Below are 72,089 nucleotides of genomic sequence, written 5' to 3' on the forward strand. Positions count from 1 at the left end.
CTGCCTGCCATCCTGTACCTTGGCCTCTACCCTGGATTATCAACCTCTGCCTGACCTGACCCTGAGCCTGCCTGCCATCCTGTACCTTGGCCCCTACCCTGGATTATCGACCCCTGCCTGCCTTGACCTGTAGTTTGCCTGCCCTCTTACCTTGGTACCTGATAAATCTATACGGTCCAAATAATGATCGTCTATGCTTCTTTGAAAATATATATAATTTATCAAACCTACAAGCAATACAAGACTCTATTATTATGGTGGACAATTTAAGAACGGTTTTAAATATCTCAATGGACCGTAAAGGAAATCACACTACAAACTGTCCCCCTCATGCACTTCAGGAAATCACAAATATCGTGGATATATAAGAACTAGTGGATACATGGAGGGTTAAATATCCTGACCTAGGAAGGTATACATGGTGGAGGCTCAATCGAGCTAGTCGTCTTAACTACTTTAGACAGAATGTGGTTGGATAATGAAATAATTGGCATACTGTATATATTAGTCTTACAGGATATTTGACACTAAATCAAAGCCTATTGGATGATAACTTTAACGAGGAGAGAAACATTTCTAATTTACTTTTTTTCCGATATAACATATGTACAGCAGATCCCCCTTATTGTATGGGACACTTTTAAATGTGCCTTTAGATGCCATGCAATTCAATACTCATCTTTAAAACATAAGCAATTTAGGTCAAATGAGTCCATATTAACAATGGAAAGAGAAGGACTAACCATACAGATAGATATCAATAAAAAAATTGACCATAGAGGCACAGAATAAGTTAAGGGAAAAACTAAAAGAAACGGAGGAACTTATTCAAGAAACATCAAGTGTAATAATGTATATTATAAAAGTAGAGAGGAAAGCGGTAGCAAAGAACTTTAAGCACTTTAAGTTTTAATTTCAGTCTCCTCCATCTCCACAAACCAAAGTTAATTGTATGGATTTATTTCTATTAATAATGTACAAGTAACAGAAACAGAAAGAGAAAGAACAGAAAGATTCATGTGTAGACCAAATTACAGAGAAGGAACATCTTGATGCAATTAAAGTCTGAGAAAACTCCAGGGCTGAATGGCATACCAGTTGAGGTATACCAAACCTTTTTTGATGTACTCAGAGGACCGTTAGGGGAAAGGGGGATATCTAGTCAGTTGTACTGAATGCCTTCAACTGAAATATGTCTTCCGCATTTAAACAAGTTTTAATGACTCCAATGGATTTAATGGAGTCATTAAAACTCATTTTTCAACCACTCCACAAATTTCTTGATAACAAACTGTAGCTTTGGCAAGTCGGTTAGACATCTACTTTGTGCATGACACAAGGAATTTTTCCAACAATTGTTTACAGACAGATTATTTCACTTATTATTCACTGTATCACAATTCCAGTGGGTCAAACGTTTACATGCACTAAGTTGACTGTGTCTTTAAACAGCTCGGAAAATTCCAGAAAATGATGTCATGGCTTTAGAAGCTTCTGATAGGCTAATTGACATAATTTGAGTCAATTGAAGGTGTACCTGTGGATGTATTTCAATGAGTACCTACAAACTCAGTGCCTATTTGCTTGACATCATGGGAAAATCAAAATAAATCAGCCTAGACCCTTGAGTTTGAATCAGAGCTTTCTGGGCGTTAGAGAGATCTCTAATGCACATGTACTGGTTCAAATTGGATTATGGGTTTACTAACGAGTTAGTTCTAGTAGCTATGTTGACTATGACCTTAGCTAATATGGTGACATTGATGTAGGCTGTATGTAACGGTTAACCGTTTTGGTACGAAGGTTTGGCTTGGAGAGTTTTTCACCTGGTCACACAGACAGCTGTTATGTTGTGCACTGAAGTCCACAAGCAAAGGGAAAATGTGAGATGAGGAGAGCAAGTAGATGTGATGGTTCTGTTTGTATGGCTGCTATGAAGGGGAACAGTGTGTGCGGGGGATTGGGGGTGTATTCATTCCGCCGATTCTGTTGCAAGACGTTTCTTAAACGGAAGCAAACGAAACAAAACCGGGATGGACCTACCTAAATTAGTCGAATAGTAACTCTCGTTGTGCAACTCTTTGGACAAGCCTAATGATTACACCCTAGACCAGCTTGATGCAGGCAAGTGTGTGCAAGGCGCAAATTAACGTCTGTCACCTTGATTATTTCCGATTTGTCTCTCGACCTGTATGTTATAAACTTTAATGAGTAGGCTAGGTTTTAGCAACCTCATGATGGGTTGCTACAGCCTAAACCTATCGATGTTATATTGAGCTGGGTTAATGGAATATTAATGACAGTCATCCAATATGCTGTAATAAAAAACGTCCATCCTCACGAAACAAAAAGCGTCCTCCCTAATCTTAATCGGCACCGACTGCCGCTGACATCATAAACCATAGAGATAAAACCGTGGGTTCTATATCTCTATGATATATTAACTGACCCTCCACTGTACCTCATTAGACAGTTTAACATAAGCAGAGCATGTTGTGTGGAATCCACTGAGGGGATGTGATGTATGGTAGACAGGCAGCTTTTTTCCACTTTTACACTGACAGGTGCTGCTGTCAGCAGGGGTAGGATTAGTTAGAGAAGGGATGTTTTCAACGGAGACGCCCCACAGACACAGACATGAAGTGCGTGCTTTGTCAGTGTTGTAAAGTACTTAAATAAAAATACATTAAAGTACTGCGTAACTCGTTTTTGGGGGTATCTGTACTTCACAAATTATATTTTTGACAGCTTTTACATTTACTTCTCTACATTCCTAAAGAAAATAATGTATGTTTTAATCCATAATGGTCCAATTCACAAACTTAAGAGAACATCCCTGGTCATCCCTACAGCCAATGATATGGCAGACTCACTAAACACAAATTCTTCCTTTGTAAATCATTTTTGAGTGTGACCCTGGACCCCCTTCCTTCTGGTTTGCAATTTTACAGGATTTATAAGTTTACTTTTGCAGTATATTATTGCAATTACATTTACTTTGATACTCAAGTATATTTAAAACCAAATACTTTTAGACGTATTACTCTAATATTTTACTGAATAACTTTCACTTTAGTCATTTTCTATCAAGGTATCTTTACTTTTACTCAAGTATGACAATTGGGTACTTTTTCCACCACTGTGTTTTGTTACAATGCCAGCCAGGTCTCAAAAACACAGTGGGAACTGGTATAAGTGAATTTATCCACAGGATACAGGGCCCCCTACTGGCCTACGATAGAGAGTGAGTGAGTGAGTGAGTGAGTGAGTGAGTGAGACCCAAATGCAATGGTACGGTGTGGTCAGCATATCCTAGCCTAGGACTCCTAGGCTTTCTATCTTCTCTAACCTGGATTCTATATAAACCATGTGAGGAATCTGGATGCCATATAATGTGAGAGCCCGGGTCACACACTGAAACTAACTGGCTCCATCTGGACATCGGCCTGAGCCAAACCCTGGAACCAAACTTCTAAAGATAGGGTGTGAGATAGAGAGGAAAGAGGGAGGGTAGAAAAAGAGAGGGAGAGAAATTGAGAAAGTAATTGGGAGTAAATATAGAAAGTTAGTAACGGTCTGAAGTCATAATACTGATGTACACTAACCATCTTGTACACAAACCATCTTGTTGTTGTGATGTAAAGTGGGGCGAAATGGGTATTCTTTGGGTGGGGGAACTACTTAAAAACAGTTTACTGTAGCGATCATGATTATCTTTAACGACAACCTATTCAACTGTCTGTCACTATTTCATCTATCACTTTTTAAGAGGCTGCCTCACTTCCATACCCCACCTATGTCCCCCACCCTTAGGTGTACAGGTTGCATTACATATGGAATAGTGCGACAGACCATCCTATGATTTTGTTTCATTTTTTGTACCCTGATGTTTTTTTACTACCTGTGGCACCCATTTTAGGGGAACACTTTGCCCACATCATGATGACTTGCATTTGAGCACAAAGCCAAAGAGGTCAAAGGCTAGCTTTAAACAGAGTACAGTACAGTAACGTTAAATCATACACTGACAGAGAGGTCACAGATATCCCGACCTCTGCATATGACAACCATTGAAGATATTCACGTACTGTAGATAATCATTCCATGCCTCTTCCTTCCATAAAAACATTCCTAAAAAGTGTCTCTTCTATCCGTCCCTCTCCCCTCCCATTCACTGTCCATCTCGCTCTTTCTCCCTCTCCCCTCCCATCCACTGTCCATCTCGCTCTTTCTCCATCTCTCTCTCGTTCCAGGGTGAAGGAATGCGTGTGGGGAGTGTTATGTGTTCCAGAGATGACTGCTGCTGCTTCTCCTCACGTAGTATCAGTGTTTAGACCTTCACATACCTCTGGCTTTGACTTGGCACAGCTGGACCAGACCCCAATCTACCCTGCATGTTATAGTGCCTACATTGCATCCCTCTCACACAACGGAAGCTGACAAGACAACAAGTGGGGTATAAAATCACAGACCTTGTGTCCCTTAGAATTTAGCGTCATAGCCAAAGCTAGCTAAATATACTTAAAAAGTGAGTGATAATGTACTGTGGCCATACTGGTTAGTTAGAGCTAATGGACCAACACCATAGAATGTGAAAGTGTGCCCTCTGCAGGAACCGAGCCAAACTGTCCTAAAGAACTTCACATGGGATTCACTGGATTGTTTTTATGCCATGGACATGCCACCAACTGCCAACTTTCCGCCAATAAGTCCTTTTCATACCCAGAAACTAAATGTTGACGGTAGTGTGGGGACATGTCACATCAATGGTAGAGCAAAGAACGTGCCTCACTTTCCTATTACAGAGCACATTGAGGTATATCCCATGGAATTTCCAGTTGGTCCTCGGCTGTGGTTTATAGGCGTATGCTGATGAATAACATAGTGAATAATATCAAAGCTAGTAGAATCGAGATACAATCTTAAAAAGAGACTATTATCTGGGTCTGAGCCTCTGATTGTTGCAATGCAAGACGCAGACACGAAGGCTAGTTTAAGAGGGACATTTTTTAAATTTAATCTCCTTGGTTCTTCATGTGACGTTGACTCATAGCTAGTTTACGCAAGTCATATAGTTAATCCAGTGTGCATGGCTGGCTGTCACATACAGTCATGTACGAGACTGTGATCTATGGTGACGAGCCTGCATTCTCAGCACAATCCAGAGATGTCAAAATGGAAATATAAAGTAAATCCAACTAATGATTACATACATGTGAAGGAGGGATCATCCATCTCTCACAAGAGAGCAGTGCAGGCACTGTGCCATGCACCTGGCTCTCATTGTAGAGAGAACCAAAGGCAAATCAACAGATCATCTCTACATGTCAGAATGCAGGGAAAATAAAAACCTCTCCTCAACCTAGGTCCTAGGAAAAGACAGTACAACTGGGGGAGGGGTGGGGACATAGGCATGGAAAGCAGTACAGTGAAAAGTGCAATAGGAGCATGACATCAAAGGAAAGGGTATGATTGAAGTATAAGCCTAGTAGAGGTGAGGCTACAGTATGGGGAGGGAAGCCGCTGCGTTGCTTTGGGCCGCCTGCCACTAAAGACAATGGGGCCTGAGAGAAAATGGGGCTTCCTTGAATTGTGCACCACTTCCACTGAGTGGGTTAAACACAACAAGGCTACTCTAAGCCCTTTTTTTCCCCCAGGAGAGGAGGGGCCGGTTCTGTGGCGGAGCTGCTGTTCCACCCGTGTGAAATAGAGTTTTTCGTCACATTAGCCTGCTAGCGACACTGGGTGTGCTAGCTATGTTGGCAACTGAATCGCACACACGTGCGCTCACAAGTACCCCGGTTACGTTCTAAATGGTATGTCGTTAACACCTGTGGGAGTGTTGACTGTTATGTCCTGTATGCCAGTATGAACCAAACAGGACTAATCACAGCAAAAATCTTTATTAGGTTGTAAGAGCGTGAGGAGAAAATATCATAAAGTGCTTTTCACTGAGCAAGAAACAAAAAGGAAAGCAAATGGAAAATGATTGAGAAGACAATATTATTATACAAAAAAAGACAGCAGGAAAGAAAGGAGGACGCAGGTCATTAGACACCACAGTAGAAAGAAAAGTACTTTCTCATTTCGTTGGTCCTCAAGAGTCGTCGTAATTTGAAGACGTTCTGTCGATCGCATAGATATGACATCACCTGCCTTCACATTTCAGTGATGTTTTCCATAAAAGTGTCACTTGTGAAAACCTGCGTTCCCCATGGGTACTCCAGGACTGTGTTGGAGAGAATCAGTCAGCCACTTGGCATAGTCAGATACTTATCCGCCTGTAACAACAATGAAGAGCTGCTTCTAGCGGAAAAGAAACACTGCAAACAAAGCATCATTTCTTGTAAGGTTATAGCTATTATACTGCTGCTTCGAGTTGGATGTCTGTAATCAGTCGTACATTCTAGAGAGAAAGCAACAGGCCGAATGATACGAGAACAACCCAAGGTAGTTACAGTGCCTTGCGAAAGTATTCGGCCCCCTTGAACTTTGCAACCTTTTGCCACATTTCAGGCTTCAAACATAAAGATATAAAACTGTATTTTTTTGTGAAGAATCAACAACAAGTGGGACACAATCATGAAGTGGAACGACATTTATTGGATATTTCAAACTTTTTTAACAAATCAAAAACTGAAAAATTGGGCGTCCAAAATTATTCAGCCCCTTTACTTTCAGTGCAGCAAACTCTCTCCAGAAGTTCAGTGAGGATCTCTGAATGATCCAATGTTGACCTAAATGACTAATGATGATAAATACAATCCACCTGTGTGTAATCAAGTCTCCGTATAAATGCACCTGCACTGTGATAGTCTCAGAGGTCCGTTAAAAGCGTAGAGAGCATCATGAAGAACAAGGAACACACCAGGCAGGTCCGAGATACTGTTGTGAAGAAGTTTAATGCCAGATTTGGATACAAAAAGATTTCCCAAGCTTTAAACATCCCAAGGAGCACTGTGCAAGCGATAATATTGAAATGGAAGGAGTATCAGACCACTGTAAATCTACCAAGACCTGGCCGTCCCTCTAAACTTTCAGCTCATACAAGGAGAAGACTGATCAGAGATGCAGCCAAGAGGCCCATGATCACTCTGGATGAACTGCAGAGATCTACAGCTGAGGTGGGAGACTCTGTCCATAGGACAACAATCAGTCGTATATTGCACAAATCTGGCCTTTATGGAAGAGTGGCAAGAAGAAAGCCATTTCTTAAAGATATCCATAAAAATTGTCGTTTAAAGTTTGCCACAAGCCACCTGGGAGACACACCAAACATGTGGAAGAAGGTGCTCTGGTCAGATGAAACCAAAATTGAACTTTTTGGCAACAATGCAAAACGTTATGTTTGGCGTAAAAGCAACACAGCCCATTACCCTGAACACACCATCCCCACTGTCAAACATGGTGGTGGCAGCATCATGGTTTGGGCCTGCTTTTCTTCAGCAGGGACAGGGAAGATGGTTAAAATTGATGGGAAGATGGATGGAGCCAAATACAGGACCATTCTGGAAGAACCTGATGGAGTCTGCAAAAGACCTGAGACTGGGACGGAGATTTGTCTTCCAACAAGACAATGATCCAAAACATAAAGCAAAATATACAATGGAATGGTTCAAAAATAAACATATCCAGGTGTTATCCAGACCTGTTATCCAAGTCAAAGTCCAGACCTGAATCCAATCGAGAATCTGTGTAAAGAACTGAAAACTGCTGTTCACAAATGCTCTCCATCCAACCTCACTGAGCTCGAGCTGTTTTGCAAGGAGGAATGGGAAAAAATGTCAGTCTCTCGATGTGCAAAACTGATAGAGACATACCCCAAGCGACTTACAGCTGTATTCGCAGCAAAAGGTGGCGCTACAAAGTTTTAACTTAAGGGGGCTGAATAATTTTGCACGCCCAATTTTTCAGTTTTTGATTTGTTAAAAAAGTTTGAAATATCCAATAAATGTTGTTCCACTTCATGATTGTGTCCCACTTGTTGTTGATTCTTCACAAAAAAATACAGTTTTATATCTTTATGTTTGAAGCCTGAAATGTGGCAAAAGGTCGCAAAGTTCAAGGGGGCCAAATACTTTCGCAAGGCACTGTATTTTGGTAGTAGACCGAGTCGTGAATCCAAAGCTGATTTACACTCGGATGAATAAGTGACTGAAAAAAAAAAAGAAAGTGTGCTGAAACAAGACTTCAACAAAATGTATCTCAATAAAACTAGAGTAGTTTCATTGAGATGCAGTAGAACAAAACAGTTGCATGTCAAGTGAGAAACAGACAATATTGAGGTTATTCCCAACTGTTATTCAGATGATCGGTTGCTGTCTTGAGCGGAAATAAGCAGAGTGAAAACTAAAATTAGCTGAGTTCAGGACTGGGGTTGGTTGTCATCAGGAGCAGAGTTGATCTGAGCAAGAATCAGTTGCAGACTGAACCACCTTGTTTGAGGTCAAGGGAAATTACCATTGTTCGCATTCTAGACCAGACTTGAATAATTTTGTCATCAGGTTGAGCTGCTCTGGGCCATATAGTCTTCTCTAGGTCATGGTCTTCTTCTTGCACTCGACAGAGCAGAAGAGCATGCCCTGTATGGCCATGAAGCGCTCTCCAATGAGACACTTAGCACAGCAGGAGCACTGGAAGCACTGGGGCTCAGCGTGCCAGTAGAACTCCCCGTAGGAGACGCGCTGGGCCTCGGGCTCCACTGGGTTCTGACAGGCTGTACATACCTGTAGAGTGAGGAGAGAATGTGTTTAAATCACACACACATATTCAACGTAGACAAGAGTATGTAGCAGAGAGTTGTATCTCATGTATACAACATACATTGTACACATTTAATACAGGATATCATATCACACACACACACACACACACACACACACACACACACAATACCTATTTGAGAATGCTGTTAGTCGACAACAGCTCGACTTTCAACACCATGGTGAGCCCAAGCTTATTACTAAGTTCAAGGCCCTGGGACTGAACCCCTCCCTGTGCAACTGGGTCCTAGACACAGAGGGTAGGCGACAACACCTACACCACGCTGATCCTCAACACAGGGGCCCACAGAGGTGTGCGCTTAGCCCCTTCCTGTACTCTCTGTTCACCCATGACTGTGTGGCTACGCACCAACTCCATCATCAAGCTGGCCTGATCACCAACAACGGTGAGACAGCCTACAGTGCCGGGGTGCCGGGGAAATAACCTCTCTCTCAATGTCAAAAACAAAGGAGCTGAATGGGACAACAGGAGACAGCATAGAGAGCACAAGCCCATCCACATCGATGGTGCCGCAGTGGAGGGGGTCAAACGCTTCAAGTTCCTTGGTGTTCACATCACCAAGGACCTGAAATAGTCCCACCACACCGACACCCAAGGTGAAGAAGGGCCAACAGCGCCTCTTCAACATCAGGAGGCTGAAGAAATTCAGCATGGCCCCCCAAGACCTTCACAAACTTTTACAGATGCACCATTGAGAGCATTCTGCTCGGACTGCATCCCCGCCTGGTAAGGCAACTGTACCACCCGCAACTGCATGGCTCTCCAGAGTTTGGTGCGGTCAGCCCAACGCATCACCGGGGGCACACTTCATAGGAAGGCCAAGAAGATGATCAAGGACCACCGAGCCATGGCCTGTTCCCCCTGCTACCATCTAGCAGACGGAGATAGTACAGGTGTAACAAAGCCGAGACAGAGAGACTGAAAAACAGCTTCTATTTCCAGGCTAACAGACTGTTGGTCAGCCATCACTAGCTGGCCAACGGCTGGTACTCTGCCTAGCACCTTAGACACTGTCCCTAGCCAGCTACCGCCAGGCAGCTTAGAGACTGCTGCCGCATGTATATAGAGACATAGAATACTGTTCATTTTAACAGTTTACAGACTATTTACCCACTTTATATGCAAATACTGTATTCTAGTCATGGCTTATCCTATACAGTATAACTACTGCTGTATACCTTTTCTATTCATATACTGTCCATGCTTTCATTACACACCATATACAGTTGAATTCGGAAGTTTACATACACCTTAGTCAAATACATTTAAACTCAGTTTTTTACAATTCCTGACATTTAATCCTAGTAAACATTCCCTGTCATAGGTCAGTTAGGATCACCACTTTGTTTAAAGACATGTCAGAATAATAGAGAATTATTTATTTCAGCTTTTATTTCTTTCATCACATTCCCAGTGGGTCAAGTAGTATTTGGTAGCATTGCCTTTAAATTGTTTAACTTACCCAAAACGTTTGACCCATTCCTTCTAACAGAGCTGGTGTAACTAAGTCAGGTTTGCAGGCCTCCTTGCTAGCACACGCATTTTCATTGCTGCCCACAAATTTTCTATAGGATTGAGGTCAGGGCTTTGTGATGGCCACTCCAATACCCTGACTTTGTTGTCCTTAATCAATTTTGCCACAACTTTGGAAGTATGCTTGGGGTCATTGTCCATTTGGAAGACCCATTTGCGACCAAGCTTTAACTTCCTGACTGATGTCTTGAGATGTTGTTTCAATATATCCAGATAATTTTCCTTCCTCATGTTGCCATCTATTTTGTGAAGTGCACCAGGCCCTCCTGCAGCAAAGAACCCCCACAACAGTATGCTGCCACCCCCAACCATCTCGGTTGGGATGGTGTTCTTTGGCTTGCAAGCATCCCCCTGTTTCCTCCAAACATGGCCATTTTTGTTTCATCAGACCAGAGAACATTTTTCCATTTCTCCCAATTTGCAGTTGCAAACCATAGTCTGGCTTTTTTATGGTGGTTTTGGAGCAGTGGCTTCTTCCTTGCTGAGCGGCCTTTCAGGTTATGTCGATATAGGACTCGTTTTTACTGTGAATAGAGATACCTTTGCACACGTTTCCTCCAGCATCTTCACATAGTCCTTTGCTGCTGTTCTGGAATTGACTTGCTCGTCTCCTTCATGAGCGGTATGACGGCTGCATGGTCCCATGGTGTTGATACTTGCGTACAGTTTTTTATACAGGTGAACATGGTACCTTCAAGCATTTGGAAATTGCTGCCAAGGATCAACCAGACATGTGGAGGTCTACATCTTGGCTGATTTCTTTTGATTTTCCCATGATATCAAACAAAGAGGTACTGAGTTTGAAGGTAGGCCTTGAAATATATCCACAGGTACATCTCCAATTGACTCAACTGATGTAAATTAGCCTATCAGAAGCTTCTACAGCCATGACATAATTTTCTTGAATTTTCCGAGCTGTTTTAGGGCACAGATAACTTAGTGTATGTAAACTTCTGACCCACTGAAATTGTGATACAGTGAATTATAAGTGAAATAATCTGTCTGTAAACAATTGTTGGAAAAATGAATTGTGTCATGCACAAAGTAGATGTCCTAACCAACTTGCAAAAACTATAGATCGTTAACAAGATTACAACAATAATTTTTGGAGTGGTTGAAAAACAAGTTAATGACTCCAGCCTAAGTGTATGTAAACATCCAATTTCAACTGTATATCCGCCTGTAAATCACACACACACACAGCAAAAAAAGAAAGGTCCCCTTTTCAGGACCCTGTCTTTCAAAGACAATTCATAAATATCCAAATAACTTCACAGATCTTCATTGTAAAGGGTTTAAACACCGTTTCCCATGCTTGTCCAATGAACCATAAACAATTAATGAACAAACAACTGTGGAACGGTTGTTAAGACACTAACAGCTTTGGTCTGAGACGGTGTGTCACAGCATCTTCGGACTGAGCTTGTTGTCATTGGAGGCAATCTCAACACTGTGCATTTCAGGGAAGACATCCTCCCTCATGTGGTACCCTTCCTGCAGGCTCATCCTGACATGACCCTCCAGCATGATAATGCCACCAGCCATACTGCTCGTTCTGTGCATGATTTCCTGCAAGACAGGCATGTAAGTGTTCTGCCATGGCCAGCGAAGAGCCCGGATCTCAATCCCATTAAGCACGTCTGGGACCTGCTGGATCGGATGGTGAGGGCTAGGGCCATTCCCCCCAGAAATGTCCGGGAACTTGCAGGTGCCTTGGTGGAAGAGTGGGGTAACATCTCACAGCAAGAACTGGCAAATCTGGTGCAGTCTACGAGGAGGAGATGCACTGCAGTACTTAATGCAGCTGGTGGCCACACCAGATACTGACTGTTACTTTTGATTTTGACCCCCCCTTTGTTCAGGGGCACATTATTCCATTTCTGTTGTTCAGTTTATGTCTCAGTTGTTGAATCTTGTTATGTTCATACAAATATTTACACATGTTAAGTTTGCTGAAAATAAATGCAGTTGACTGAGGACGTTTATTTTTTTGCACAGACAGACAGACGGACAGACGGACGGACAGACATTTTGGACACACCTACTCATTCAAAGGTTTTTCTTTATTTTTACTATTTTCCACATTGTAGAATAATAGTGAAGACATCAAAACTATGAAATTACACATATTTTGGTTAGACGCAGAGTAGGTGAATGGATGATCTGCATGTTTGGTTCTCACCATGAAGCATGGAGGATAAGGTGTGATGGTGTGGGGGTGCTTTGCCGGTGATACTGTCAGTGATTTATTTAGAATTCAAGGCACACTTAACCAGCATGGCTACCACAGCATTCTGCAGCGATACGCCATCCCATCTGGTTTGCAGTTAGTGGGACCATCATTTGTTTTTCAACAGGACAATGACCCAAAACACACCTCCAGGCTGTGTAATGACTATTTGACCAAGAAAATGAGTGATGGATTGCTACATCAGATGACCTGGCCTCCACAATCACCCGACCTCAACCCAATTGAGATGGTTTGGGATGAGTTGGACCGCAGAGTGAAGGACAAGCAGCCAACAAGTGCTCAGCATTTGTCGGAACTCCTTCAAGACTGTTGGAAAAGCATTCCTCATGAAGCTGGTTGAGAGAATGCCAAGAGTGTGCATAGCTGTCTTCAAGGTAAAGGGTGGCTACTTTGAAGAATCTCAAATATAAATATATTTTGATTTGGTTAACACTTTTTTGGTTATGACATTATTCCATATGTGCTATATCATAGTTTTGATGTCTTCTACAATGCAGAAAATAGTAAAAATAAAGAAAAACCCAGGAATGGGTAGGTGTGTCCAAACTTTTGACTGGTACTGTATATATTTCACATATCCTGAGTATACCAACCATTAGGAACACCTTCCAGGCTTATCTCAAGGATTGAACATCCTTCTTTAACCTATCCCCTCCCATTCATCTACACTGATTGAAGTGTATTTAACAATTTACACCAATAAGGGATCATAACTTTCACCCTGAGTCACCTGGTTAGTCTATGTCATGGAAAGAGCATGTCTTCTTAATGTTTTGTATACTCTGTGTATATATTTATTCTCTGGATTCTGACATTGCTCGTTCTGATATTTTTCTACTCTTTGGATTATGTGTGTATTGTTATTGTATTGCTAGATATTACTACACTGTTGGAGCTAGAAACATAAGGTCTTCGCTGCATCTGCGATATTGTCTGCAAATCTGTGTGCACGATCAATAAACTTTCATTTGATTTGACACACACTCTCCCTCTCTGTCCTTACTACTGCGTGGCTCTTCATGTAGCAGGGCTTGCAGACAGGCTTGTTGTTCTCCATAACATAGGTCTCTCCAGCCAGAACACAGTCACAGTCGAAGCAGCAGAAGTGTTTCAGGTGCCAGTTCTGGTCCTCGGCCTGTGTGTACTCATTACTGAAGATCAGCTGTAGAGACACACACACACATCATGATACAGTTAATTCAACACATCGAAGCGCAATAAAGAAAACCAGAGAAATAGATTAGGGGAGAGCAAAGCAGGTTGAGCCATTTCTTTACATTCAGCATCACTCCGTGAAGGGAAATATAGTATTCTTTCAAACAAAGATATCTACATATATTTCAGGATGTTGTGTATCCCTGGAAATGAATCGGAATTCATGTAAACATTTAAAGTTTTGAAAACATAGCTTTTCCCGAAAAATGGGGTATGGGTTAGGTTAAGCCGCCTACACATTTCTGTACGGAATTAATTACCACTGCCTTTTTAAAACCACGTCAATCTTTATTTCCCAAACACAATTCAACAGAATCAAAATAGTTTGTCTTTTAATCATTTTAAGTATATTTTATCACAGGCTTAACCCCTAACAAAGACTTTGTACTTTTTAAAAACACTTTTAACATAGACCAGGCCCTGTTATTACATCATATGCCAGTGATAATGCCGGTGAAGAAAACACTTAAATTTGCTCAACATGGTATTGGCTCAACCATTGGCTCAGCATACCCAAAGATAAACATTTTGACTATATTAGCCCATACAGCTACAAGGATGCACATTCACGCTAGGTTTAGAACCACATACTGAAGTTTATAGAGACGCCAATTGATGTATAGTAAATCTTTAAATGATCTACATTGGTTTAGATACAAGGATCATGCAACCTCAAACAATCCATTCATTTGACTTGGTGAAAATTTGTTTTCTTGTTTATTTTACCTAACTTGCTTACCATTTTTTCCATGTGGTTTCTAACTTCACAGACTCAAACGATGACCTCTTCCTAAATATGTGGTCAAATTATGCATTTTGTGTATTGTTTCCTAGAAACAACGGTGGCTCAACTTACCACTTTGGTTCAATTACCCCACTCTTCCCTACAGTACATCTATTTTTGTTAGCGTTGCAGTTTTTTCCTCTCTACACACCTGAATCTACATAAAGTGTGTGAATAACAATCTTACTCTCCTGTTGACCTCTCTTCCTTTAACACCCCCATCTTCCCCATCCCTCCTCGCCTTGTCACACCTTCCCCCTTCTCACCGTCTCCGTAGTGACATCCGAGTGCAGCTGTCCCTTCGTCCCTCACCCCTCTTCTCCCTGCCTCCCCCCTCACCTCTCTCTTCCCCCTCAAATCCCTCACCTCGTCACAGCCTCCACAGCGGGGCTTCTCGCTGTCTCCGTAGTGGCGTCCGCAGTAGAGCTGTCCCTTCTTCCAGAAGTAGATCATGTCCACCAGGAGCTCTGAGCAGGTGCAGCACACGAAGCAGGCCGGGTGCCACAGCTTGTCGTAGCCAGCACGCTCTGCGTACACCGCAGGCTCGCCCTGACGCATGGGCAGTTGGCACTGGTGGCACGACTGGAGGACGGGCAGGGGGGGGGGGGGGTAAGAGGAACAGAGGGGAGGAAGGAGAGAGTGGGAAGGAAGGAGGAGAGGGAAGGAGAGGAGATAAAAAAAAGGAGGAAGGAAGGGAGGCGACCTTCATTAGCAATGCCCTCACAAAAACAATGGCTCTGTAGCATAGACCCATCCTATTATTTTATGCCATTATACAATTAAATCATAGTCATTGTTATCATTAGGCTAAGACACTGCCTGACAACGCCCAAAAATCAAAATGTTCATTCAGTTTGAATAACTAATTGCATATGGGGAGAGACTGGTAAAGACAGACAGGGGTTTGCATGAGCCAAATCTCTGTTAGATGGAAAAATGGTACATTTAAACCACGATAAACAAATCACCATGCAAAAGTGTACAAAACTTTCCGGCAAAAAGGGATTGATATTTTTACTCCTGGCTCCATCTTGTGGCCTGTTGAATTTACATTCTATATCTAAAATACCAGATACGATTCTCTGCTGGGAATTAAGCCTGTCGCATTCTTCCCAGTAGAAACGGTTAGCGTATATATTATGACGGGATTCTTCCATGAAGTGTTTGTTGTGATTCAATGGGAGACAACTATTTTTCATGCACATTTTTTCACTTGAGAAATACTTCACCAAACATAGATGTAAAATTGCGTAACTAAGACCTCCTTGGCAAAAAATGTAAAAAATAAATTACAGATTTCTTGATTGATCTTAGATTCATTTGGACTATTTTGAGGAAGTGCATACCGGCTCTTTGATTTAGTCCACTCCCTCATTCCACCATCATAGATTTAAAAGCATTGGATGGGGGAAAACAATCGTAGAAATTACCCCTCATTTATCAAATGGCTCGGGGGAGGGGCAGGGGGTAGGGCTGGGAGGTCTGGCCAAAATATCATATGACCATAGTGTTTACATTTTTGACGGTATGACAGTATTTGACGTTTTTGAATTATAAAAGTTCTAAAAGCTTTATGTAGTTCATTTCCCTAAGGTGACTACACAGAGTACCAGTCAAAAGTTTGGACACACCTACTCATTCAAGAGGTCCTCTTTATTTTTTAACATTGTAGAATAATGGTGAAGACATCAAAACTATGAAATAACACATATGGAATCACGTAGTAACCAAAAAAAGTGTTAGACAAATAAAAAAAAACATGTAATATTTTAGATTCTTCAAAGAAGCCACCCTTTGCCTTGATGACAACTGTGCACACTCTTGGCATTCTCTCAACCAGCTTCACCTGGAATGCTTTTCCAACAGTCTTGAAGGAATTCCCGACATATGCTGAGCACTTGTTGGCTGCTTCTCCTTCACTCTGCGGTCCAACTCATCCCAAACCATCTCAATTGGGTTGAGTTCAGGTGATTGTGGAGGTTAGGTCATCTGATGCAGCACTCCATCACTCTTATTTGTGGTCAAATAGCCATTACACAGCCTGGAGGTGTGTTGGGTCATTGTTCTGTTGAAAAATAAATGATAGTCCCACTGAGCGCAAACCAGATGGGATGGCGTATCGCGGCAGAATGCTGTGGTAGCCATACTGGTTAAGTGTGCCTTGAATTCTAAATAAATCACTGACAGTTTCACCAGCAAAGCACCCCCACACCATCACACCTCCTCCCTGCTTCACGGTGGGAACTACACATGCAGAGATGATCCGTCTGCATTTAAAAAATACACTGCAGTTTGAACCAAATTACAGATTTGCACTGGTCTAATGTCGATTTCTCGTGTTTCTTGGCCAAAGCAAGTCCCTTCTTATTATTGGTGTCCTTCAATAGGGGTTTCTTTGCAGCAATTCGACCATGAAGGCCTGATAAACGCAGTCTCCTCTGAACAGTTAATGTTGAGATGTGTCTGTTACTTGAACTCCGTGAAGCATTTATTTGGGCTGCAATTTCTGAGCCTGGTAACTCTAATGAACTTATCCTCTGCAGCAGAGGTAATTCTGGGTCTTTCTTTCCTGTGGTGGTACTCATGAGAGCCATTTTCATCATAGTGCTTGATGGTTTTTGTGACAGCACTTGAACAAGATTTCAAAGTTATTGACATTTTCCGCATTGACTGACCTTCATGTCTTAAAGTAATGATGGACTGTCATTTCTCTTTGCTTATTTGAGCTGTTCTTGCCATAATAGCAAATAGGGTTATCTTCTGTATACCACCCCTACCTTGTCACAACACATCTCAAACGCATGAAGAAAGAAATTCCACAAATTAACTTTTAAGAGAAATGCATTCCAGGTGACTACCTCATGAAGCTGGTTGAGAGAATGCCAAGAGTGTGCAAAGCTGTCATTAAGGCAAAGGGTGGCTACTTTGAAGAATCTCAAATATATTTTGATTTGTTTAACACTTTTTTGGTTACAACATTTTATATTTATTTATCCGTTATTTTACCAGGTAAGTTGACTGAGAACACGTCCTCATTTGCAGCAACGACCTGGGGAATAGTTACAGGGGAGAGGAGGGGGATTAACGAGCCAATTGTAAAATGTGTTATTTCATAGTTTTGATGACTTGAACAAAAATACAAAAAAAGTACAAGTTTAGAGACACCTACTCATTCGTCTGGTACTGTACATTAATAATGATTTACTAACAACATGCTGATTTAGGACTACCCATATGGAAAAGTTATATATTGCAATATATACAACAAAAGTATGCGGAGACCTGCTTGTCGGACGTCTCATTCCCAAAAATGGAGTTGGTCCCTTTTGTTGATCTAACAGCCTTCAGTCTTCTGGGAAGGCTTTCCACTAAATGTTGGAACACTGCTGCGGGGACTTGCTACCAATCAGCCACAAGAGTATTAGAGGGGTCAGGCAATGATGTTGGACGATTAGGCCTGGCTCGCAGTCAGCGTTCCAATTCATCCCAAAGGTGTTTGATGGGGTTGAGGTCAGTGCTCTTTGCAGGCCAGTCAAGTTCTTCCACACTGATTTCGACAACAAATGTTGTATGGACCTCGCTTTGTGCACAGGGCCATTGTTATGCTGAAACATGAAAGGGCCTTCCCAAATCTAGAATGTCATTGTATGCTGCAGCGTTAAGATTTCCCTCCACTGGAACTAAGGGGCCTAGCCCAAACCATGAAAAACAACCCCAGACAATTATTCCTCCTCCGCCAAACTTTACAGTTGGCAATATGCATACGTGCAGGTAGCGTTCTCTTGGCATCTGTCAAACCCAGAATTGACTGCCGCATCGTGAAGCGTGATTCATCGCTCCAGAGAATGCGTTTCCGCTGCTCCAAAGTCCAATGGCGGCGAGCTTTACATCACTCCAGCTGAAGCTTGGCGTTGTGATCTTAGACTTGCGTACGGTTGCTTGGCCATGGAAACCCATTTCATGAAGCTCCCGACGAACAGTTCTTGTGCTGACGTTGCTTCCAGAGGCAGTTAGGAACTCAGTAGTGAGTGGTGCATCCAAGGTCAGACCATTTTTACTCACTTCAGCGATCCCATTCTGTGAGCTTGTGTGGCCTACTACTTTGCAGCTGAGCCGTTGTTGCTCTTAGATGTTTCCACTTCTTTTTGGTTTTTGCCCTAGCACTACACAGCTGATTCAAATAATCAAAGCTCGATTATGAGTTAGTTATTTGAATCAACTGTGTAGTGCTAACTCATCATCGAGCTTTGATTATTTGAATCAGCTGTGTAGTGCTTTGGCAAAAAGTTTGGGGAAACCCTGATCTAAACCACACAAAAGTGCTCTTGCCATTGTAGTGGAACTGTTGGCCTGGTTGCATGGCTGCCCTCCAGACGTTTTTTTAGGACTGTAACGTTTGAGCCAAAACATGAATCTGCAAAACATGAATAATTCAGTCAAATGTTGTAAAAGACTAAGACGTATTGTAACATAATATATCCTCTGTATTTAAAAGTCATACTAGCTAATGCATTGACTTGTATTTAAAAATATACCTTCTCAGTATTTATCTTAATCTCATGTACTATGTTTCAATAAAAATGCCTTTAAATAGCTAAATGAACCTTAAACCAGTAGTCATCTCAATACTGAGCCAGCTAACGATAAGGATAGCGTTAGTGTATAGAGTTAAAACCAAAAAAATATAACTCTGTAATATATAACACTTGGATGGGGAGATGTCAGGGCCTAGACCATACAAACGAGTGGAAATCAAACTACAGTATTACCTCAGAGGAGCTAAAGCTAAATCAATAAATTCAAAACAGAATATTATCTGCCGCCATTTTTTCTTATGTTATTCTATAGGCTAGCCTTGTTATTCTATGGGCTAGCAACCACAAACCGTCATCTCTATGTCAAGATCGCTAACAGTTTTCCCTCAATCAATTTACAGATTTAAACTTTACAATTTCAACATAAAAAGGTAACGCTCACTCAGATAACCATTTTGACTAACATTTTCAGTAGACAATGTGCTTGTGTACACTACATACCTGTTTAAGAGAACACATTTAAAAAAGAGTAGGAGAAACAGTAAAAGTTGTCACAGGCGTCTTCTTCAAGTGTTGTCGAGGGGAGTGGAGACGCAAATCGCTATGCTCCTCTCACCCCCTGCTGGTGGCAACAGGCAAAACAATTCCCAATGGAAATCCTTGGGAGGACTCAGCCCAAAATAATAGTGGATTACAACAATATACAGTCATTGATTACAACAATATCAAAACCACGTGTTATGAACACAATGTGATTCCATAACCTTATGGGTAGCCACAACTATAGTGAATGAAAATAAACATTAATTCTTCTAGGTTTCTGTGCGTTTTCAAAACTTGTACATCAGAAACTATAAACCTACAATAGTCTACACCATCTCAAACTAATCTCAAAATGAGATGGCAACATTTACAGTAGATACAAAGATACGACATATTAGTCACAAGATTGCCTAACACTACAGTCATTCACAATTCTCTCTCACACTTACGTATTGTCCACAGGGACCAGCCTGGTGAGATCCAGGGGCTCCCGGAGTGCCCATTGACCCAGCGGTAGTGGTGGCAGCAGTACCCATGTCTTCTGGTGCACCCTTTCCAGCCCCAGGGTAACCCCCAGCCCCCGTCCCAGGCTGAACTGGTCCTGCTGGCCCAAGTGCACCCCCAGCCCCGGGTCTAGTCCGAAGACCAGGACCTGCAGGCCCAAAGGCTCCCCCAGCTGTTGCCATCCCTGGGTGTTCTGCCATCCCTGGTCGTCCTTGTCCTGGTCCTCCCTGGCCTGGTGCTCCCATGCCTGGTGCTCCCATGCCTGCTGCTCCCATGCCTGGTGCTCCCATGCCTGGTGCTCCCATGCCTGGTGCTCTCTCCTGACCCAGACCCTGTCCCATCATCTCCTCGGGCAGCTTGATGTCTCCCACTCCCAGGGCCTCGTCCTTGTACTTGCGGACGAACTGCTGCATCTGTTTCACCTCTGCGGGGGTAAGCTCGTGGCACTTGGCCGGGTCCTGGTCATGCTCCGGTAGCTGCACTGCCATCTGTTGCCGGCGGTAGGCTGCACCCTCTGTGCCCGCTATGGGACGCCTCTCTGGGGGCAGGAGCTCAATGTAGCGGACAGCCTGATGAGGGCAAAGTGGAGAGGAGAGAGAGAGGATATCAGGACTTTGTAAAGAAGGGAGGAGAAGAGAGAGGGAGGGGAAGACAGGAGAAAATAGGGAGAGACAGGAGAAGAGAGGGAGAGAGACAGGAGAAGAGAGAGGGAGGGGAAGACAGGAGAAAAGAGGGAGAGAGACAGGAGAAGAGACAATGAGAGGAGTGGCAGAAAGGACATAAAAAAGGAGGAAGGAAGAGTCATAGGCACAAATTGAGAGAGAGTGAAAACAACAATTATAGAGATACAGAGAAAGAGGCAGAAAGGAACAGACTAAAATTAAACCGTGTTAATGAGCTGATGTAGTTAAGGGAGAATTGGGGAGAGGCTGCAAGCTATTAGAGGACAACTTACAACCTCTCCCTAAAGAACACTTATTTGCTTGTTGAGGGATACGAAGAGATCATGAGCACTGGTGGCACAGAACTTCAAGTCAGTGACCTCTAGTGGACAATATCTTCCATTGCAACACACCAATGCCTTGTTTAGTGAACTGAACCAGACCAACTACAGACCCAAAAGTCTATTGCGACCTCAAGATTGTAATCATATTTCATTGTACAGCACATTATGATGACTTTGCTTCTGGAATGAATAGCATCATGCCAAGGGACCAGCACCAGATTATTTCAGATTCAGACCTGTGTTCAATACTCTTGGGATTCCTAGGTATTTTAAATCCTATGATACAGTAGTTATACCCTTACCATATACTGTTTGACCCCTGGTGGTGCCCACTCGTAGGTGACAGACTTCACAGCATCCTTCCTGACTGGCACGACATTGACTGACACAGCATTAGGTCTGATTGCCCCTGGTTTGGACATGGTAGCGGGCCCAGCACCGGCCCCAGCACTGGCCCCATAACCGGCACCAGCACCAGACCCAGGTACGGCCCCAGCCCCACCCTCAGCACCATAGCCAGCCTTGGCTGGCACAGTGTGGGGACTGTATGGTACAGAGGTGGCTGACATGGGGCTGGGGGAGATGGAGAAGGTGACCTGGTTGCCCTTGTATGTGGGGGCGCCGTCTGTCTTGAGCTTGGCGACGAGACCCGTGTACTTGGTGTCCTCAAACAGCTTACCAACCTTCCGGTCATCCTCAGAGTTCATCTGAACATCGTGGTCCATCAGGCCACACTTACAGTTCCGGCAGATTTTTCTGTGGAGGGGAAAGTCAATAAGGAAAGGGAATGGGTTAGGTTAGAAAAGATTTTTGGTTGTGCCTAAGCACTCTCAAATGTATAGGTTTCCTTTATGATCATCAGACCAGGAAAAACAGTAGGCCCTTTAGCAGCGTTTTCCAAACTTGGTCCTCAGGACAATGATAATCCCTCCATAAAAGCTTTGAAGATCATAGACAAATTCAGCTCCATCTCAAGTTATAAAATAAATCTAACCAAATCTGCCCTACTGCTTCTCAAGACCCTGATAGAGGACTCCATCTCTAATTATGGAATCCCAATCGTTTCCCATTTTATATATATTGGAATAGATATCCTTCCTGAGACAAAACTATTGCCAGAAACTTTAACAGAACGCTCAAATCAATTCAACACAACCTCAGTAGATGGACTAATATCCCAGTTGCTTTAACTGACAGAATATTTGTCGTCAAAAGGAATATATTGCCACAGCTGAATTTCTGCTTCCTTTGTGTCCCCCTTCTGGCTACAGGGATAAAATCCATAGTGCGGTTTCAAAAAGTATATAGCAAGGTAACGCGAGACCGGATAAAATTAACAAACTTGCAAAGGGAAAGACATAGGACACTCTGTACCAAACTTTAAATGATATTACCAGGCATTAGCATTTCATCCCATACTACATTGGTTTAGACATGATACCATTAAACAATTCTCAGCCCCCTGGCTGAGTAGAGAGAGAAATATGGTGTCTCCCATTTCCCTGGAAGAGGTAGTCTTCACTGATGTATCCCTTAAACAACGAAAATTACACTTTGGTCCTATTATTGCTCACACTATTTCTATTTGGCACAAAATTGAAAAACAATGTAAATGGGAATCAAAATGGCATGCCCATATTCCATAACACATTTCGATCTGGAGGGCTGGCTGCCTTTTAGATGGAGACATGTTGGCTGGGTGGGAGGCCCACTTCTTTGTTTTCATTTCGTGTTGATATTGAATGTATTATCACTTAAAGATGCACTATGCAGAAATCGTGCCGCCATTTCCTGGTTGCTAAAATTCTAATAGTTAATAGATACCTAATTTCAGTTTGTGTGACAAAACAAGCAAGTATAATGTATAGCATCATTTGTATCAACTAAACCGCTGTGAAATATATTTCCCACAAGCAAAAATATTGTATTTTCAGCTGTTTGAAGCTGGTGTACAAAACCAAAAGTAAAAAGACATAAAAACGAAAACATAAGAACGGGAAGCATAGAAATAGTGCACATAGAACAGATCTACTGTTTCTTAGACTTGCTTTCAATGAAAATGACAGATCGAAAACTCACATTTCTATGTGAATTTGGTTGGATCGCCCAAAAAGTTACATATTGCAGCTTTAAGCTCAGTATGTATTTCTTACATTTAATGTATTTGGTAGCAGCCTACATGTTTTCTAAACCTATACTTTGAAATGGATAGTGTACCTGTAACCCCCCCAAACAAAAAATGTAAAAAACTAATAAATCACATTGCATAACACAGAATAGCTTTCCAGTTCCGTTCTTATTGCCACAGACATGTCTGACCATGACCAAGAAAAGAAGACCCTTCCGATTGGACACATCAAGTCATTTCAATGTGGAAATGTGGGTAATATTTGGTTGAGGCATTGATCAATGAGATTTCAACCCTTATTCAGCCACTCAAAAAGACACCCAGAAGTTTGTTGAATTCCCAAAATGTAATCACCATGCTCCAACAATCGAAAAGCACAATCAAATTCCAATGGAAAAACAATGTCTGACTATGTGTTATCCCTGCGCATTCAAAAGAAAAGCTGCACACTCTAGGAGCGCTGACGCAATAGCGGTCTTCATCAACCATTTAAAAGCACAACAAAGTTCACATGGGAATACAATGTCAGATATTTTGTATTTATACAAGAAACTTAATGTCTTGTCACTGCGCTTCTTTCTTGATATGCCACACCCGTCAGGTGGATGGATTATCTTGGCAAAGGAGAAATGCTCACAAACAGGGATGTATTTTGTGAACAACAAAATTTGAAAGAAATAAGCCTTTGTGATTAGGGAACATTTCTCTGGGATCTTTTATTTCAGCTCATGAAACATTGGACCAAGACTTTACATGTTGCGTTTATATTTTTGTTCAGTGTACATAGTGCAAGTGATTAATGCTGTTTGAGATTCTGCAGATTATTATAGCAAATGTGAAGTTCTCCCACAGACCTGTTAACTTTGCATGCTATCTTGAACATTTACGCTTTCTATGATTACATAAGACATTTGTAGTTACAGTAACATCTACGGCTGTGTATCTTTAAACACTGATTGTTTAAAGCAAAACTACCAAAACTATTGCTGATGGTGAACCTGAGTAATCAAAATAAAATCTATTTTAAGCCCTGTTTAGCCAGATAAGAGGTGTGTTTCCGTTAGCTTATTTTTATTCCGGTAAAACACAATTTTCAACAATGCATAAAGTAGATAACAATAACCTAGCAAGTTACACAGGCTTCCATCAACGAATAAAGCCTAATATTGTTCAAGCCATTTGTCACATCCTGACCATAGAAAGCCTCTATTTTCCATGGTGGAGTAGGTCAGGGTGTGACTGGGGGGTGTTCTAGTTTATTATTTTTTATGTGTAGTCTAGTTTTTGTATTTCTATGTTGGCCTGGTATGGTTCCCAATCAGGGGCAGCTGTCTATTGTTGTCTCTAATTGGGGATCATATTTAGGCAGCCTTTTTCCACTTGCTGTTTGTATGATCTTGTTTTTGTATAGTTGCCTTGAGCACTGCAATACTGCACGTTTTGTTATATTCTTTGTTGTTTTGGTTGTAAGTTTCACTATTAAATATAATGTGGAACTCTACGCACACTGCGCCTTGGTCCACTCACTTCAACGAATGTGACAACATTTTCGCATTTGAATGCTGAAGGTGCCGTGCAGATGTGCAAGATCAGGAACAGGCCGCCTTCCTCGCGTTGGTCAGCGCATGAAGCTGGGAACAGTGTGCCGTTTGGGGATGTTCGACATGCAAAATGCTTTGTAGATCAATGACTGTCAACACAGTTACATGCTTAGTTCCACACTGAAGGAGAGGACACATCAGTTGTCACAAAAGATGAGGTATTTCTGGAAGATTGGGAAGAAAAAAAATTGTGACAATTCGTAACGTTTGAATCGATTTTCTGACCAATGCTACATTTGGATCAGTTTGGGGTCCGCAGACCATGTTAAAATATTTGAATCGGGGACCAATGTAACCTCAAATGTGCCCATGGATATGTTACTCATTTAATGGTTGAATAAATACTGTTACATTAGTTTGTAAGTTTGTAAGATAACTTTAGGCTATGTATTGTATTACAAAAGTGTCAATGCAATCAAATGTCAACCAAAAATCTAAGTTAAAGAATAGAGCTACATCAAATCAACCTTTAAATGCACTTTAAATAAAGTCTGCCTTGATTTAGTCATATTCTTTATTTTTGTTGAGATGGAGACGTGAATCCAACATATCAATCATTCATTTGTAGACAAACTGGAATTAAAGCCAGACTAAGTCAGTGGCACAGATGAAACTATCCAAGCAGAAGTAACATCTCCTTCAAATTCAATATCACTAAATGTCCTTACATTTGAAATCAACCAGAGCTTGAACCTTAGGCCTATTATTGTATAGTGCATTTCAATTTGATAATTTTATAGGCCTAGTCCTATTCTTTAACTTTGATTTTTGGTTGAGTTGGAGACATTAATAATTAATATGTTTGAGTCACTTGAAGATTATATTTGAAATCAACCAAAGTTTGTATTCTCAATTTTTTGTTGAGCCCTGGGTTGATTTGAAACAATAGCTGTTGATGACTTCGCAAATGCTATGTAGACCTAAATATCATCATTGATGATATATGACTTATAAAGTATGGTCACATTTCATTTGCTGTGTTAAACATATAATTTGGAATGACTTCAATAGCAACTGTAAATCTATTTACTTATTAAGAAATATCTCAATCATTCTCATGATAGCACATTGGTTGGTAGTCAGTGACAAATATCAAAGCTAAGCTGGGCTTGGTTAAAACCCTGGATGGGAGACCAAATGGATAGCTGTAGATAGTTGAATGTTCCAGTAGGATGTGCTAGTCAGCCTATGCATTTTTTATGATAGTGGATATAATGTTGAAGATCTGACGTTGTTTCAAATGGGTTATAATGATGACAACACAATCCTGTGTTGAAATTTAACCCTCAAAACAACTGTTTTTGCAAATTCTATGCATTATTCACATAGATTTCACATCACAATACATTGATTAATTAAATTGAAACAATGTTGATTCAACCAGTTTGTGCCCAGTGGTCTGTGTGGCGGTTAGGTGTTGCCATAGCGACCGACCACTGTAGTAGGCATGAGGGCACCTGTTGTGATGTCTTCAGGAAAGCTAGCCGGGTGTGGATAATTGTCTGGGTAAACGGGAAACAGGAATGCTGGCTTAATTGGCGAGAGGGGACAGTGGGGGACACAACTATTTTAATGAGTCATTGGTCCAGATAATGACTGCATCGTAAGGTTGGAATCAGACAGGAAGTCAAAGGAATGTAGGCCACTTCAGTTCTACAGTAATCCAAACATAAAAGAGGACGGGAAACTGTACTAAACAACAAGGATCGGTGCTACATGCTTTGGGGGGCCTGTGGCTTTCCCTGTTGTGTAACAAAGAGAAGGTAAGCGTTGTTTTTTGCCAAATTGGGTCTGGTTCATATTGAATTTAATATATTGAAAAGTAAGAAAAAAACATTTTTGCATGTGCACCAAAAAACATGCAAACATGTTTTTTACTTACTTTCCTCCTGTGTTGACCATGCTGGGTCAACAGAGTAGAGAGCAGTACAAACCTCCAGAAGTGCAGCTCGAACCCCTCGCATTTGTCCTTGCATTTCAGGCACGCGGCTCCGGCACCAATCTCGTGGCCCAGGGTCATCTGCCAACAGACATAGCACATCAATGAGATTAACATACTTATACTGTATAGGGAAATTATTTCATACAGTAGAAAGTTTCAGGCCAGGGTTTGATACACTATATATACATAAAAGTATGTGGACACCCCTTCAAATTAGTGGATTCCGATATTTCAGCCACACCCGTTGTGGACGGATGTATAAAATCGAGCACGCAGCCATGAAATCCCCATAGACAAACATTGGCAGCAGAATGGACATACTGAAGAGCTCAGTGACTTTCAACGTGGCACCGTCATAGGATGCCACCTTCCCAACAAGTAAGTTTACAAAAGTTTTGCCCTGCTAGAGCTGCCCCAGTCAACTGTAAGTGCTGTTATTGTGGAGTGGAAATGTCTAGGAGCAACAGCGTCTCAGCCGCGAAGTGGTAGGCCACACAAGCTTACAGAACGGGACGATCATGTCCTCGGTTGCAACACTCACTACAGAGTTCCAAATAACTGTTTATCAGGAGCTTCATGAAATGGGTTCCCATTGCCGAGCAGCCTCAAACAGCCTAAGTTCATCATGCGCAATGCCAAGCGTTGGCTGGAGTGGTGTAAAGCTTGGCACCATTGGACTCTGGAGCAGTGGAAAAGGGTTTTCTGGAGTGATGAATCACACTTCACCATCTGGCAGTCCGATGGACTAATCTGGGTTGGAGGATGCCAGGACAACGCTACCTGCCCCAATGCATAGTGCCAACTGTAAAGTTTGGTAGAGGAGGAGGAATAATGTGCTGTTTTTCATGGTTCGGTCTAGGCCCCTTTGTTCCAGTGAAGGGAAATCTTAACACTATGTCATACAATGACATTCTAGACTATTCTGTGCTTCTAATTTTGTGGCAACAGTTTGGGAAGGCACTTCCCTGTTTCAGCATGACAATGCCCCTGTGCACGAAGCGAGGTCCATACAGAAATGATTTGTCGAGATCGGTGTGGAAGAACTTCAATGGCCTGCACAGAGCCCTGACCGAATGCTGACCGTGAGCCAGACCTACAGTGGTTGCTCCACTAAAAGTTTTGCGATTATGCTGCGGGACGGTAATTTGTGGTTAAGTACAGTACCCTGCGTCACTACTTCATTGCTCCAGCACAGAGCAACACTAAGGGGCATTGCACTAATACTGGCGCTGACTAGGGAAATGTTCCCGCTGTTCTTAGTGCCAGTCTGCACGTTCAAACTATAACAATGTAACTAATAATGGCGTGAAAAATGTCCCTTAGATTAAATATTAAAGCACTACACCGCTCACTAAAGGCGTCAAGTTATACTTTAACGAAAAATGACATGAAAAGCACACATTTGTAAATCCCAAACTCTAAAAGTAATTGGAAAGGTAGATACAAATTTTGTGACATTGTGGTTACAATAAAGAATGTAAACAAGATGTAAATAAGATGCTATGTTTTATTTACAGTAGTGATCGACAGCTGGTGGCATTTTGAAAACAGGTTTTCAAACAATTGTAGCCAGATTAGTAGCATAATCAAAGTGAGGACAATCGGCGATATACTTATGGCCCATTGTTAGTTGAAAGTCACTCCTTTCCAGTACTCCTCACCCCGCCCCAAACTCTACCCTTAACACAGTTACCATTCAAAAACGAGCTGTTTATCTAAAAAAAAAAAAAATATGACATAGTGACCAAAGAGAACAGACTAAATGAACATCATTTTTAATCAAGCCAGCTTCTTTCTATAGTGCTACAATTCCAGGGTTAGGACCATAACCACGGGAGGACTTGAAAATGAGCCAGAGCTGAATGAGACAAAACTAAAAAGGCATTTTGGTTTCAGTGCATTTTCTTTAAAAAAAATGTATATAGCCTATCAATGTGTAGGCATATTGTTTAATAAAATCCATACTTAAAAGGTTAAATAAAACAAATACAAATAATCGTGTACTAAAAACATGAATGTATTGTTGCAGAGCATACAACCATGCCAACAAACATACGTGGAGATCGGTGGACAAAGGGCTGGACAAAGGTCCACACAGAAAAAAAACGTGGTTGGGGGCTCAGGTACCATTCTGATCATCTGATGAAGGTGCACATGGATCAGATTCAAACTTTGAAGACCGACAGAGTCCCTGAAGGCAGATCAGCAGAAAGAGAAACATTATCTGAGGGCAGAGATACGGGTGACAGCTGATGCATTGGTCCAGAACCAGGCGGAGAATGACACGTTGAAGAGGGCCAGGCACACCTGTGAGCTCTGGAACTCCACCTCTGACAGGCAGAGTCAACATACCTGGCGGGTTCATCAGGTCGTCGGTTCACCCTGACATTTCCATTCCTCTTCTGACAACAGAACTTGACCAACTGCTCAACAGGCACAGCAAGGGCCGTCCGGACCGTTATGTTCTTCTGCTGTTCCAAGGATGTGTAACCGAAGCGAGATACCACGAGTGGGCACAGAATACCAACTGAGATGGGTTACCATTAATACTGTGTCTCAGAAGTGTCTGTCCGTGACTGATACAACCCGAAAAAGCCTTAAAGACAGAATTAATGAGTACTTGAGGTCACAGAGAAAGTCTGGACATGGCCTGCTCTCCCTTATGTAAGGAATTAGGCACTTTCCCATGTTTACCTGTCAGACTGCACAGTAGCCTAACAAACAAATGCAAATGGCTTATATCTTCAAAATGCTTTGCATGCTTTATTATCCGAATGTAAAAGCATATACTGTACAGTACTGTATTTCTTCATCAGCATCTGTATGCTTTTGTTAATAAAATACTGTTAAAATACTCTTTCAAAATGCAGATGTTGATTTAGTTATGGATCCATAACGAATTACAATGGGAATAAATATCACTGAATTACAGTAATATTGGAACAAAGTTGTCTAATGAAGGTAAACAAATTGTTGCTTACTGGAAAATACTCTTTCAAACACACGGTCACATTGTACAGCGCCATTATGGCTATTAGCTGGACAATATAATTGCCTAAGAGGGTAGGGGGAGAATTCTATCGTCAAATGTATTTCTTAGTTAGGTTGGCTGTATCACAACCGGCCGTGATTGGTTGCAATTTCAGTTTAATCCACCAGAAAAGACTAAACAAATAATAGGACAAAAATTGATATTTTTATTATTATTATTATTATTATGATGTATCACACCCGACCGTGATTGGGATTCCCATAGGGCGGCGCACAACTGGCCCAGCGTTTCTCTCCCTCTAACAACAGAAATAAATGTTTTGACCTTTACAAATTCTATATCGACCTTTATTCATATTACAAATCGCTCACTTTTTTTTTTTTTTTTAAACGAAATAACCTCCAAAATATCATTATATATTATCAAGTTGATGGCACGGTCATATAGCCCGGCACCTACATAAAGCTGAGTGACTCATGGATTTAGATCAAAATAAATAAGTACCAACATTCTTTCTGATAGTATTTAATAAAGACATTTTGATGATATCCTGACCTTGACACCATGTACAGTATTATAATATCCCATTATGGGCTGTTAGAAGGACAATATACCTTTACCAACACCTCTCTGTATTTTGATACTTTGTGGATGGGGCCTCCCGATTGGCAAAACAGTCTAAGACACTGCATCGCAGTAGGCCTACCGTAGGTGACATGAGTCTCACTAATGTTGAGTAATGTTCGGTTAAAAGTGGTGTAGATTTTATTTATTTAAAGAGCATTTTAGCAACTTTTCGCGCTGCTCTGAGACAAGCATGGGAACTGGTCTTGATACAGTGCCTTGCGAAAGTATTCGGCCCCCTTGAACTTTGCGACCTTTTGCCACATTTCAGGCTTCAAACATAAAGATATAAAACTGTATTTTTTTGTGAAGAATCAACAACAAGTGGGACACAATCATGAAGTGGAACAACATTTATTGGATATTTCAAACTTTTTTAACAAATCAAAAACGGAAAAATTGGGCGTGCAAAATTATTCAGCCCCTTTACTTTCAGTGCAGCAAACTCTCTCCAGAAGTTCAGTGAGGATCTCTGAATGATCCAATGTTGACCTAAATGACTAATGATGATAAATACAATCCACCTGTGTGTAATCAAGTCTCCGTATAAATGCACCTGCACTGTGATAGTCTCAGAGGTCCGTTAAAAGCGCAGAGAGCATCATGAAGAACAAGAAACACACCAGGCAGGTCCGAGATACTGTTGTGAAGAAGTTTAAAGCCGGATTTGGATACAAAAAGATTTCCCAAGCTTTAAACATCCCAAGGAGCACTGTGCAAGCGATAATATTGAAATGGAAGGAGTATCAGACCACTGCAAATCTACCAAGACCTGGCCGTCCCTCTAAACTTTCAGCTCATACAAGGAGAAGACTGATCAGAGATGCAGCCAAGAGGCCCATGATCACTCTGGATGAACTGCAGAGATCTACAGCTGAAGTGGGAGACTGTCCATAGGACAACAATCAGTCGTATATTGCACAAATCTGGCCTTTATGGAAGAGTGGCAAGAAGAAAGCCATTTCTTAAAGATATCCATAAAAAGTGTAGTTTAAAGTTTGCCACAAGCCACCTGGGAGACACACCAAACATGTGGAAGGTGGTGCTCTGGTCAGATGAAACCAAAATTGAACTTTTTAGCAACAATGCAAAACGTTATGTTTGGCGTAAAAGCAACACAGCTCATCACCCTGAACACACCATCTCCACTGTCAAACATGGTGGTGGCAGCATCATGGTTTGGGCCTGCTTTTCTTCAGCAGGGACAGGGAATATGGTTAAAATTGATGGGAAGATGGATGGAGCCAGATACAGGACCATTCTGGAAGAAAACCTGATGGAGTCTGCAAAAGACCTGAGACTGGGACGGAGATTTGTCTTCCAACAAGACAATGATCCAAAACATAAAGCAAAATCTACAATGGAATGGTTCAAAAATAAACATATCCAGGTGTTAGAATGGCCAAGTCAAAGTCCAGACCTGAATCCAATCGAGAATCTGTGGAAAGAACTGAAAACTGCTGTTCACAAATGCTCTCCATCCAACCTCACTGAGCTCGAGCTATTTTGCAAGGAGGAATGGGAAAAAATGTCAGTCTCTCGATGTGCAAAACTGATAGAGACATACCCCAAGCGACTTACAGCTGTAATCACAGCAAAAGGTGGCGCTACAAAGTATTAACTTAAGGGGGCTGAATAATTTTGCACGCCCAATTTTTCAGTTTTTGATTTGTTAAAAAAGTTTGAAATATCCAATAAATGTCGTTCCACTTCATGATTGTGTCCCACTTGTTGTTGATTCTTCACAAAAAAATACAGTTTTCTATCTTTATGTTTGAAGCCTGAAATGTGGCAAAAGGTCGCAAAGTTCAAGGGGGCCGAATACTTTCGCAAGGCACTGTAAATCAATGAGATTATTTTCACAGAATCGCCATTTGGGTTTTGTCTAGACTACAATTATACAATTAGGGTGTGGAAATGTTATGCTATTAGTACTGTAGCCTACTCCCGACCGTCACGTTGTACCGCTCCATATTTCCATTCCATCCTAACGGAAACCCTGAGGGTTTTTCATTTTTCTTGGAATAGAAACATAATATTAATCAAATTAATTAAGCCACTATTGAAGGTTATCAAATGCTTCTCAAAGATTCCCTCTGGTGGTCAAACTAGCACTAACTGGCTTTAATGGTTACAATGGCTGACACTTAAATAACGTGCCATAGAATTCTGCGGCACTATGCAAGCTGTATTGCAGTACGCTGCAGCTTTTGAAGGACGAACCACTGTAATCGCCCAACATCAGTGTCTGACCTCACTAATGCTCTTGTGGCTGAAATGAAGAAAGTCAACGAGGTGTCCACATACTTTTGGTCATGTAGTGTATTTACTGTAGTTCCTATGGTGGAGTCAGTACTTACTTAGGTCTAGTTGTTTTGGAGTGGCCTCTTCAAATACCCTAGTTAGCCAAATCTACAATGTTTTGTTAAGCTGGGTGTACACTACACAATTTTGGCCCCGATTTAGCTGTCCCAGACAGGTTTTTTTAGATCAGAGTCAAAATCCCCATGTCGTTTCCTCAGGGCGTGTGGCCGTCACCAGCATTTGTTAAATGTGAGCGGGTCAGAGATGCAATCTACCGATCCCGTCTTTGAGCAGTCCCAGACGTTCCAATATTTTCAAACATGTTTGATTTTATTGGCAGTGTGAGATGTGCAATGAAACATTTTGAGAAAGGTGATAAACAAAAGCCAATGAGAGCTCACCAGAGAAGAAGCCAGTGAGATGACGTGGTTTCGCATCACCCGGAATGTGTAGACGATCGAGCAGGAGCAATGACTACTGCTAGTATGCGTTTGTACTTGCCTTTCACCAAAGCCAAAGTGTCAAATCGTTACAGCTCTGAATTTCACAAGCAATGTTATTCAACACAAAATGTTGGCTAGATATTTCAACTCTTTATGGCAGGTGTGAATGTCTTCATGAAAACGTCTATGAGGCTGCTTTTTTCTAGCTACGTTAACAATCTAATCACATCATTGTTTTCACGAGACAGCGTGGTGGTATGGAGAATCCTAGTAGCGGGTGACACACCGTCTCTGCCACATTGTTTAGTGGGCATACCATTATGTTGGCAAGACAAACAACTACAGGAAAGATGGTTGTTTAATGCGAGAGGCTCAGAGATGTTAGGATTTTGAAAGTCGTGCCGTGTACAATCGGCATTACAGTACAGCTTGACATTTGCGTATAAACATGCCTAACAGAGATGTGAGAGGGAAAACAATATTTTACTAAATTCAAATGCACAATCTGATGTCCCATTAATCCCTAATCTCCTCCTCGGATATATTCCAGATTTCACGCTTCCAGCAACATAATTATATAGAGTTATTTTCTCAACCATCTGCATACATTCTCTTCTTCTGATTCCTTTACTTCAGTGCCTATTTTGGTCAAATATAAAAGCAGCTCTAAAGTTCTGTCTTGCCACCTTTTCGAATCAAACCAGACTCACTATACTAGGTCTGCATCTCAAAATGGCACCATACTCCCTATATAGTGTACAACTTTTGACCAGGGCCCACAGGGAATAGAGTGCCATTTGGGATGCACACTGAGGCTAATTCCAGAGTTTGTAGTCACAGCCCATACTGTGGCACTCTTTCCTCCCTCCCATTCGCATCATTCAGTCCTGCCTCACTTCTCAGACGTACTTCAAACACCAGTGTTGTCCGTCTTGCCCTGTCAAGGCTGTCCGCGCCCTTATATGGTCAATTATTCCACGATGCTGAGAGCCCCTCAGGACTCCAGCACACACTGCTGTTTGGAGAAGCTGTTTTTTGGCTTAGGAGGAGCACTCAGGGAATGTGCAGCCGGCCTGTACACGGAGGAACGCAAAACTAAAGCCAGACTAGAGCATGACTCAGTAAATAATATTTACGTTAACTATCAACTCCCTCTTCTTCACTTACCAACATTAGACGTGTTTCCAACTATATCTGTCTAGGTTTATAACGAATGGGGAGAATAGTCAGAGATGGTTTTCAATGTAACGGCTTTGGTCTAGATATTGGTCTGAGCCAGCCATGAGTCTCTCCAAAGTGTCCAGCTCATTGTTTCTGTATTCCACAGAATATCCAGCTGACGGTTCATCACTTCTGAAAATATAAATATTTGTGAATTGTTTCCTTAAACCACTTGGGAACACCATAGAATCCTTGCCATTTTGGGGTGGGTTGAGTCAGTGGCCATTTGTTTTGAAAAACTCCATCTCATGTGCACTTCAGAAATACTGCTGACCAAACAACAGTGCTAAGTGCCTGCTCAGTTGAACTAAAGGGTAACAAAAAAAATTCACGGACCTCAAAAGTGGTCTCCTGGTGTGGTTTAACACATTTTGTTATTTTTCTATTAAAGTGTTACTTTGAGAGCGAAAACCTGTGAATTTATTACTCAGCTGGCAATCTCATTTATCTATTTCAATAGTAGGCCTACTATTAGTCTACTTGCACAGTACAACTTGCAGTACAGCTTGGGCTGATCTGCAGGTGAAAGACCAATTTGAGATGGATCATTTTAGGTCATTCAAAGTGTGTGTCACTCTTTTTCATATACTTCACACAGGGCAACTTTCCTTCGCCCGGCGGGCCATTTGGGAAATGTTGGGCAAAATTTGAGTATGCCCACTTCTCCAGGCACTCAATTGAAGTTAAGGTTAGGTTTAAGGGTTAAGGTTAGGGACATGCCAAGGAACCTGGATTGCACTAACTGAGGCCAATCCCTTTGTGCAAGAGCTTGAACCTTGATGACAGCTGACAGACAGGGGCTGTCTGGAATCATAAAGCCCCCCTACACACTCCCTGCACCAGACTTGACAGCAGAAATTAATCCCCTTGGGTGGAGAAGAGCTCTGTTTGTCTTAACGACAGTTATCATAGTCGTGTTATTAAAATGAGGATGCGTGTGAGTTACTCAGTGTGTGGATGTTGGTCTATTTCGTGTAAAAAATAAGCTGCATTGTTCTCTAATGGAGATTGTGGTATCGCTGCTGAATGAAAGCGAGTGGAAGACAGTAATTGGCATTCCGAGTCTTTTCGGTGAACCGGTTTATTTGGCTCCGTTCACTTAAGAGTCGGGTCATTTGGTTCCCAAACTGCTCTTCGATCAAAATGTTTAACAATCGACCTAGAACCATGATTTTTTTTTTATAACAACCTAGAACCAATTTCCAATGTAAATACAAAAAGTAAGCTACCATTATGTCAGATCATGAAATATGTGTTCAAATAAATGTTTACCTGGTCAAATTATTAGCTCACCTGCAAAAAAAAAAAAAAGTGTTTATTTTTAAGCAAGGAATGTAGGGCTCTCCCCACTAAGTATTGTTTCCGTAGTGAGGATTCAAGCTCTTAGAGAATTCGTTTGTAATTTATCTGCAGATAATCGTTGTTTTGAACGCAAAAAGCAGTAGTAGCGGTATGCAAATCAGGCAGCCAAATGAACGGCTCTTTCACCGATACAAAAGATCCGTTCAAAAAGAGCCGTTCGTTCGCGAACGACCCATCACTAGTGTGAGACAGGACGGAACGTCTGTCCTCCTTCAAACATGCAAATATTTTCGAAAAAGGTACTCTACCAACGAAGCGAAAAATGTCAATGCATATTAAGACAACCCCGGGTTTGTTATTTTTGTATTTCATGACTAAAACAAAGATGTGAAAGGTTATATAGCTCATACTAATCTATTTTTTTAAGTATCAAAAGCAGTCTGCAGCTGGCTACACATTGACAGGACTAGGCAGGCACCTTCCTTGCTGACTTTACTACCTGGTAGGATAGACCTTTTAAGGCGTTGCCATGTCTCATCTGGAACTATACAAGCATGAAAATGTACCTTCTTTATTTCCTTTTCTACCTCCATTTTCAATTCCCCTCCGTATGTTGTTTGAGTCCCGCCGTAACTTGCAAATAAACACCAAAAACTTGGATTGACTTTACGTTGACACCAATCTTTAGAAACAAAACCGAGAGTTGATCGATTTTACTCGCCCATCACTTCTTCAAGCACCGCTGTCCCGTTCATTGCATTGGGAAAGATTCGTATAATCTGGCCCGGGTAGGCGTTTTTGCACCGGGTGAAAATTGATCACGTTCCTTTTGGAACAGGGCTGCAGTTGCAACCTGGTCTCATATAATTTCGTATTATTCTGTACATAACTCCGAATCACTCCATTTAGTATGATATGTTACGTTTGGTATGGTTAAATACAGCTCATTAGGAAGGTATTCAGACCACTTCCCTTTCCCACATTTTGTTACGTTACAGCCTTATTCAAAAATGAATAAAATAACAATACTCATCAATCTACACACAAAAACTATGTTTTTGCTAAATAGTTACATAAGTATTCAAACTCTTATCTATGAGACTCAGAATTGAGCTCAGGTTCATCCTGTTTCCGTTGATCATGCTTGAGAAGTTTCTACAACTTGATTGGAGTCCAGCTGTGGTAAATTCAATTGATTGGACATGATTCGGAACAGACCTGTCAATATAAAGGTCCCACAGTTGACAGTGCATGTCAGAGAAAAAACCAAGCCATGAGGTCGAAGGAATTGTCTGTAGAGCGCCGAGGCAGGATTGTGTCGAGGCACAGATATGGGGAAGGGTACCAAAAAATGTCTGCAGAATTGAAGGTCACCAAGAACACAGTGGCCTCCATCATTCTTAAGTGGAATAAGTTTGGAACCACCAAGACTCTTCCTAGAGCTGGCCGCCTGGCCAAACTGAGCAATCGGGGGAGAAGGGCCTTGGTCAGGGAGAGGACCAAGAACCCGATGGTCACTCTGACAGAGCTTCCTCTGTGGAGATGGGAGAACATTCCAGAAGGACAACCATCTCTGCAGCACTCCACCTATCAGTCCTTTGTTGTAGAATGGCCAGATGGAAGCCACTCCTAAATAAAATAAACATGACAGCCCGCTTGGAGTTTGCGAAAAGGCACCTAAAGGACTCTCAGACCATGAGAAACAAGATTCTCTGGTCTGATAAACAAGATTTAACTCTTTGGCCTGAATGCCAAGCGTCACATCTGGAGGAAACCTGGCACCATGTTTTTCAGTGGCAGGGACTGAGAGACTAGTCAGGATCGAGGGAAAGAAGAACTGCGCAAAGTACAGAGAGATCCTTGATGAAAACCTGTTCCAGAGCGCTTAGGACCTCAGACTGGGGTGAAGGTTCACCTTCCAGCAGAATAATGACCTGAAGCACACAGCCAATGCAAGAATTGAATGTCCTTGATTGGCGACGCCAGAGCCCGTACTTGAACCCTATCGAACATCTCTGGAGAGACCTGAAAATAGCTATGCAGCGACGCTACATATCCAACCTGACAGCGTTTGAGGATCTGCAGAGAAGAATAGAAGAAACTCCCCAAATACAGGCGTGCCAAGCTTTTTGTGTACGACCCAAGAACACTCGAGGCTGTAAATGCTGCCAAAGGTGCTATAACAAAGTACTGAGTAAAGGGTCTGAAAACTTATGTAAATGTGATATTTCCATTATTTCCAATAAGACTAATGTAACTAAATGTGGAAAGTCAATGGGTTTGAGTACTTCCCGACTGCACTGTAAGACCGATGGTTACTTGGCAAAAAAAAAAAGATGGTGGTTTGTCAGGGTGGGTAGCTGGATGGGCATAACGCAAACATCTAAAAACACAAAGGTTGTGAGTTTGAATGTCGTCATGGGCAACTATCATTTTACCTAATTAGCAACAATGGACTACTTTTTAGCTACTTTGCAACTATTTAGCATGTTAGCTAACCCTTCCTCTAACCTTAACCCTTTACCCTAACTCCTTACCCTAACCCCTAGCCCAGCTAACGTTAGAAAGCTAGATAACATTAGCCACCTAGCTAGAATGTGGCACATCATAAACATTTAGCAAATTCTTAACTTATTGTACGTTTTGAAAAATCTTAACATATATTACAATTTGTAACATACCATACGAAAAGAGTGGACATCCACAAATTAATACATACCATATGAAATGTAACATCATACTATTGAGTGTCTCAAATTTCAGTACAAAATAATACTAAATGCTCTGAGACCAGGTTGGCCTCCCAGGTGTGAGCCAGGTTCCCAGTTCAAATCCCGCTGCAAAGTTTGTTTAAAACAAGTGACACAATTAGTGGTGGAAAAAGTACCTAATTGTTATACTTGAGTAAAAGTAAAGATATTTTAATAGAAAATGACTCAAGTGAAAGTCACCCAGTAAAATACCACTTGAGTAAAAGTCTAAAAGTATTTGGTTTGAAATATACTTGTCATGATCGGTGTATAAATAATTAGACCAAGGCGCAGCGTGAGTAGAGTTCCACATTTTAATGATATTAGAACTTCCAAAAACAAGGCTATAACGGTCATGACACACATTGGCACTCAAACAAAGCAATATCCCACATCGCAGGTGGGGAAAAAGGACAAACTAAGGATGATCCCCAATTAGAGGCAACGATTATCAGCTGCCTCCAATTGGGAACCATACCCACACACCAACATAGAAACACAATATCTAGAACCCCCCCCCCCCCCCCTAGTCATGCCCTGACCAAAAACACCATAGAGAACCCCGAGGGCTCTCTATGGTCAGGTCGTGACAGTACTTAAGTATCAAAAGCAAATGTAATTGATCAAATGTACTTAACTAACAAAAGTAAAAGTATAAATAATTTCTAATTCCTTATATTAAGCAAACTAGACGTCACCATTTTCTTGTTTTTTAAATTTACAGATAGGCAGGGGCACACACTCCAACACATAATTTACAAATTAAGCATTTGTGTTTAGTAATTCTGCCAGATCAAAGGCAGTAGGATGACCAGGGATGTCTTGATAAGTGCATGAATTGGACCATTGTTCTGTCCTGCGAAGCATTCAAAATGTAACAAGTACTTTTAGGTGTCAGGGAAAATGTATGGAGTATATAGTACATTATTTTCTTTAGGAATGTAGTGAAGTAAAAGTAGTCAAAAATAAAAATAGTAAAATACAGATGCCAAACAAAACTACTTAATTAGTACTTGAAAGTATTTTTACTTTAGTACTTTGCACAATTAAGCAGGTGGAGTAATGAGTATGATTCTGTTTTCACATGCAAAAGTGATTACTTTTGATAAAAATGCTTAATCTGCCTTCCTAATGAAAACTAGTTTGAAAATTAAATTAAATATTTTTTATGGAAACAAAATGTATGTTTCTGGACGATGCACCATGCTGCCTTGTTGACAAAATGACTGAGCGGTTCAGATTAGCCAACTGTTCGATTTGAGAAGTGCAGTTCTCCCTCACCACTCAGACCAGTGCAACACGGTTCAGCGTAATCAAATCTGCCCACTGTTACTATGAAATTCTTATTTACTATGACAGCCTACCCCAGCCAAACCCTAACCCTGATGACGCTGGGCCAATTGTGCGCCACCCTATGGGACTCCCAATCATGGCTGGTTGTGATATAGCCTTGAATCAAACTAGGGTCTGTAGTGATGCCTCCAGCACTGAGATGCAGTGCCTTAGGACTCTGCACCACTCGGGAGCCTACAGTTCCCCAACTCTGGATCAATAGGAATTGAGTGAGCAACCAATAAAGTACCGGACAGCCAATCACCATTTAGCAAAGGGGGCCTCCTCAAAAATGAAAATAAAATGAATGAACCTGTAAATTACAGTACACCGTTTAACATTGAGAACATTGCAATATTTTTTGTTGGCTGTGGCTGCATTATCTATGAGTTTCTGGTGTGGTGAAGCAAATATTATAGGCAGTTTTTTTGTGTGTTTACAGTCAATTTACATATGTTGAATCAAATGTCCTTTTATAGGCTTATATAAAAAGACAAAAAGATTAGACAATAAATATTGACGATAATATTCATATTTTGTATGGGATATCATCATATGCCAGACAGAGGAGCAGCAAATTCTTGGCATATCAAATTGATTAAATGTATCTGTCATGTGCAACACATTTCACGTTTGTTATGGAGATGAACAATATGTCTGACACACAGCTGATTCATAGAGCCTCTTGGTCTGATTGGGTGAGTCTTGATGCAGTCATGTACAGCTGTATTTACTATATGTCCTCCGTTCCCTATCTAAAGCCCACACATACTGCAACTTGTTTTTATTATCATGCAGATGCAGGAAGCGTGTCGTAATAATGTGGTTCGAGACTTCCTGCCTGTGCATCTGCTTCGCTGTCCTTTTCAAGGGAAGCATTGGGTGTTTCACAAAACTTGTGACCTTGTGTGACTGTGTTACAGACAAACAGTAAGCGGGTAACTGTATCAAAAAACAGTTAACAGTAATCACCATTTGAGGATTTTTAAGCTTATGACTTTGGTGAGTGAATTCAGTGATACATGTAGAATGTTGCAAATAGAGCAAACACAACATAGTCAAGTTTTGTGTTCTGTGCTGTAGATATGTGGTAGTAGAGTAGGGGCCTGAGAGCACCTTTTGCCTTTTGCTTGGGGAGCCATAATAAATACAAATACGACAGAGTTGCAAATTCAGTTCTCTATTCTTCAAGACAGACTGTATATACTTTTATATCTGGAAAAAAATAACATTTTTCTTTACTCTGTCATTGTTGTTATCAGCTTGATTGCATAAGACAAACTGCTGTCACCCTTTTTTATAACATGCACCATGTAGACTGGAAGTACATACCAATTTAATTTCAAGTTACCTGGGGCCTCATTTATAACTGTTGCGTAAATGTCTCTCTAAATATCTGCGTGCGCTATTTCTGAAGAGACTGCGCACTTACAAAAATATTGAGATTTATAAACTTAGCGTACGCCATACATACCCATGTGTCCCCTGTATAAATCAGATCCGTCCTGAAACTGTGCGAGTGTGAACGAGCATTAAAACTCACCCTGAGAAACACCCATCATTCACTTTTTACGGTGACAATAATGCCCTTATCTGCTGTATACTTTGGATGCATTCAAATTAGGCCGAGGCAGTGTTCTAAAGGAAATAGCAATAGCGAACCTGATCAAATGTCTTTGTAGGTGATGGCAGAATGTTAAACTTTTGCAGTGACATTTGCCGGAGGCCTAGGCTATCTGACAGACAAAATGTTTATTTAAAAAAGACAACAACAATTGCAAATTGCTGTGGACCTGTAAAAATACAGTTTGAATTTAAAGAGGGCTTTACTTTTTCTCGAACATATGCTGCACTGCCTGAATTCTGAAACATTGTCTACTTACAGTGATAGCCATACACTCTTCAATGCAAAAGGTAATATGTCTGTTCACCTAACTAGGAATGGCACAGTTTAGATCACACAAGATCAAGCACACACAAAGTAAATGTCCTGTTTTTTAAAATGTTTTCATGGACAAGCTATTAGTCAATTATTGATGAGAAGAGCTGGAAACACATCAGATGGCTTGTTACATCTGCTCCTGCCACGCCCTCGACTTCTCATCTTGTGTCTCCCTAACCCTCTACTTCTCATCTTGTGTCTCCCTAACCTACTGCCACTCCCCCATTGCTCTCTCTCTGTGTGTGCATGTGATTGTGTGAGTGGAGACAGGTGTGCTGGAGGCAGAGCAGATCCCCACCAGCTGCAACCTGTTCCACAATCAAGCCCTCTACAAATCCTCAGCCCTGCCACTTCCACGCTGCCAGTTTGTAGCCTCTGCTCATTCCGTCCGCACTGATTCTGGTCCCTGTCTCCAGTCCCTTGTCTCGTCAGTCCTGCTTCCCTGCCCTGGACCCCGCTCTACTGCTTCCTTGGATTCTGCTCCAGACCTGCTTACCCTGCCGCTACACTTTTGTTTCAGTTCCTGGTTCCCTGCTACACGCCCGAGCTTCCTCTGGCCTGCACCACATTCCCCTCCCACACACTTTTCAATAAATACCCTAGTTACCTTATCCCGGTCTCCTCGTCTGGGTCTGCACTTGGGTACACCTGCTCCGCCCAGCGTAACAGTATGAACTGGCCGTAGATATGAACGCAGCAGACTTAGATCCTCTCCACCAAACCCTCGCTGGCCAAGGCGCCCTGCTCGAGCAACATGACCAAGCCCTGAAAACCCTTCTGGAGCACGTCAAGGAGTTTCATGGAGACTTTCTAACCTGCAGGGCCGAACCTTCGTCCAGAGCTTTCAACCAGCCCCTAGTGCTTGTCCTCCGCCCCGTGAGCCGTTTGTTCCGGCTCCCGACCGTTATGATAGTAACCTCGGAGCTTGCAGAACTTTTTTGGTACAATGTTCACTAGTATTCAAGTAACAGCCCTACTCTTATGCTAGCGAACGAGCCAAGATTTCCTTCCTGATTGCAGCGCTTTCCTGGGCCACAGTGTTTTGGAAGAAACAGTCCCCCATCTGCTTCTCCTACTCAATCTTCACAGAGGAGAATAAGAGAGTCTTCGACCACCCTGTCTGTGGTAAGGATGCAGCAAAATGACTCCTGTCCCTCCATCATGGCTCCCATAGTGTCGCTGAAATTGCGATCGAGTTTCGCAACCTCGCCGCTAAGAGCAACTGGAATGAGGAGGCTTTTCAGGGAGCATTCCAAAACGCTCTCACTGAGACCATCTAGGATTAGTTGGTGTGCAGGGATGAGCCTGATGGACTCGATGAGTTCATCTCTCTCGCCATCCTCATCGACGACCGTCTCCATGAGCGTTGGAGGGAGAGGGCAGGTAAGGTTGTATGCCCCATAACAACATCTGCTTCCTTGTCTTGTTCTCCTTCCCCGACTGCCTCCCTTCTCAAGTCTCTTCCTGAACCTGAACCCATGCAGCTCGACTGGGCCTATCTCTCTCCAGAGGAAAGTCATCAGTGAATCAGCACTGCCTATACTGTGGCCATGTTGGTCACTTTGTCTCCACTTGTTCCCTGCGTCCAGCAAAAGAGGTGGCTCAGCAGCAGTGGGGGATATACTGTGGATCCAAATCGCCTGCCCATCTCCCCCCAGACTCCTGCTTGACGGCAACCTCGTGTGGCAGAGCTCTCATCAACTTGGGCGCCGACGAGTGTTTCCTGGACTGTGGTGTCATTACCCAGTTGGTCCTGGACACTTTTCCACTCGATTCACCCCTCGATGCCAACGATCAGCTCCTCGCCCGTGTCTATTAGAGAACCGTCCCTGTCGTCCTGCGTCTCTCTGGTAACCACCAGGAAATAATCAGTTTCCTCATAATCGACTGCCCTCCCTCTCACCTGGTTCTTGGCCATCCATAGTTAAAGCTGCACAACCCACAGATCGACTGGACTGCCGTAAAGGTAACCACTTGGTGTTAATTTCCCTCAGATTGTCTACATTCTGCCCTTGCCCCTGCCGTGTCTGTGCCCCAGTCCATTACAGATTCCCTGGACCTGTCATCAGTTCCTCTCAAGTATCACGATCTAGCTCCTGTGTTCAGCAAGCCCCACGCCCTGTCTCTGCCGCCTGATAGGCAGTACGACTGCGCCACTGTCCTCCAGCCTGGAGCTCCTCTCCCCCGTAGCCAGTTGTATAACCTCTCTCGCACCTAGCACGAGGCTATGGAGGGGTACATCCAGGATTCCCTGGCCGCAGGACTTATTTGGCCTTCTTCCTCTCCAGTGGGTGCTGTTTTTTTCTTTGTGAATAAAAATGATGGGTCACTGAGGCCGTGCATAGACTTCCGCGGGCTGAAATATATCACAGTGAAGAACAAATGTCCCTTGCCATTCATTCATTCTGCTTTTGCCCCTCTATGGTGCCACGTGTTCACCAAACTCGACCTCCGGAATGCCTACCACCTTGTCCTTATCAGAGAGGGGGACGCGTGGAAAACTGCGATCCACCCACCACTTGGCCACTTTGAGTATTTGGTCATGCTTTTTGGTCTTACTAACGCCCCTGCTGTTTTCCAGAACCTAGTCGATGATGGGCTGAGGCATTTGACTGGACGCTTAGTTTTTGTCTATTTGGATGACATTAAAAAAATGTAAGGACCCTGAGGCTCACCAGCAACACATTCTCCAACAGCTTTGGGAGAATAAGCTTTTTGTTAAAGCTGAGAAATCTGAGTTTCATGCTTCCTCTGTCTTTCCTGGGTTATATTATTGCACGTTACGTATGTATCCCGCCAAAGTCATGGCAGTCACAGAGTTGGCTGCACCCTATAACCTGAAGCAGCTACAGTGTTTCCTGGGGTTTGCCAGTTTTTTACAGATGTTTAATCCGCAACTACAGCCATCTGGCAGCACCTCTCACCACTCTCACCTCCACTCTGTTCCACTGGACCCCTGAGACTGAGGCAGTATTCCTGGAACTCAAGTGCCGCTTCACTTCCGGTCCTCACTCAGCCAGACTCAGAACTCAAGTTCTCCGTGGAGGTGGACGCCTCCGACACCAGGGTAGGTGCTGTTCTGTCTCAACATTCCCCCTCTGATCAGAAACTCCACCCATGTGCATTCTTTTCTCGTAAGCTCTCACCTGCAGAGAAAAATGTTGACATCGGAAACCGGAAACTCTTGGCAGTTAAGCTGGCTCTTGAGGAATGGTTTAACTGGCTGGGTGGTTTTGCAGAAATGTGGATCAAATTTAGCTCAAACACAGGCCAAATCAAAACTTTGCCTACTATGTAAGATGTTTGTTATTGAGTGAAAACAATGTATAAAATTAACTTCTTGACTTTCTGGGCTGTGAATCGATAATGTCATCGGCCAACAAATAACACATCCTTGTCATCTGTGGAGTTTTCGCTTTCACCACATATCAACGTTGTTCAAGATTCATATAGTTTTCACTTCTCCACACTAACGGACCATGAGTCGCAGCCATCTTGAAATGGGCTCGTGGGAGTTACCTGCCCTTTTATGGCCGCATGCCCAGCTCATTTAATCCCTACCATTGAGTCGCTGAGTTGTCATAATGATTTAGCAAATGTACATCATCTAGGGGCACCGGAAAACACAATGTAAGTAACCTAATTTATGTCCCTCTTACTTCCCTGAATGCCTCTGCTGATCCTACAGCTATTGTATGCAGTAATCATGTGCCTATAAAACAGAGTTATACTGTTAGCACTTAGACATTGTGCCCTAGCAGGAAGTCCACCGTGTGCAGCTCACCCTGAACACACATAAATAACCGGAGCATGTCTACCTCTGTTTTTATTGCTTTACTGGGAGGCTAAGCAATCAGACATCACAGAAAAGTGCTAAAAAAATAGCCCATGTTAACATATGTAGCTTAATTAAGAAACAAGCTTCATTAAATCAATAATTTGCTAGTAACGGATGACATTCCTATTCTGACAATCTCTAAAACTCACTTAGATTATACCTTTGATGATACAATGGTAACAATACATGGTTACAAGATCTACAGAAAAGCTAAATGTGGAGGTGTGGCCGTTTTTATATTCAGAACCACATTCCCGTAAAGCTTAGAGAGGATCTCATGTTAATACTGCTGAAGTAATAGGGCTGCTGCTATAGACCACCAGGGGCTAAATGTCAGTAAATGGATAACGTGTGAAATGCTTGATAATGTATGCGATATCAACAGAGAGGTATATTTTCTGGGTGATTTAAATATTGACTGGCTTTCATCATGCTGCCCACTCAAGAGGAAGCTTCAAACTGTAACTAGTGCCTACAACCTGGTTCAGGTTATCAATCAATCTACCAGGATAGTCCAAGAGGTAAAGAGTGGCAGACAGGCTCAATGTCATGGCAGGCAGAAGGGTCAGGCAGGCGGGTACGGAGTCCAGAAAAACAGGCAAGGGTCAAAACCAGGAAGAATAGAAAACAGGAGCACAGTAAAAACCACGCTGGTTGACTTGAAAACATACAAGACGAACTGGCACAGGGATAAATACACTGGGGAAAATAAGCGACACCTGGAGGGGGTGGAGACAATCACAAGAACATGTGAAACAGATCAGAGTGTGATGCCTGTCTGGTGGATAGGTTATCTTGGCAATAGAGAAATGCTCACTAACAGGGATGTAAACTAATTTGTGCACAACATCTGAGAGAAATATGTTTTTTGTGCATATAGAACACTTCTGGGATCTTTCATATCAGCTCATGAAACATCAGACCAACACTTTTTAGCCCTGCATATCTCCTTTTAAAGACATTCATGTCAGAGATTATTTGCAGTTTCTCTAACAATCTAACTAATTCAAACCAACATACGTGTACATTAAACCAGGTGAAATGATCCAATGGGTTTATTACACCATTACCCCTCTAAACCACATGCCCAGGGTAACCTTGCTGAACCTCTTTAGACATGTGTTAGGCCACAAACCTTGAAGACAGAGAAACACCAAAACTGCTTTAGAAGCCACATCACTCCCTAGACATATTTGTCAGGTCCATATTGCCCACACCCACAGGGGACTTCTTTTCATTTTGAAGACATTTTAAAACAACATGTTTTTGCGTTTTCTTATGTTACTAAAGTCCTTTATTTTTGAGACACAAAGTTCAAATATGTTTTTTCATATACAGTTTGTACCTCTCCACGAGAGATTACTTCAACCATTACAACCTTTCTCTCTGCTTCATTTTGACATTACCTAAAGAGCTTGGCAAAGTGTTAAAGATGAAATAGACAAAATCAGGTATAACAGTTGACATTTATTGATCTCTTTCTGCCCTGGAAAGAACCATGGTAGACTTAATGGTACCTATAGGCTTTTCCTATATATGTACAACAGTACAATGACAGAGTGTCCTGTAGGTTGTCGTGGTGACCCATCTAGTTGGTGTTGTCCTTGGTATGCTCCATGATGGCCATCAGAGCCAGCCAAGTCTCCTTGGCAGTAGGAAGGATCTGATTAGCTGGCGGGATGAAACCATAGCAACCGGTGTCTCTTAGCTCAAAGGTGTAGGAGTACTTGATGCCCTGGTTGTAGGTCCAATCAATGGTACCACCACTAGCCGGATCTGGAATTGACCGGAAAAAAAGGAAATGTCCTGGTCAAGGCTCTACAGTGGTGATTATCATGTCACACACCTGGAGATATTCCATCTCAGACAGATCCTTCAGAAGAGTGAGCTGGACCTCATCCCTCGCAGTGATACGAAGGACCCGGTCCCTACAAAGACAGGAGAACCACTCAGCTTTCAACAACTATGCTTGGAGTTGAGAAAGAGAGAAAAAAGTGACCCAACAAAGACTGTGGCTAAATGCTTGCTTACAGCATCACTTACAGTTTTTGTCAACATTAACCATAAGCTTTGCTTCCTCTTTAAAGTTGCTTCCTCTTTAAATCATTGAAGATAGTCTGTCCTTTCCCCCCATGAGTAGTCATTTCTAATGATTCAGTTGAAGTGAGGATGGAAAAGTAAGAAACCCTGACTGTCGTTCAGTCAAAAGAAGCAACTCATGTCTCCAGAATCAAATCAAATCAAATGTATTTATATAGCCCTTCTTACATCAGCTGATATCTCAAAATGCTGTACATAAACCCAGCCTAAAACCCCAAACAGCAAGCAATGCAGGTGTAGAAGCACGGTGGCTAGGAAAAACTCCCTAGAAAGGCCAAAACCTAGGAAGAAACCTAGAGAGGAAACAGGCTATGAGAGGTGGCCCGGTCCTCTTCTGGCTGTGCCAGGTGGCGATTATAACAGAACATGGCCAAGATGTTCAAATGTTCATAAATGACCAGCATGGTCAAATAATAATAATCACAGTAGTTGTCGAGGGTGCAGCAAGTCAGCAACTCAGGAGTAAATGTCAGTTGGCTTTTCATAGCCGATCATTAAGAGTATCTCTACCACTCCTGTTGTCTCTAGAGAGTTGAAAACAGCAGGTCTGGGACAGGTAGCACGTCAGGTGAACAGCTCAAGATTCCATAGCCGCTGGCAGAAGAATCACGGGGGCAAGCATGACATATGGCATTATTACCCTTCCTATGGTTCCTCAATCTTTACATAGCAACTATTGGTGATATATTAAACATGACACCAAATAGAATTGGGCAGTTTTACAAACAATTTGTGCCATTGGTGTGTCCACTCACCCCTCAAAAGTCTCCTTGACGAAAACGGCCACAAACAGCGCAGTCAAAATGAGCAGCCCCTTCATCGTGTAGGCCACCAACTGCTAACAGTCAGTATCTGGATAACGTGTGAAATGCTTGACAATGTATGTGATATCAACAGAGAGATTTATCTTCTGGGTGATTTAAATATTGACTGACTTTCATCATGCTGCCCACTCAAGAGGAAGCTTCAAACTGTAACTAGTGCCTGCAACCTGGTTCAGGTAATCAATCAACCTACCAGGGTAGCTACAAACAGCACAGAAATGAAATCATCAACATGTATTGATCACATCTTTACTAATATTGATCACACCTTTACTAATGCTGCAGACAGGAGCTTGAAAGCAGTATCCAAATCCATTAGATGTAGTGATGACGATATAGTAGTCATATCTAGGAAAACCAAAGATCCAAAGGCTGGGCCTAATTAAACAACAGGTGCAGACTAACAGTGAAATGCTTACTTACGTGTCATTTTCCATCAAAGCAGAGTTAAAGATGAGGTAAAAAGAAATAGTAACACTAGGAATAAATACACAGTGAATAACTAATAAAAATACACATTTAAAATAATATGGCTATATACAGGGAGTACCTGTAACGAGTCGATGTGCAGGGGTACGAAGTTGAAGTCGGAAGTTTACATACACCTTAGTCAAATACATATTATCTCAGTTTTTCACAATTCCTGACATTTATTCCTAGTACACATTCCCTGTTTTAGGTCAGTTAGGATCACCACTTTATTGTAAGAATGTGAAATGTCAGAATAATCGTAGAGTGATTTCTTTCATCACATTTCCAGTGGGTTAGAGGTTTACATACACTCAATTAGTATTTGTTAGCATTGCTTTTAAATTGTTTAACTTGGGTCAAACATTTTGGGTAGCCTTCCACAAGCTTCCCACAATAAGTTGGGTGAATTTTGGCCTACTCCTCCTGACAGAGCTGGTGTAACCGAGTCAGGTTTGTAGGCCTCCTTGCAAGCACACGCTGTTTCAGTTCTGCCCACATATTTTCTATAGGATTGAGATCAGGGTTTTGTGATGGCCACTCCAATACCCTGACTTTCTGTCCTTAACCATTTTGCCACAACTTTGGAAGTATGTTTGGGGTCAATGTCCAATTTGAAGACCCATTAGCGACCAAGCTTTAACTTCCTGACTGATGTCTTCAAATGTTACTTCAAAATATCCACATATTTTTCCGACCTAATGATGCCATCTATTTTGTGATGTGCACCAGTCCCTCCTGCAGCAAAGCACACCCACAATATGATGCTGCCACCCCCGTGCTTCACGGTTGCGATGGTGTTCTTCGGCTTGCAAGCCTCCTCCTTTTTCCTCTGAACATAAAGATAGTCATTATGTCCCCATGTGCAGTTGCAAAACGTAGTCTGGCTTTTTTAAGGCCTTTTAGTAGCAGTGGGTTCTTCCTTGCTGAGCGGCCTTTCCGCTTATGTCGATATAGGACACGTTTTACTGTGGATATAAATACTTTTGAAGCTGTTTCCTTCAGCATATTCACAATGTCCTTTGCTGTTGTTCTGGGATTGATTTGCACTTTTCACACCAAAGTACGTTCATCTCTAGGAGACAGAACGCGTCTCCTTCCTGAGTGGTATGAAAACTGCGTGGTCGCATGGTGTTTATACTTGCCTTTGTACAGATGAACGTGGTATCTTCAGGTGTTTAGAAATTACTCCCAAGGATGAACCAGACTTGTGGAGGTCTACAATTGTTTTTCTGGGGTCTTGGCTGATTTCTTTTGATTTTCCCATGATGTCAAGCAACGAGACACTGAGTTTGAAGGTGGGCCTTGAAATACATCCACAGGTACACCTCCAATTGACTCAAATGATGTCAATTAGCCTATCAGAAGCTTCTAAAGCCATGACATCATTTCTGGAATTTTCCAAGCTGTTTAAAGGCACAGTCAATTTAGTGTATGTAAACTTCTGACCCACTGGAATTGTGATACAGTGAATTTTAAGTGAAATGATCTGTCTGTAAACAATTGTTGGAAAAATTACTTGTGTCATGCACAAAGTAGATGTCCTAACCTTCTTGCCAAAACTATTGTTAGTTTAAAAAGACATTTGTGGAGTGGTTGAAAAATGTGTTTTAATGACTCCAACCTAAGTGTATGTAAACTTCCGACTTCAACTGAAGGTATGTACAACACATATAGGTAAGGGTAAAGTGACTAGGCAACAGGCTAGATAATAGTTGCAGCAGTGTGTGTGTGTGTGTGTGTGTGTGTGTGTGTGTGTGTGTGTGTGTGTGTGTGTGTATATGTGTGTCCACACACATCCAGCTGGCATAGAAGAGAGGAGAGGAACATGCAGATCAACTCAAAGAAAAACAAGGGAAAGAGAAAATGGAGTGAACATTTATTATGAGATGAGGAATAAGTGAACTCAATGACTTACATCGAAATGCATTTACATATTCTTTACCCCTTTACACTTGTGTGTATAAGGTCGTAGTTGTGGAATTGTTAAGTTAGATTACTCATTGGTTATTACTGCATTGTCGGAACTAGAAGCACAAGCATTTCGCTACACTCACATTAACATCTGCTAACCATGTGTATGTGACAAATAAAATTTGATTAGATTTGTTTTGGTTGATTGTGTTTATATACTGAACAAAAATATAAATGCAACATGCAACAATTTTCAAGATTTTACTGAGTTACAGTTCCTATAAGATAATCAGTCAATTTAAATAAATTAGGCCCAAATCTATGGATTTCACATGACTGGAAAGGCACAGCCTTGGAGGGCATAAGCCCACCCACTTGGGAGCCAGGTCCAGCCAATCAGAATGAGTTTTTCCCCACAAAAGGGCTTTATTACAGACAGAAATACTCTTGTTTCATCAGCTGTCCGGGTGGCTGGTTTCAGATGATCCTGCAGATGAAGAAGCCGGAAAAGGAAGTCCTTGGCTGTTGTGGTCTGCGGTTGTGAGGGCAGTTAGACATACTGCAAAATTCTCTAAAACGACTTTGGAGGTGGCTTATGGTAGAGAAATTAACATTAAATGATCTGCCAACAGCTTTGGTGGTCATTAGTCTAGTCAGCATATACATTTGACACTCCCTCAAAACTTGAGATATCAGTGGCATTGTGCTGTGTTATTGTCCCCAGCACAAGGTGCACCTGATCTGGCTGTTTAATCATCTTCTTGATATGCCACCCCTATAAGGGCACAAGGTTAGACCCAGATGCAGACACAGGAGGCAGATGGTTAGAGTCTTTGTTTATTAATGTCCAAAAGGAGTATGAAAGAGAAAGGTCGTGGACAGGCAAAAGGTCAAAACCAGATTCTTGGTCCAAGAGGTGAAGAGTGGCAGACAGGCTCGATGTCATGGCAGGCAGAAGGGTCAGGCAGGCGGGTACGGAGTCCAGAGAAACGGGCAAGGGTCAAAACCAGGAAGACTAGAAAAAAAAGAATAGAAAACAGGAGCATGGTAAAAACCACGCTGGTTGACTTGAAAACATACAAGACGAACTGGCACAGAGTGACCGGAAACACAGGGATAAATACACTGGGGAAAATAAGCGACACCTGGAGGGGGTGGAGACAATCAAAAGAACAGGTGAAACAGATCAGAGCGTGACGCCTGTCTGGTGGATAGGTTATCTTGGCAATAGAGAAATGCTCACTAACAGGGATGTAAACTAATTTGTGCACAACATTTGAGAGAAATATGTTTTTTTGTGCATATAGAACACTTCTGGGATCTTTCATATCAGCTCATGAAACATCAGACCAACACTTTTTAGCCCTGCATATCTCCTTTTAAAGACATTCATGTCAGAGATTATTTGCAGTTTCTCTAACAATCTAACTAATTCAAACCAACATACTTGTACATTAAACCAGGTGAAATGATCCAATGGGTTTATCACACCCATTACCCCTCTAAACCACATGCCCAGGGTAACCTTGCTGAACCTCTTTAGACATGTGTTAGGCCACAAACCTTGAAGACAGAGAAACACCAAAACTGCTTTAGAAGCCACATCACTCCCTAGACATATTTGTCAGGTTCATATTGCCCACACCCACAGGGGACTTCTTTTCATTTTGAAGACATTTTAAAACAACATGTTTTTTTCTTATGTTACTAAAGTCCTTTATTTTTGACACACAAGTTCAAATATGTTTTTTCATATACAGTTTGTACCTCTCCACGAGAGATTACTCCAACCATTACAACCTTTATCTCTGCTTCATTTTGCCATCACCTAAAGAGCTTGGCAAAGTGTTAAAAATGAAATAGACAAAATCAGGTATAACAGTTGACATTTATTGATCTCTTTCTGGCCTGGAAATAACCATGGTAGACTTAATGGTACATCTAGGCTTTTCCTATATATGTACAACAGTACAATGACAGTGTCCTGTTGGTTGTCGTGGTGACCCATCTAGTTGGTGTTGTCCTTGGTATGCTCCATGATGGCCATCAGAGCCAGCCAAGTCTCCTTGGCAGTAGGAAGGATCTGATTAGCTGGCAGGATGAAACCATAGCGACCGGTGTCTCTCAGCTCAAAGGTGTAGGAGTACTTGATGCCCTGGTTGTAGGTCCAATCAATGGTACCACCACTAGCCTGATCTGGAATTGACAAGAAAAAAGGGAATTGACAATAGTTAATGTCACAGAGTATATAACAGCATTGTTTATATTATTCAGATGGAGTGTGCTCATGTTGATAGACCGTGGTGGACTAGAGTGTACTGGAATGGCACGCGATGGGATCCATTTAGAGCAATTAATAGGTTAAGCCAGTGTTTGACACTTACAGATGGTGTTGATTATGCTGCCGTATCTGTAGGAGGTTCCGTACAGGGAAGCCAGATCAGTGATAGCCTTCCTGGCCAGGTTGTGCTGTGGGCAGATAATAAAAGTAACCTAACTAGTACCCTGTTGGAGCCTCAATTCCCCTGGTGAGGCCACATGTAGTGGAGAATGCAGGCAGGGTGCCGCCTATAGGCACGGATGCCACAAGTTGTTACCAAACATGTCAAAGACAACTAGTTGATGGATGCTGAACTCACCAGTTCGCTCTCGTCCTTGCAGGGGGTCCTGGTGTAACCATAGGGATAGAGGAGCATCTGGGAATAGGAATGGATGGACACGAAAGCCTGCAGGTTGCCATGAGACTTGACAAAGTCCACGATGGACTTGACCTCAGACTCAGAGTGAGCCTTGGGTCCACGGTAAGTCTCAGAGCAGGGGCTGTCACTGGCACCGGGACCTACCAAAGATAACAGAGGAGATAGACAAAAGGACAAAAGTATAAAAGAGATTAGTGCCAGACTAAAAAATAACAATGCACATTTTCCACAGTAAAATACTGTCTCACCAGGTGCAAGGAGATACCTCTTTATTTGACAAGAAAATGTAGATTTGGTCTCTTATTGAGTTTGTGACATCTGAATCTTTTGTATTTGAGTGAACATTTAAGTGAACTGGAAAATATACCTCCAAAACCAGCATCCCAGTTTCTGTTGGGGTCAGTTCCAATGCAGGAAGAGCCAGGGTTGGGCTTCCTGGTCTTACGCCACATACGGTTCTGTGGAACATGAAAGGTTGATGAAGTCAGAGAGAAGTCAAATGACAAAACAGGATACAACACTGAGATTTGTGAAAATTAGATTTGATAGTTGATATTTGGTACAGATGTAAGATCTTAATTTGATCACCCTGCAGCAGGAGAACTTTTAAAATGTGCAGTGTATTTGAGGTTTGAAAAGACTTCTGAAGTTTAATTTCCACTTTGACATTTCAGATTTGATTTGCAACAAATGTATCAACCCTTACAAAATTGTCCATTAATTATAATCCACATTATAATTCAAATGTCCTGTTGCTACAGGATTATTTTCATGCTGTAGCAAACTGGCTCACATATGTACAAGAGATTCAGATCACACACACACGTGTAACATGGAGTTAATAATCAAAGAGGTGGAGCTGTATAACGTGATGTAAACGCAATGTAACATTTAGTAATCATAGCGATCAAGTACGGAACATTAACCTAAAATGTACCGTAAATGACACATTTTCTGTTGTGAGCGACTCACGCTAGTGTGGGTGTAGTAGTAGCCATCAGGGTTGGTCACAATCTCCAGGAAGATGTCCATCTTGTCCAGGATGGCGGTGAGGGCGGCGTCACGTCCGTAGTCGGTCACAATCTGGACATGGAAACAGAAAGATGATATCATAAATCTTACATGATGACTGCCCATACATAGTGAGTAATAGTGGGAGTGATACAGTGGTTTGGTGAACAGATGCGTAGATGAAGAGAGGGGAAAGGTTTAAAGACTGTCAGTGAGTTAGCGCTGATGCACCTTCTTTGCGAACCAGGTGCCGCTAGCCTGTGTCACCCATTCCCTGGAGTGGATTCCAGTGTCAAGCCAGATACCAGGTTTGTTGGTTCCACCAGTGCTAAACTAGAAAATAGAGAAGGGGGGGGGGGGGGGGGGGGGATGTAATGAACATCTACCGTAATTCTCAAATACTGTAAACTTGAGACATTTTACATACAACCAAGCACTTAATTAACATGTACCAAAAAATGGTCCAGGATCAGGATCAGGCAAAAACTAGGCTTGTATGTCTCTATTAGATTTATATTTCACGTGTAAAGAGTACTCGTTAGTTATATGACAAGGCCCACTGTGGTCAGGAACTTACCTTGAGCACATTCAGGGGGCGTCCCTGGTAGCTCTGGCCAATCACAATCTTGCTAACCAGGTTGGGATTCTCAGCCACCAGCATGTCCTGGAAAGCGTAGATCTGGAGAGAGAGAAAGAGAGATGTTACAGTCAACTCAAACAATATTCTAGGTATCATGTCAGACCATGTCACTGTCATGTCACTCTTATGTGGATCTTATGATAACAGTCTAAAAGTGTCTGCCTGAATGTGTGCTGCTCTGAGTGGTCATGCGAAATGGGCTGTCCCATTTCTCCTTGCCGCTTGCGTTTCGGGATACAGAACTTACGTCGGCTATGGTGTGGTAGTTGGAGTAGTCGTAGTCATCACTGGTTCTGGGGGCAGTGGCGCGGGCGGAACTCAGCATCTGCTCCTTCTCCTCATCCAGCATAACCTGTGGGCAAAAGGGAGGTCAAAAGTCACGACAAGGCTTATTCAACCATCGTATTTATTTACTGAAAGTCACGACATGGATTTACACATTTCAAGATCAGCCAAGACGAAGTAAGACGGAAGTAATCACCCTGACCTCAGTCACTTTCTCCCTGACACAGAAAGCAGTCCTACCTGCAGGTCCTTGATCATGATGAAGTACTCAATGTCCTCGGTCTCCAGGAAGGCCTTGACAGTCTGCAGGCTGGTGAAGGGAACTCTGATGTCCACAGAAGTGGGGAGGTCAGTGGTTTCCATCCACACATCCAACTGGGACAGAGAAGAGGAATGGCACTTTAGGTCAACAAACCAACACAATGGGCCGGTCTCCCAGACACAGATTAAGCCTAGTCCTGGACTAAAATGTTTGCCGATATAAGTGTTTTGAGCAGCTATAGTGAAAGGGAAATGGCCTGGTCAAGGCTCTACAGTGGTGATTATCATGTCACATACCTGGAGATATTCCATCTCAGACAGATCCTTCAGAAGAGTGAGCTGGACCTCATCTCTCGCAGTGATACGAAGGACCTGGTCCCTACAAAGACAGGAGAACCATTCAGCTTTCAACAACTATGCTTGGAGTTGAGAAAGGGAGAGAAAAAAGTGACCCAACAAAGACTGTGGCTAAATGCCTGCTTACAGCATCACTTACAGTTTTTGTCACCATTAACCATAAGCTTTGCTTCCTCTTTAAATCATTGAAGATATTATCTTTCCGTTCCCCCCATGAGTAGTCATTTCTAACGATTCAGTTGAAGTGAAGATTGAAAAGTAATAAAGTCTGACTGTCGTTCAGTCTAAAGAAGCATCTCATGTCTCCAGAATCACAGGGGCAAGCATGACATATGGCATTATTACCCTTCCTATGGTTCCTCAATCTTTACATAGCAACTACTGGTGATATATCCAATATGACATCAAATAGAATTGGACAGTTTTACAAAAATGAGTACCATTGGTGTGTCCACTCACCCCTCAAAAGTCTCCTTGCCGAAAACGGCCACAAACAGCGCAGTCAAAATGAGCAGCCCCTTCATCGTTGCCTATGGAGTAGAGCCACAGGCAGTAGCCTCCACCTTTTATGCTACACGCCAGATCACATGACCAAACCACGATCTTGCTTAAGGGTACTTACGTGTTATGCCTGCTGCTTTGCTTCCCACGCTACCTCTGAGATATTTGGAAGTACCAGACGGCTGGTTTCTGCACCTTTTGCATCAGTTCTGCCAGCAGTTTTATGCATTTATACATGTCTTTATGAATAAATCTGAAACAAACATATACACTGTAGTTTCAGGGCCGGTTCCAGACATAAGCAACATAAGCGATCACTTAGGGCCAATGACTCCCCCCCCCAAAAAATGTATATATACAGTGAGCTCCAAAAGTATTGGGAGAGTGACAACTGTTTTATTTATTTTGGCTCTGTACTCCAGATACAATGACAATGTGGTTTAAAGTGCACTGTCAGCTTTCATTTTAAGGTATTTTCATCCATATCATGTGAACAGTTTAGAAATTGCAGCACTTTTTATACATAGTCTCCACATTTTAGGGGAGCAAAAGTTTTGGGACAAATTTCCTTCTACTTAAGTTTTTTTTACTAGGCAAGTCAGTTAAAAACAAATTCTTATTTACATTGACAGCCTACCCCAGCGACACTGGGCCAATTGTGTGCCACCCTATAGGACTCCCAATCACAGCCAGTTGTAATGCAGTGTAACGACGTTCGTCTGTACGCGAGGCGGACCAAAGCGCAGCGTGGTTGTTTTGATTCATGTTTTAATAAATAACTTCACATGAACAAACTAACAAAAACAAGAAATGTGACAACGCAAAACAGTCCTATCCTGTGACAACAAACACAGTGACAGGAACAATCACCCACAAACACACAGTGAAACCCAGGCTACCTAAGTATGATTCTCAATCAGAGACAACTAATGACACCTGCCTCTGATTGAGAACCATACTAGGCCGAAAACATAGAAATGCCCCAAAACATAGAAAAACAAACAGACTGCCCACCCAACTCACGCCCTGACCATACTAAATAAATACAAAACAACGGAAAATCAAGGTCAGAACGTGACAGTACCCCCCCCCAAAGGTGCGGACTCCGGCCGCAAAACCTTGACCTATAGGGGAGGGTCTGGGTGGGCGTCTGTCCACGGTGGCGGCTCTGGCGCGGGACGCGGACTCCACTTCATCATTGTCTTAGTCCGCCTTATTGTCCGCCTCCGTGGCTTTCTCACCATGGCCACCCCTCTCAATGACCCCACTGGACAGAGGGGCAGCTCGGGACAGAGGTGAAGCAGCTGCTCGGGACAGAGGGGCGGCAGCTGCTCGGGGCAGAGGGGCAGCTGCTCGGGACAGAGGGGCGGCAGCAGCTTGGGACAGAGGGGCGATAGCAGCTCGGGACAGAGGGGCGGCAGCTGCTCTGGACAGAGGGGCAGCTGCTCGGGCGGCCCCTGGCTGACTGGCGGCACTGGCGGCCCCTGGCTTACTGGCGGCACTGGCGGCCCCTGGCTTACTGGCGGTCCTTGGCTGACTGGCGACACTGGCGGCCCCTGGCTGACTGGCGGCACTGGCGGCCCCTGGCTGACTGGCGGCACTGGCGGCCCCTGGCTGACTGGCGGCACTGGCGGCCCCTGGCGGCACTGGCGGCCCCTGGCTGACTGGCGGCACTGGCGGCCCCTGGCTGACTGGCGGCCCCTCGCTGACGGGCGGCACTGGTGGCCCCTGGCAGACGGGCGGCACTGGCGGCTCCTGGCAGACGGGCGGCACTGGCGGCTCCTGGCAGACGGGCGGCACTGGCGGCTCCTGGCAGACGGGCGGCACTGGCGGCTCCTGGCAGACGGGCGGCACTGGCGGCGCTGGGCAGACGGGCGGCACTGGGCAGACGGGCGGCACTGGCGGCGCTGGGCAGACGGGCGGCACTGGCGGCGCTGGGCAGACGGGCGGCACTGGCGGCGCTGGGCAGACGGGCGGCACTGGTGGCTCCTGGCAGACGGGCGGCACTGGCGGCGCTGGGCAGACGGGCGGCACTGGCGGCGCTGGGCAGACGGGCGGCACTGGCGGCGCTGGGCAGACGGGCGGCACTGGCGGCGCTGAAGAGGAGGAAGGCTCTGGAAGCGCCGGACTGAGTAGCTCTCGTAGCGCCGAACAGGCGGGAGACTCCGGCAGCGCTGGAGAGGAGGAAGCCCTTGTAAGGATGGGCCGGAGAGACAGCCTGGTACAGCTGCCACCGGAGGCTGGTGCGTGGAGGTGGTGACGGATAGACCGGGCCGTGCAGGCGCACTGGAGCTCTTGAGCACCGAGCCTGCCCAACCTTACCCGGTTGAATGGTCCCGGTCGCCCTGCCAGTGCGGCGAGGTCGAATAGCCCGCACTGGGCTATGCAGGCGAACCGGGGACACCATGCGCAAGGCTGGTGCCATGTAAGCCGGCCCAAGGAGACGCACTGGAGACCAGATGCGTAGAGCCGGTTTCATGGCACTTGGCTCGATGCCCACTCTAGCCCGGCCGATACGCGGAGCTGGAATGTACCGCACCGGGCTGTGCACCCGCACTGGGGACACCGTGCGCTCCACAGCATAACACGGTGCCTGCCCGGTCTCTCTAGCCCGCCGGTAACCACAGGAAGTTGGCTCAGGTCTCCTACCTGGCGTAGCCATACTCCCTGTTAGCCCCCCCCCCAAGAAATTTTTCTGGCTGCCTCTGCTCTCCTAGCTGCCTCCACCTGTACCCATGGGAGGCGATCCTTTCCCGCCAGGATCTCCTCCCATGTGTAGCAACCCTTGCCGTCCAACACATCGTCCCAAGTCCATTCCTCCTTGTGCCGCTGTTGCCCGTTACCACGCCGCTTGGTCCTTGGTTGGTGGGTGATTCTGTAACGACGTTCGTCTGTACGCGAGGCGGACCAAAGCGCAGCGTGGTTGTTTTGATTCATGTTTTAATAAATAACTTCACATGAACAAACTAACAAAAACAAGAAATGTGACAACGCAAAACAGTCCTATCCTGTGACAACAAACACAGTGACAGGAACAATCACCCACAAACACACAGTGAAACCCAGGCTACCTAAGTATGATTATCAATCAGAGACAACTAATGACACCTGCCTCTGATTGAGAACCATACTAGGCCGAAAACATAGAAATGCCCCAAAACATAGAAAAACAAACATAGACTGCCCACCCAACTCACGCCCTGACCATACTAAATAAATACAAAACAACGGAAAATCAAGGTCAGAACGTGACATGCAGCCTGGATTTGAACCAGGAACTGCTGTGACCTCTCTTACACTGAGATGCAGTGCCTTAGGTCGCTGCGCCACTCGGGAGCCAAACTGTGTACAGTATGTGTATTCATGTGTAGTATAAAGTAAAGTATGTGGGCCCATATTCATAGGACACAATGACCACAACAAGCTTGTGACTCCACAAACTTGTTGGATGCATTTTCTGTTTGTTTTTTGTTGTGTTTCAGATTATGTTGTGCCCAATACAAATGTATAATAAATAATGTATTGTGTCATTTTGAAGTCGCTTTTATTGTAAATAAGAATAGAATATGTTTCTGAACACTTCTTCATTAATGTGGATGCTAACATGATTACCGATAATCCTGAATGAATCGTGAATAATGAGTGAGAAAGTTAGACACAGAAATATCATAACCCCCCAGGACAATACTAACCTCCCCTTTTATTTTTTTGTAATGGTGAACTTTAGCAAGTCTTCGATGCATGATATTTGTGTGTCTGTAATGAGAAGGGCAGGGCTTTAAGTTGATACTGCTGCTCTGATTGACACTGTCTCCGTCCCGATCACCTCTGAGCTCATGTTTCGGTCTGATCATATAAAATAACTCACCAACAGTAACTTTTGAACCCTTCAAGCTAGAGACACCAAACAAACTTTAACATGTTAAGGCTATACTAACGTCAAGTTCTTGAACATTTTTAGCAATTGTAAGTATACACATACATTTGCAAACATTTGCATAAAATAACTCAACAACAATAACTCTTGAACCGTTCAAGCTAGATATACCAAGCCAACTTTCAAATGTTCAGGTTATCCCAATTTCAAATTGTTTCAAACTTTTATAAACTATAGCAAAACAACTATTGTACAAAATACTAGGAACATCTTCCTAATATTGAGTTGCCCACACTTTTACTCTCAGAACAGCTTCAATTCATCGGGGCATGAACTCTATAAGGCGTCAAAAGCGTTCCACAGGGATTCTGGCTTATGTTGACTCCAGTGCTTCCCATAGTTGTGTCATGTTGGCTGGATGTCCTTTGGGTGGTGAACCATTTTTGATACACACGGGAAACTGTTGAGTGTGAAAAACCCAGCAGCTTTGCAGTTCTTGACGCACTCAAACAGGTGTGCTTGGGACCTACCACCATACCCCGTTCAAAGGCACTTCAATATTCTGTCTTGCCCATTCACCCACTGAATGGCACATATAAACAATCCATGTATTAGTTGTCTTAATTGAGGCTTGTTAAATCCACTTCAAATGTTACAGCTGTTTAAGTAACCGCATGAACAAAACGTTCTGTAACTTTATAAACAACTGACATTTGGACCACTTTCCCAACAAGTCAGACAAAAAGTTAGATTGTATGACATCTTCATCTACTTCTCTATTATTCAAATCTGAAGTTGGAAAAAAAATATGTCCTACCGATCAAACGTTACAGCTGTTTTATTAACTTCTTATGGCTGCAGAGGCAGTATTGAGTAGCTTGGATGAAAGGTTCCCAGAGGTGCCCAGAGTAAACGGCCTGCTCCTCAATCCCAGTTGCTAATATATGCATATTATTAGTAGTATTAGATAGAAACCACTCTGAAGTTGTTTCTAAAACTGTTTGAATGATGTCTGTGAGTTTAACAGAACTCATATGGTAGGCAAAAACCTGAGAAGAAATCCAAACAGGAAGTGGGAAATCTGAGGTTGGTCGATTTTCAACCCAGCCCCGATTGAATACACAGTGGGATATTGGTTATGTTGCACTTCCTAAGGCTTCCACTAGATGTCAACCGTCTTTAGAAACTTGTTTGAGGATTCTACTATGAAGTGGGGGCTCATAAGGGCTGTGCCAGGTGTCTCATAAGGGCTGAGCCAGGTGTCTAGCAGATTGCCACAGGCTCTGAGGCGCGGTCACGAGAGAGTTAGCTCTCGTTCCATTGCTTTTCTACAGACATAGGAATTCTCCGGTTGGAACATTATTGACGTTTTATGTTAAAAACAACCTAAAGATTGATTCCATACATCGTTTGACATGTTTCTACAGACAGTAACAGAACTTTTTGACATTTTGTCTGCAACTAGGGAACGCGCTTCATGACTTTGGATTTGTTTACCAAACGTGCTAACAAAAGTAGCTCTTTGGACATAAATGATGAACATCATCGAACTAAATCAAACATTTAATGTGGAACTGGGATTCCTGGGAGTGCATTCTGATGAAGATCATCAAAGGTAAGTGAATATTTATAATGCTATTTCTGACTTCTGTTGACTCCACAACATGGCGGGTATCTGCATGGCTTGTTTTGGCGCTGTACTCAGTTTATTGCATGGTGTGCTTTTTACGTAAAGCTTTTTTGATATCTGACACAGCCGTTGCATTAAGGGGAAGTATATCTTTAATTCCATGTATAACACTTGTATTTCATCAACATTTATGATGAGTATTTCTGTAAATGGATGTGGTTCTCTGCAAAATCACCAGATGTTTTGGAAGCAAAACATTACTGAACATAACGCGCCAATGTAAACTGAGATTTTTTAACAACAAGTTTATCTTTAAAATGGTGTATAATACTTGTATGTTTGAGGAATTTTAATTATGAGATTTCTGTTGTTTGGATTTGGCGCCCTGCACTTTCACTGGCTGTTGTCAAATCGATCCCGTTAACGGGATTTCAGCTGTAAGTAGTTTTAAGATATTAATACATTAACATGTGTGACATGAATTATCAACAGAATTGAGTAGCCAGCCAGGGGTTGGAACCGATTCAGGGAACAGAACCAAAAACCCGGAAAATAACATATTTCAAAGGAACAGAATCAGAACCGCAAATGAAAGTTATCTTTACTGTTCCGGAATATAACCGTTATTTTAAAAGCATGGGTACCGGTTAATAACGCTCTTTCTTTCCAGTTCCACAAAAGAAAACGCAACAAAGCGCCAATGCAAAGTGCTCACTCTGCCTGGCTGCCAGCTGAAAACCTGCCCCTCCCCCAAAGCATAGTCTATGGATTTGGCTAGTTTAGCTGCAACCGTTGCTAACAGGTGTATAAAATCGAGCACACAGCCATGCAATCTCCATAGACAAAAACATTGGCAGTAGAATGGCCACCTAGGATGCAACAAGTCAGTTCGTCAAATTTCTTCCCTGCTAGAGCTGCCCCGGTCAAATGTAAGTGCTGTTATTGTGAAGTGGAAATTTCTAGGAGCAACAATGGCTCAGCCACAAAGTGATAAGCCACACACGATCACTGGTCCGATGGACAAATCTAGGTTTGGCAGATGCCAGGAGAACGCCATCTGCCCAAATGCATAGTGCCAACTGTAAAGTTTGGTGGAAATGGACTAATGGTCTGAAGCTGTTTTTCATGGTTCGGGCTAAGCCCCTTAGTTCCAGTGAAGGGAAATCTTAACTCTACAGCACACAATGACATTCTAGACGATTCTTGCTTCCAACTTTGTGGCAACAGTTTGGGGAAGGCCTTTTCCTGTTTCAGCATGACAATGCCCCCGTGCACAAAGCGAGGTCCATTTAGAAAGGGTTTGTCGAGATCCGTGTGGAAGAATTTGACTGGTCTGCACAGAGTTCTGACCTCAACCCCATTGAAAATCTCTGGGATGAATTGGAACGCCAACTGCGAGCCAGGCCTAATTGTCCAACATCAGTGCTTGACTTCACTAATGCTCTTGTGGCTGAATGGAAGCAAGTCCCTGCAGAAATGTTACAACAACTAGTGGAAAGCCTTCCTAGAAGAGTGCGGGCTGTTATAGCTGCAAAGGGGGGACCAACTCTATATTAATGCCCATGATTTTGGAATGAGATATTCGACGAACAGGTGTCCATATACTTTTGGTCATGTAGTGAATTTTAAATTGTATGTCAAAACTAAAGGACTTTAGTAACATCACAAAATGCAAAAACATGTTGTTTTAAAATGTCTTCCAAATGAAAAGAAGTGCCCTGTGGGTGTGGGAAATATTAACATGGCAAATATTTCTAGGGAGTGATATGGCTTCTAAAGCAGTTTTGTTGTCTCTCTGTCTCCAAGGCTTTTGGCTTGACCTGGTTGAATGCACAGGTATGGTGATTTGAACGAGTTAGATTGTTAGATAAACTGCAAATAATCTCTGACAGATGAACGTCTTTAATGGAGACATATAGGACATGTGGGGCATGTAAAAATATAAACACAACAAAACACAATCATTCTTAAACAATGCATAACAAAATTATGTTTGATGTAAGTCATTGATTTCACTTATTCCTTGTCTCTAATTTTTCAAATGTGAGTACCGTAATAGTCAAAAGGACTCTGAGTCAGTCCTCAAAAAGGGTTGCGACAACCCTTGGGGGCATATCTTTTACAGTACAGAATACAAACACAGGCAAACTAAGCAAATGGAACAGTAAGGGAAAAAACAGAAAATCTGGTCCATTCTCATTGTCCTTCTCGGTATCTGCTCCAGAAATACTCACCATTAGAGTTACATCAGAGTTGGTGTGGGAAACAGAACAGCAGGAGAAAACACCTGAAGAAGAAAACATCAACTTACTGTAACTAACCAAGGTCAAAGGTGGTGGGCAAGGTGTGTGGCTACACTCTTATTAATTACGATGAAAGGGGCTGCTCATCTTGACTATGCTGTTTGTGGACGTTATCGACAAGGAGACATTTGAGGCGTGAGTGATCATCATCAAGTACGGAAAATAAAGCACTTTGTGACAACTGCGGATGTAAGGGCTTTGATTGATTGATGAAATTATTATCACTTGTTTGCTACAGCAGTGGTAGCTGAGAAAAGGGTAATGACATATGGTGTTGATGGTCACCCTTTCTCTTTTTAGGTTTCCCCCATCTCTTTATTACAATTATTAGGGATGATGACATCATCGTTGTAATATCTGTACAGGCACCAGGTGCTTCAGATCACTTTGAAGGATGAGCTCCAGCACTCTCTCCTGAAGGACCTGGCTGAGATTAAAGATCTCCAGGTGGGGCATAATAACAGTGATCATAATATGATTATTATTCTTCTTATACAGATGTCGGATCTTAATTTGACCTGTATTGTCGCAGCAAAATAATCCTGCAGCAACAGAATGTCAATGTTTAGTCCATAATGTTGCTTGATCGGTGGCTAGGTTATTAGCTGGTCAAAACGAAGCTGCATGAAAAGTGGAATGCTGTTAATATATATCTGTATGTTCGTGCATGATTTCAGTGAATTTCTGTAAATCACTTAGCTCATCTGCAGCACATGAAAATGATCAGCAACAGAAAAGTGATCAAATGAATTTCTGTAAATAGGAATTTTAGAGGAAAACAATCAGAACAGAATTATCAGAGCAGATCCCTTCTCATACTGTATAATGTATGATCAGTCCATTTGATCTTTTCCCATGTGTTGATTTGTGAGTTCATCTACATGTTCCTCTGCTCTCTTCTTTCCCAGCCGGATGTGTGTGGATGGATCCCACTGACCTCTCCACTCCTGTGGACATCAGAGTTCCCGTCACCAGCCTGCAGACCTACAAGATCTTCCTGAGGACCGAGGACATCTCTTACTCTGTCACAGTAAAGATGGACAACTTTCTGAGCTGGGGAGGAAAGAGAGCTCATCTGCCTTTCTTACGCCATTCTATAGTCATTGTTATTCTTCAAAAAGTAATAACTGTACAGACTATGAAGCCACCAAAGTTATCCCCCTAACAATCAAATGATTCTTGAAAGAACCAAGGAGAGCGATCCGTGATATGAAACCTTTTGCCCCTTTTTATCTTAGGTTATGTTGGATGAGGAGTGGAGCAGATGCTGAGTGCTCATGCCGCAGAGCCCGGAATACTGATTACTACACCAAATACCAGGTCAGTGCCCAATAACACAGCCGGGAAAGCCTCAGCATCTATTATAACATCTATCATAACATTGTCATAAGATTGCAAAATAAAACTGTCATAGGACTGCATAATAACTTTGCAGAAACGATCTCTCTTGCACTGACTCTATGCACACACACTGGACTCTACCCACACACACATACTTACATTGACACCCCAACACACACACACACACACACACACTTTCACACTCACCACTTACGCTGCTGCAACTATTATCTATCCTGTTGCCTAGTCACTTTACCCGTACTTATATGTACAGTACATAGCTACCTCAATGACCTCGTACCCCTGCACATTGACTCGATACTCGTACTCCCTGTATATAACCATCTTATTTTCTATTCCCTGTATATAGCCATGTTATTTTTATTTGTTATTCACTGTGTATTTACTCCTAGTGCCACTATTTCTATTTTTCATGATTTATTTTATTTTATCTTTAACTCTGCGTAGTTGGAAAATGACCAGTAAATAAGCATTTCACTGTTAGTCTACACATGTTGTCTACGAAGCATGTGACAAACAGCATTTAATTTAATTTGATAACTCTGTCATAAGACTGCATAATAACACTGTCATAAGATTGAATACCAACACTGTAATAACAATGTTATTAGGCCTGTGTTAAAACTCCAGTCCTCAGAGCTCTTTGATTCTAATGTGAGATTCTCTTACTAGCTCTATCGCAATAGATCTACAGTTTCCAGGACATGATGGCTAAGAACCCCAACCTGGTGAGCAAGATTGTGATTGGCCAGAGCTTTGAGGGCTGCCCTCTGAATGTACTCGAAGTCATGTCAGTTCTAAAATACTTTTTTGTGGTGTTTGAAGATCACCAGGATTTTATTTGCATCTGTATTAATGTAAATACTCCACTTCTGTCTCTCATAGTTCAGCACTGAAGGTACCAACCGTCCTGGCATATTGATCATAACTGTAATCCACTCCAGAGAATGGGTCACTCAGGTTAGCAGCACCTGGTTCGCCAAGAGGTGATTAACTTCTAGTCTCTTTCCTACCAGTCAGAGCCCCTGTTTTGAATTTCTCCACATGCTCATGAGTCACAATGCAAACTCCAGTTTGCTGCTAGGAATATAAAAAATACTATAATGAAGGCAACAAGGTCATTACAGTCTATTTGCTATGATAACATATTACTATTGTTATTGTTATTAAGGGAGTTAAGTCTCTTTGTAGTAAGGCAATTCCAGTTCTGAATACCCACAGGGACATTCCGACACCCACAGATTGCCGCATTGATGTAAAAAGTGAGATGGCGCCCTCATGAGGCCAGGTTCTCTCTATTCAGTATGATAATGTGCATAAAGCTTTCTGTTCAATGACCAACAGATTGTGACAGACTACATGCGTTTATTAGCCTACAAGAATCGCCTACAAAATTACGTTTATGATAGGCCTTCAAAAGGTTTAACTTGTTATAGCTTACAGTTCACAATAAAAGGAAAAAATACATTTAATCACTGAAATAAAATTAGGAGATGGTAAACTTTCAGGATGACACTTTGTTTAATCTTCGAAGTGTTGGCTAATGGTTTACTGAAAGATAAGGAAGCGATCCAATTTTCACGACCAATTCTTTTGATAAGGCAAAGCAAAACATATTGATTTAAAAGCATCCTCGAGAAGGAGCGCTTGAGAGGGAGAACCATGCGTAATGGATGGATTTGGCGGATGGGTAAATAAATAATCGCATTGCGGTGATCAACTTGCTGTGGCAGTTTTCTAGCCTCATGCAGTAGGATCAGTAACAATAATAAACTACCTTAATATTCTGAGCAGGTTGATGCAGACCGATTAGGCTACTTCAAACACTTCAAGCTACCAGGAGTCAAAAGCCACCTGGGCAAACAATGGCTGAGGTGCACACAGATTATTTGGACAATAATATTGTGTGGAATCATTTTTATTAGGTTAAATTAAGTTTAACTAGTGTCTAATTGTGTGGTCTTTGGTAGACAAAAGTGTCACAATACACAGCGGCATATTATTCAATTAGGGCATTTGAAGCCGAGCATAGATCTTCACGCCTTGTACAAACCTGGCCTGATATTGCAAAGAAGATTTGTCTGGCCCCTTTGGAGATTTAGATAATTAAACAGTATTTTAGGGACTGCAGATTACCGGCCTGTAGCTGTTTTTACACATCAGTAATCTGTGTTCTCTTTTGGTGAATTCACCATTGTGCATGCCCTCCTCACAGTCTGTTAAATAACAGCCAAAAACTGTTTTAAGGGGTTTGTAGTGAGTCTCAGCCTCCTGGCAGAGGCAACCAGGTCTTTGGCTAAAATGTCCTGGTACTTGTGGCACATTAAATGTTTTTCAACCGGTGATTATCAAGCAAATAACTGCAGGTCTCACAGTAATTGACCGTTAATTAACATAAACACGTAGCAACTCCCGGCTTCCAGGCATAGCCTACCAGCCACTGATGAAGACCTTCGAACATCTACATTTTAAGTCTAAAAATCCATGTAATATAGCCGACACATCACAATAAATCCATTATTTATTTTAGACCGGTCTAAAGAAACGTGATACGAAGAAAATGTAATCTATTTCAGAAGAACAGAATAGCATACTCTGAGTTTTCATTATGTTAGGCTCTGATCTGGCTATGCCATATGGCTGTAGGCTACACTAGTTCATTTAGCAGACAAGATTTGCTTATAATTCTGTGGGTCTAATCCTGAATGCTGATTGGTTAAAACCGCATTCCGGCTGGTGTCTTTTCCACAATTTACCACCGGCTAACTCTATGACATTAAAATGCCTATTTACTGTGTTCCATCTGACTGTGCAATCCACTGTCTGGTGGAAGCCATAGGAATTGCAATCTTGGAGCTGGAATTACATGGAACCTTGGAGCTAAAAAAAACTACATTCCGGTTGGTATTTCTTTGAATTTTTGCCTGCCATATTAATTGTGTTATAGTCTCATACATTATTTTAACATTTCTACAAACCTCAAAGTATTTTCTATCCAATGCTACCAATATATGCATATCCTGGCATCTGGGCCTGTGCAACAGGCAATTTACTTTGGGCACGTCAGTCAGGCGGTAATTCAGTAAAATAGACCCTAGCCCTAAGAATTAAACACTTTTCCCGAGGTAATTATCATGCCAGCCAGGTAGGCTATACTCATGTTGTAAAGAAAAGCAATGTGCTTAATTGTAGGAAAGTTAAGAAAAAAATATATTAGGCCTAGAAAACGGATGGGATCCTTCTCTTTTTAATAGTGGCCATCACTCTGTTTTCTCACGCAATTGCATAGCCTTTTGAAATGTTGCGCAACATGAGCTCATGGGCTCTCATTAAGTGTTTGATTCGATTTTGGATGACATTTGCATTCATGTCAGAGTGTTTAGAGAGACAATAGAGTGCTGAGTACCAGGCAGTTAGCAAGTTTGGTAGGCTACTAATGACCATCAGAAGCATCAGAGCTTGGAGAAGCCTAGTTACCGTGACCCTTGGAACTTGACTGCTGATGTGGCGGTAATATGGTCACCATAACAGCCCTGTTCATGATGCCTGAAGCAAAATAGGCCCACAACATCAAAGATCCACCACCATTTTTTACCGTAGGTATGAGTTACTTTTTTGCATATGCTTCTGTTTTTCAACGCCAAACCCACCACTGGTGTACGTGGCCAAAGAGCTCTATTTTCATGTAATTTGACCATAGCACTCGTTCCAATCCAAGTGCAAATGCCGTTTATCATACTCCAGGAGGTCCTATGGTCAGATGACATGAAAATAGAGCTCTTTGGCCGTAAGATGCCGTATGGAGGAATGGTCTAAGATCCCTCCCAATGTGTTCTCCAATCTCATACAACATTTTAGAAAAAGGCTGCGTTGTTATCCTTGCAAAGGGTAGGGTGCTGGAGTACTGAAAATAGGGGTATCAATCATTTTTAACCTTATCTTTTTATTTTTTTTGATTACTTGTTAACCAAATCTCTTTCTGTGAGAAACCATTTTTGAGCATGCAATATAGCTCAGTATTTGTATTATTTAATTTATATGGTATTTTTTTGCTCAACTTTTATCAAGGGTGTCAATACTTATGGACCTGACTGTACCTCTATGATACTGTCATGTGAATGTCTGCTAAACAAAGTTGTACTGTATGTCTGTCTGGCAAAGATATGCAGTATCTAGCTCAAGCAAGTGATGATACCTACGTACAAGTCGACCAGAGTTCACTAACAATCACCTCTGTGAAAATGACCAATAGAAATGAGACCTAATTCGGTCATTTGTTGTGTAGTTCAATTAACTTTTTCAAGCGCTGACATTAAAAAGGCTCAACAAAATCACCAGTTCGCATCAGAATATACATTGTGCGTTTTATTTAACATTCAATTTCCACAAACTAATTGAGATCAGCGAGTTTAATCGAGGTAGAATACTGACAAAGTTAATCTATTCATGGTCAGGAGCTTTGAGTAGAAATTAAAGAATTTTTGTTTATGGTTCCAGCATGCCCTCCTAAACCCCCATGATGATGCTTCATATTTCACCACCTGTACAGACCATCACAGTCGTGATAGCCAACACACCCAAACATGCAATGCATTTGAGACACTCACCTCATATAACACTACAATATTCTAAACAAGAAAAGGCAGTTCCCTTAGACAGAGAATCATATACATCTGTAGTTATATCATATAAAAATGTGCATATTATTTTACAAGTTAAAATGATGTGCTTCGTGCCAATCTGTTTAGATAATTTGTATATGTGTGTACAATTATTCAATGTGTATAATACATTATCCCATATTGTCACGCCTGCTCCCGCTATTCCCCCCTGGCGCTCGAGGGTGCCGGGCTCCCCAGCATTATGCACACCTGCTTCCTTCGTTATGCGTATCAGCGATCATTTGGACTCACATGGATTCAATCACCTGTGTTATTTCCATCCCTCTATCTGTCTGTCCCATAGCTCTGTTCCCTGCTTCCGCATTAATGCTCGTGTGATGTTTTGTTACCCATGTGATGACGCTGTTCCTGTCTTGTTCCTTGTCTGTTCCTCATAAAAAGTTTGACTCCCCGTACCTGCTTCTCGACTCCAGCGTCGGTCCTTAAACAAATAGTATTCAAATAATATTTTCAAATAATATTTAAGTCATCATTGGTGGTTATTTTGAAGAGCGTATCAGACTATCTTTAGGACCCTGGTATCAAGTGATATGAGGCTAAATGTGGAAGCTACATAACAGTAAATAATGGCTAGAATGGCTGATCTCTAAAAACAAATGACAGGCATCACATGCAGAGAGTGAACTAGCCACAAGTCATTTTAAGAAAGCAGCAAATACGAGTAAATAATAATTCAGTGCAAACTGCAAAGCAAATCAATCAATTCCTACTTCACGTTCCCGCATGACATCTTCCACATTCACTGTGCGATGATGAGATCTGGCTAAACTTGGAATATTGTTAATTATCAGGTATCCTATTGAAATATTGAGTGCTATAGTCTAAGCCTAGGGTCTACACCAGAAGTTAATGGTTACCTGTAGGAGGAATGTATGGTGGAGACAATTAAGCTCGGAATGTAATGAGTAAAGTAAGGGTAATCACATGTGGCATGCCCTGATAAGGATGGAGAGATGTGGTTTAGTGAGGAAGGGGGTCGAGGTCAGGTCATATTAAGGGAGAAGGAACATTTTATTGCCAGTGCCACTTAACTTCCTGCCTAGCAATAAAGATGTAATGTTTAGAGAGAAGGAGACTCCACCCAAATTGAGATATGTATACAGTTGAAGTCGGAAGTTTACATACACTTAGGTTGGAGTCATTAAAACTCGATTTTCAACCACTCCACAAATTTCTTGTTAACAAACTATAGTTTTGGTAAGTCGGTTAGGACATCTACTTTGTGCCCGACACAAGTAATTTTTCCCACAATTGTTTACAGACCGATTATTTCATTTATAATTCACTGTATCAAAATTCCAGTGGGTCAGACGTTTACATACACTGAGTTGACTGTGACTTTAAACAGCTTGGAATATTCCAGATGATGTCATGGCTTTAGAAGCTTCTGTTAGGCTAATTGACATAGTTTGAGTCAATTGGAGGTGTACCTGTGGATGTATTTCAAGGCCTACCTTCAAACTCAATGCCTTTTTGCTTGACATAATGGGAAAATCAAAAGAAATCAGCCAAGACCTCAGAAAATAAATTGACTTCCACCAGTCTGGTTCATCCTTGTGAGCAATTTCCAAACACTTGATGGTACCACGTTCATCTGTACA

General features: G+C 42.4%; 2 protein-coding genes across 2 annotated transcripts; both read right to left on the reverse strand.

Moving 5' to 3' along the window:
• Positions 1-8,172: 8,172 nt before the first annotated feature.
• LOC110524388 (testin) lies at positions 8,173-36,558 on the reverse strand. The gene is made up of 7 exons (XM_036979383.1): positions 36,279-36,558; positions 26,819-26,904; positions 21,458-21,911; positions 20,095-20,718; positions 14,934-15,149; positions 13,572-13,730; positions 8,173-8,726 (listed from the first exon to the last, which is right to left on the reverse strand). Exons 1-7 carry the CDS (start codon positions 36,303-36,305, stop codon positions 8,535-8,537), a joined length of 1,758 nt encoding a protein of 585 aa, XP_036835278.1. The 5' UTR covers positions 36,306-36,558; the 3' UTR covers positions 8,173-8,534.
• A 16,194-nt stretch (positions 36,559-52,752) lies between these two features.
• cbpa1 (Carboxypeptidase A1) lies at positions 52,753-56,672 on the reverse strand. The gene is given in 11 exon segments (NM_001165141.2): positions 52,753-53,076; positions 53,265-53,349; positions 53,520-53,719; positions 53,947-54,037; positions 54,552-54,662; positions 54,822-54,923; positions 55,168-55,269; positions 55,478-55,582; positions 55,756-55,890; positions 56,074-56,155; positions 56,593-56,672. Coding segments are annotated over 11 exon segments (1,266 nt in total). The 5' UTR covers positions 56,658-56,672; the 3' UTR covers positions 52,753-52,888.
• Between the last annotated feature and the right edge of the window lie 15,417 nt (positions 56,673-72,089).

This window comes from Oncorhynchus mykiss, chromosome 1, assembly GCF_013265735.2.
Source record: "Oncorhynchus mykiss isolate Arlee chromosome 1, USDA_OmykA_1.1, whole genome shotgun sequence".
Taxonomy (NCBI): domain Eukaryota; kingdom Metazoa; phylum Chordata; class Actinopteri; order Salmoniformes; family Salmonidae; genus Oncorhynchus; species Oncorhynchus mykiss.

Bases quoted from the DNA above. Each gene is read 5' to 3' on its own strand.
- LOC110524388 (XM_036979383.1), bottom strand. From the start codon at position 36,305: ATGGAGGTAGAAAAGGAAATAAAGAAG. The intron at 15,150-20,094 runs GTAAGTGTGAGA...CCCGTCCTCCAG, and splicing joins CTGGTCCCTGTGGACAATAC to TCGTGCCACCAGTGCCAACT. The intron at 13,731-14,933 runs GTGAGGGATTTG...GTGTCTCTACAG, and splicing joins GCTGTGGAGGCTGTGACGAG to CTGATCTTCAGTAATGAGTA.